This window comes from Ictalurus furcatus, chromosome 17 (genome assembly GCF_023375685.1).
Source record: "Ictalurus furcatus strain D&B chromosome 17, Billie_1.0, whole genome shotgun sequence".
Taxonomy (NCBI): Eukaryota; Metazoa; Chordata; class Actinopteri; order Siluriformes; family Ictaluridae; genus Ictalurus; species Ictalurus furcatus.
In genome coordinates this window covers 11,787,096-11,859,184 of record NC_071271.1, presented here as the reverse complement: position 1 = coordinate 11,859,184, position 72,089 = coordinate 11,787,096, and the positions used below count along the sequence as shown (strand labels likewise).

The following is a 72,089-nucleotide window of genomic DNA, read 5'->3' as shown; positions in this document are numbered from 1 at the left end:
TGCATCAAATACCATGCATAAATGCTTGCTCTGCAGTAATGCCAAAGAATTTCAAATCCACAAGGAAAATACTGCTGGAATAAAAATATCCATTTATCACACTGTGGGAGGTAATCCTGATCCTCTTGCTTGCAGAGAAAACACATTATTAATCTATATACTCATTAGATTCCTGCACAGCTTCTCACTGCTCACATAATTATGCAAAACTTGGTAAATGTCCAAAGCCTAATTTAAAAAAGTTTGTTACACTCTTAGAAGCAAAATATATGGTTAACAGTCCTAGCTTTCTAAATAGGTTTTATTAGGAACCTTTTGTGAAAGGGAACACCTTCTTTTGCAGGGCTGTACATAGACCTATTAAGGGTTCTCTTCTACAGGAACAAACAAAGAACCCTTTAAGATGTCTGGTTTAACAGCGTGTAGATAGTAGTGGTGTAACACTATGACACTAACTGTATCTGTATCTGTTTGGTGCTCCAAATATTTGTATCTACTAATCGTAGGGTTCAATACCCGGCCCACATGACTCCAAATGCCAAAGTGTCCTTGGGCAAGACACGGAAACTTGCATGGCAGCTCTGCTACAATTGGTGTGTGAGTGTGTGTGTGAATGGGTGAATGAGAACCAGTGTAAAGCGCTTTGTAGAACCACTAAGGTTAAAAAAGTGCTATATAAAGTGCAGACCATCTGTATATTCAGATTTAAACCTGAAGTGGGCGTGGCCTAAACCAGAAGTTTATGGGAGAAAATTCCAGAGGCAGAAATTCCAGCATGGTCTGTGAATTTTGGCTCTGACATTTCCTCAACCTCAGCTAGAGTACATAATTTGTCTCATATAGAGCTGTGGAGTTTTTTTTTTTAGATTTAATTTGTTTTCTAATGCATTTAGTTCATCCTGTTTCCCAAATTATAAACACACTAGTAATCTAATTTAATTTCACCATGACCCTGACCAGGCAGAATGCTGTAAATGCATCATACAGCACCAGGTCTTTGTTTGTCCTGCAAACTTACTATCTGTATTTGTATCTTTTTAGATCTTTTTAGATCATCATCCGTTCATTCAGAATAATGTATATGTGATCGACTACATCCTAGGTAGATATTAACAAGTTTTGGCTTGGCACCATCACATTACAGCAATCCCATCTGTCCTGATACTGTGTAATTATAAATCAGAGGGGATGAAGGGAGGAAGGAGAGATAAATGACATTTTACTATGCACAGTTTTTCAAGAACTTGAATTCCATTGATTCAAAGCACCAAGGTGGCTTGTTTGGGGGGGGGGGGGGGTTTGATTGGGCTCTCACTCTGCTCAGGAGCAGTTTGACAGAGTAGTAATTCAATCCCCTACAGTAGTGACCCCTGCTCTAAGCAAACACACCTGCAATGCTGAGATGGAGTATAATAGGTGGCCATGTTGTGCATACAGTCCAGTACAAATAGAAGATTATAAGGCTTGTCTAGTAATTGCCTAGCTGATTGTTAAATCCAAAGCCGGTCTTGGATCAAACAAATACACAATATTTCATTACAACTCAAAGGATAATGCTTTCTGCCTTTAGATGTTAATATATTCTCTGCGCCCAATCCTCCATAACATTGTTCAGTTACATTAAATTGAAGTAGAATCTGTAAAACAAATGAAAAAGAAAAAAAAGGGTAAAGTATTAAATACTGTCCCACCACCAGGATCTAGTCTCTCATACTGTGCTGGTGACATCATTACAGTATTATGGAAAGTATGAAAAAGTCATGTAAACAGCCAGAAATTATGAACTATTATACTGAAAAAGATTGCTGTCTTAATGAAATATATTTCTAAGAGTAATTTTCACTGGGATTACATTTTAATCTTATTCAATTAAATATTTCAAATAGAGATCTACATTTACCACACTATATTCAGTTCTGTGTTTCTGCGACAAGTTCTCTGTGGCTGGATATCAAATTCCTTGAGAAATTGGCCTGATGTCAAATCTAATTGATGACTCCTGATGTAAGCACCAGAGAATGTGAAGATTTATTTTTTCTTCTGAGATCAGCAGTGAACCGCAGTAAAAAGGCATTCATTTCACGTCGCTTTGCCAAATCGTGTTCAGCACCACGGACAGCAGCAGTGTAAAAGCCAGTCTTTCCGGTTGCTGCTCTTCTGCATCTGCTGATTTTTAAGGTTATATCACATCACTGAGCATGTAAACAGAAGTATAGGAGTAATGGTATGTATGGAGAGTGTGCTGTAGGGTGAGGTGCCTCTGTCAGGGGCTTTTTCTTTCAGCTGCACTGCTCTGTATCGATTGCTTTAATGCAGTCTAGAGGGGCTTTTCCCAGAGTGCACTGAAGCGCTAATAGGAAGTGGTGGCATAGGGTCCCTGTTAACGAGAATACATAGTCCTCAGGAAGCTCAGCATGTCTCCATGCCACTGATGACAGCTGTGGTAGGACTTACAATAACACATTGTGGTTATTTCATTCTCTAGAATAAAAAGCTGGCTCCTAAACATAACAGGATTCCATACACCAAGTGGGGAAGTAATCCGAGTCAAAATAACTTAATCCATCTTTATGCAGTGTGATACAGAGTTCAGGTTCTGATCTTTGTTAGGCTGCTACTGTAATGGCAACTCATACATATTTGAACAGGAAGCACTTTGTGCTCTTTGTGAGATCTGAGATTTTTCAGGGAGATTTTGAAGCCTTCAACATCTTTCTGTCTTTTTCATTCAGTCCAGAAACAGCCTACAGCAGGGGGATATCGATGGTGCAAGACGTCTGGGTAGCTTGGCTCGCCTACTCAGCATCGTGGCTATCGTCCTGGGCCTGGTCGCAATTATTGTCTACGTTGTGGTATCAGGTACTACACACTCATGCACTTTATCTTGCGAATTTGTCATTGTTTTGGGTCCAATGAAAGTAAATTGTCAGCCTATCGGAAGATGTGATCTGGGGTAGGAAGTCTAAACCAGACTTAAATAATTCTACTGTTGATTTCAGTCAGTAATTGAAAACAGTAACTCAAATAGAAAATATATAGTGAAACATGAACTGCTTAAACAATCAGTCAAGATTGATTAGGATTTGAGAACAGTAGTGTGATACCATATATCGCAAAGGTTGTGTGTATACACATCACTGTGTGTATATGCATAAAATTTACAGCTGAGTGCAAAAGTTTCTAAGAAAAATATCTACAAAACACAACAATACAAATCATTATTGTTAATATTTTGGAAAGATGTTGTATGATGACCCTCTCAGATCAGACCTGATCTGAAGAAGGAAAATCATGCAGTTACAGGTCAAGAGCTTCAGTTAATGTTCACATCAAACATCTAAATGGAGAAGAAATGTGATCTCAGTGACTTTGAACGTGGCATGGTTTTTGGTGCCAGACCAAAATTGTATTTTATAAACTGTTGATCTCATGGAATTTATACACCCAACATTCTATAGAGTTTACACAGAATGGCCACAAAAAAACATCCAGGGAGCAGCAATTCTGTGGGTGGAAATGGCTTGGTGATGAGAGAGGTTACAGGAGAACTGCGAGGCAGGGTAAAGAACAGATCTGTCATGAAGGCTATGGTAACTCAAATAATCACTCTTTACAACCATGGTGAGCAGAAAAGCATCTCAGAATGCACACCACATCATACCTTAATATGGATAGGCTACAACAGCAGAAGACCACATCAGGTTCCACTCCTGTCAGCCAAGGACAAGAATCTGAGACTACAATGGGCACAATCTCACAGAAACTGGACAGTTGAAGACTGGAAAAACATCATCTTCTACTGTCCAGTTTCAGTGAGCATGTGCACACATATGTAGGTTCAACATATTGAGCTTTCTGAGATGCTTTTCTGCTCACCACGGTTGTAAAGAGTGGTTCTTTGAGTTGTCGTAGCCTTCCTGTCAGCTTCTGGACATTCGCCTCTGACCATCTGGCATTAACAACCATGTTATAGTCAAAGTCATGGAGATCTCATACAGTATTTTCCCTATGCTGATGTTTGATGTTTACAATAACTGCAGATCTTGCCGAGTATCTACCAAGCTTATGCATTGTGCTTGCTGTCGACACATGATTTGGTAATTGCATAAATCAGCAGGGGTACAGGTGTTTATTTTGTCCTAAGGCTATGCGTACATTTGAGCACTGTGTTCAAGTAGAAGTAGAAATGACAGCACAATTGTCAGTGCACATGATTATAAGCATATAAAATAAAAATTAAACCTAAAAAAAAAAAAGGTGAGTATTTGAATAACATCTAAGCAAAACTTAATATTGCTTCCTTCCTAAATACACTCAAATTGCAGAAAATGTATAGTATCATCTAATACTGATTTCACTCATGGTTTTATATTTAAGCATAACTCAGAAATCTGACGTGTAACTACTCACTGCTTGATAATATTTTATAGACGCATTTAGAGATTATAGCAGGTGGAAGTTTAATGAATGTTTCCTTGGAATGGATACTTGAGTGATAGATGACTCAGAGTGTCTCTGCTTTCTCCCACAGTGAGCTAAAGAACAGGAACACCCAGCTGACGAGAAATAACCATCTACAGCAAAAAAAAAAAAAAAAAAAAAAAAACCCACAAAAAACCCTCTACTGTGTCATTTAAAAAATGAGATCTTTCTTATAAAATAATCTATAAAACAAAAAAAGAAATTAAAAGGAGTGTAGCAAAAAATAAGATCTATTTACAGAGAAATGACGTGCATGCTTTAAGTTAATGTGTGCTTGATAAAAAAAAAAAAAAAAATGAACAGTGAGTGCTTAGCATACACAAAATACTGTTCTTCTGGAGAACTGACTGAAGATGATGCCAAGGATGAGAGCAGAACTCTTCATCAAGATGGGGACTTTGAGCTGCGAGCTGCATCATAACCTTATATTACTCCTGAAATATCCAGATGCACAGATATATTTGCAATATAACTCTTCACATATATTTTATGTAAAGATTTGTATGACAAGATGAAATTAACTTTTGGGGAAACTGGAGACGCTTAGCTTTGCTGGATGACATGTGACCTCATGGACTCTGTTGAAGGAAAATGGAAGCGATTCTGAATGGGAGGAGTTTGTTTTTTCATTTATGTTATTTATTTTATATACGTTATTTAGCTTTTGATTTACTAAGATGACCACGTGCATGTGAAAAGCCAAATTTCATCACATCCCATTAGAAAGACTGCGGGTATTTAAAGTGGATTGCACATGCTACATGTCCAGGGCTGATCTTGGCCCAGATGTGCTGATTCTCTTTGCCTTGGTGTTGGAAGTGGTCTGAGAACTGAGCACTGAAACGCATGTTGAATCCCCTCTCCAATCTGAGCTACCTACTGAAGCATGGACAAATGTCTGGAGGCATGAAGAGGGCAGGACCACTTCACCGTGCTCTGTGCCAAAGCCCTCAGAGCTGTACTCTACCCACAATCACTGAAATCACTAGTGCAGAATGCCAGTCTAGCTCTTCTGGACTCCTAACTTGTATACATATGCTATATATCCATATACTTATCAAAATATATAGGCATGCTGTAGACAGACAGTACTATTCTCTCTCACACACACTCAAAAAAATCACCATCTTACAAATTAAGTTGTTTCTTTGATGTGACACAAATGACAGTATTTACTGCATCTCTGCATAATTAACCTAGTGACGTAAAAAAAAAGGAAATTCATCGTCTAAATCTTTGTCTAAAGACCTAGATTTGGCTATTAGGCTTTTTCCTCATAGATGAAATAAACAACAATGTTCTCATTCTGTTCGTTCTGAATTAAATATTTTACTGCCCCATTCCAAGCACTTTATTACCGGAGCCTTTTCAGGATTTTTACTCCAGATTCATGATTTTCTTCACATTGATTGACAAATTTATGTATTTTTCTCTTTGATATATTGCCTTATTTTTTAATAGTAGAGACTGTTAGCATCTACAAACCACCCAGAAACACTAATCACTGGATTCTGTGTACTGTTTTACCTCATCCACTGCTTTTCTGTCCATACTGTGTGTGTGTGTGTGTGTGTGTGTGTGTGTGTGTGTGTGTGTGTTTATGTAAGAGGTAGAAATGCTGAGCTTTGCTTTAAGCTGTGGAACATTTAGACGAACACAGCTCACGTATAGAAATATCGGTTTGATACATCAGGTACTTACTGTACATTAAAGTGCAGTGCCAATATTGATGAGATGCACAAGTGCTGCTATGTGTCTAAAACTGTGATTTTTTTCTCTTTAATTCTTTATGGTACCTTGGTTCACTTTGGATATGACTTTTCATTTCATAGGTTCATTGTGTACTTCTGCATGGGTGGAATAAATGTTAACACGCATGGTCTACAATGTGTCTGCTTACTTATTTTGTAGATAAATACTGCCAGTACAGTAGACACAGAGGTTATTATGCTTTTCTCTGACAAAAGCTTACGCCATCACAACCGCACATGCACAACTATTTTTCAGTCTGTTTGTAGGAGTGAATAATGCATAGATCAGTAAAACAGCACATCTACAGGCTGATTTTGCACTTTATGTGCAAGCTCCTGGTGCTGATCTGTACAGCTCTCACTATAGCACATACAGGGATGGAAAACGTACAGAAAACAATTATCTAAGTAAAATTATGGTCATTGTGTCAAATCTTAATTGAAAGGTAAAGCAGCAAGTTAAAATGATCCTTGAGTGAAAATTAATGTACTCGTATTTATACTGATCAGCCATAACATTAAAGCGGTGAAGTGAATAACATTGATTATATCGTTACTATGGCACCTGTCAAGGGGTGGGATACATCAGGCAGCAAGTGAACAGTCAGTTGTTGAAGTTGACGTGTTGGAAGCAGGAAAAATGGGCAGGTGTAAGAGTAAGGATCTGAGCAACTTTGACAAGAGCTAAATTGTGATGGCTAGATGACTGGGTCAGAGCATCTCCAAAATGGCAGGTATTATGGGGTGTTCCAGATGTGCAGTGGATAGTACTTACCAAAAGTGGTCCAAGGTCCAACCGACAACAAGGTCATTAATGTGCGTGGGGGGGGTTTGTATGAAAGCTAGCCCATCTGGTCCCACAGAAGAGCTACTGCAGCACAGATTGCTGAAAAAGTTAATGCTGGCTATGATAGAAAGGTGTCAGAACACACAGTGCATCACAGCTTGCTGCGTGTGGGGCTGTGTAGCTGCAGATCGGTCAGAGTGCCCGTGCTGACCCCTGTCCACTGCTGAAAGCGCCTACAATGAGCATGTGAGCATGAGAACTGGATCATGGAGCAATGGAAGAAGTGGCCTGGTCTGATGAAACACGGTTTCTTTTACATCATGTGGACTGCTGTGTGTGTGTGTGTGTGTGTCACTTACATGGGGAAGAGAAGACACCAGGATGCACTATGGGAAACACTGTGATAGGGGTTTACATAGAACAATATGAGAAAGCTTTGCCATATCAACTAATATACATTTTTCTCTAAATAACAATAAATGTTTACTTGATTATTAGGTGTAGATTATCTGTGTAACATCGCCCATGCACGTTCCTATGTATGAGCTATTATTATACAAGTAATAACATATTGAACCAAGCGTATAAATATAAACCCATCGTTCCAGTCAGTTCCAGCCAGCACTAATTTCAGAGCTGCTGTTACAGACAATTAATCAACACCTTCTGACCAATCAGATAAAGTTCACAGCAGTTTAATGGTTAAGGGTTAACACTTAGTGGGAATCCATTAAGGTTCTTCCCATCTTGGAGCATTGCATCAACCGTTTTGAAGGTCTTAATGAAATTGTAAGTAGTAAGAAGTGTGAGTTCAACCCATTAAAATAATACTTAAGAATACACACGAATAAATTTCAATGCAATCTCACCATTTGATATTTATAAAGCAGGCTCAAAATGAAATGGTGCATAATATTATAATATAGCACAAACATATGTATAAAGAAACAAACATATGATCCTACATCAGTATAATGAATGGCACAGTCAGTGGCTTCATGAAAGATGAAAACAGACTACAAACTACACATAACTGACAGAGTAGCAGCATTTACTGCAGCTCAATATTAAACCAGAATGATCAAGTTCTTGTCAGTACTTTTTTTGGTCCAGATGTACAGTTAACCCTGTTTAAAATGTAGTTATGTTCTACTGATAGTCAGAGGACTACAGTGACGAGAATTCTCTTGCTCCAATAAACACCCGAATGGCTCTGATATACACACACCACTATACTAATACTGGGCAGGGTCTCCTCCCTTTGCTCTCAAAACAGCCTCAATTCTTTGTGGCATGGATTCCATGTTGGAAACAGTACTTTGAGATTCTGGTCCATGTTGATATTCCTGCAGAATTTTCAGGTGCACCTTCATGCTACAATTCTCCCACATGGCATTAATTTCTGAGGACATGGACAAGTAATGCTCCGAACGACTGCAGGATAAATGCGGCTGCCATGTTGCGTACATGCAAGCATACACGAGGAGGAGCTTTCTGAATTGACAAGGCAACATGATCGACTGGAAAGTTGAAACGCCTCTTTGATCTGATTGGTTGTTGGTGGTCATCTGTTTTTCGACCATTTATAGAGCCTGGGATGTCTCAGAGACCGGAGTTTATCCTCAGTGCAGGTATTTTACTGAAGCTACTGGAGCATGTGAAGAGCTTTGCAAAGTATTACAAAACATATTGTGACTGCAGCTTTAAACCCATTACCTAAAACTACAGACTCCTCTGTGAGGTTCGAAGTGAATAAAATCAACAGTGTTTGGTGCATTTAAATTTAATGCCAATAGCAAGTCGAACTGAGGAATCTTCCAGGAACATCTCAGTGCTGAGAAATCTGTAAGAACAGTACAGTGTGTAAGAGGATTGATAATCTGGTTAAGTCCACCTGCTTGTAATCTACTCATCTCTTCAGTCTGTGCAGCTGGATAGCCCCACACAAGATAACACAAGTACAACTCCAGCAATGTTTAAACTATACATCATAATAGAAGAGTGAAGAGGATTTCCCAGCAGCTGCCGTAAGCCCATGTTTCCTCTTCCATGTGAGAGGGAACAAACCAATCACTTTAATATGATGTCCTTTTAGAGCTCCCTCCTGCAATGAAACCCATGGCTCCAAATATTTTTATTTATTTTAGCTTTTAATTTCTGGAAACTGTATCAAGCAAAAACAGAAACCATGTACTGCTGCTGTGACCTTTAGATAAAGCCCCAAATGGAAAGAGCATTGTTGGAGAACTGATGACTCTGACTGTGGTAAACATTTAGAGCATAGCAGTGACTCAGTATGGTGATGTAAAACCTCTTTACTTAAGACCCAGCTGGAGAACATCAGTTTGAGATAGACATCAAAACATGCAGATGTGGGGGGGGGGGGGGGGGGAGAAAAAAAAAAAAGAGAGAGAGAGAAAAAAAAAAGAACTTCCTGAAGAGAGAAAACTGAAGTTATACCTTGTCTAATAGCTGTCAATATAGAAACTTATATATGAAAGATGAGGCATTTTCACCAATCAGCCTGCCTTTACAAATAAATATTAATGCAAAGAAAGCACATAATTTATCATCATAATGCCAAGCAAAGCACAATAAGCAAGGAAAATGATTCATCACACCACCGGCAGGCATGTATATCACGTGCCAGAGCTATCACACACTCTAGACCAACAGTTCTTAAACTTTTTATAGTCTGGGCCCTTCTTAGTAGTTATTTAATAAACTATTCTAATATTACTCATTATTCAAAAGTGTACAATAATATTCTTGTTCTTTTTTGGAGCACTTTCTAGTGACGTAACTCATTAGGCCCAAGTGACATCATTTACAGGCTATTTGATTTTCAATAATAAATATAACAACTTTAGTAATGGTGGGTTGTGATTTCCATTACTGTGTGGGGGAAAAATAAACAAAACACTATATGGCCAAAGGTTTGTGGACACCTGATCATCACACACACCATATCTGCATTTTGAACATCCTATTCCTGATTTAGTCCCTGTTTACTGTTATAATAACCTTCACTCGTCTGGGAAGGCTTTCCATTAGATTTTGGAGTATGGCTATGGGGATTTACCCATTCAGCTACAAGAGCATTAGTGAGGTCAGGTACTTATGTTGGGCGAAGAGGCCTGGGACGCAGTTGGCATTTCAGTTTATCCCAAAGGTGTTCGGTGAGGTCAGGGCTCTGTGTTGGACACTCCAAGGTCATGGTCATGCTGGAACAGGTTTGGGCCCCTTAGTTCCAGTGAAGGGGAATTGTAATGCTACAGCATACAAAGCCATCCCACACAATTGTGTGATTCCAACTTTGTGGCAACAGTTAGGAGAAGAACCACATACGGGTGTGATGGTCAGGTGTCCACATACTTTTAGCCATATGGTGTATGACAGAATGCCTGGCTATGCTTCATGAACCCCACTTTCAGAACCACTGCTCTCAAAACTAGCTCTCTATCTCCTGCTGTGTAATATCATAGAACACATATAGGATGTCCCATATTAAATCATCAGGATGTGTAGTGTCATCAGGCTCTTCTGCAGGAATGGGTGACCATCAGAACACTGCACATTCATTCATTCACTCAATGGTTCTCTGAACTACAGTGGTCTAACAATAACAGTCAATGTTTAGTTGTTATTGGGGGGGTTTTCTGTCAATTGTGATGTATGAAAAAAGGTTGCCATTTTAATCTAACAAGTTGTTGTTTTTACATTTATTCCATCAGTATAGATGATGGAAATGCATACAGCCATCCTGGACAATGTGCATTCCTAGAGTTTTTCTCTCTATAGAAACAAACAATATGATCATATCATATTAAGCAGTGCAGAATATATGCCAATAAAACATGCTCACTCTTCAAATTTCGTTAATTTTGTAAAAACCAAAAGGGAAGCTGTAACTCAAGACATCGAGAAATTACAGGCCTAAAGCGTTTGGAGAAATGGCAAAAGCAATTATGACAGAAAAGTCACTTGAGGTTCAAAAATGAACTTTGATGGCATTGTCCCACTGCCTGACTCAAACAAAAACGTGTCCAGACAGGAAGCAGTACAACTTCTCATTACACCAACCTGGAAACTGGAATGATTATAGCAACACTAAGAGCAACTGTGTCATCATTACCAAATAGAGACGTGCATGGGACAGTTCATATCCCATTGACGTCCATTCCTGAAGGAATTCTGACAAATCTGGCAAAATTAGTCATTTAAACCAGTGCCCATGGCCAGGATAAAGTCGTTACTGATGAATGATTGAATACATCATGCAGCACTGTGCAAGCACCATATATGCTCGTGTCAATAAATGTGACTTTCCTTTATCCCTCACACTTCACACCTGAGAAGCTGTTCCCAGCTGCAGAAAAATAAAAAAACACTCCTGCTCGTGCAACAGTGCCGATACACGCCTCTACAGTCATTAAATGCACTGCTCCTTTGGCTGTTAACCAGTTTTAATTGGCTACAGCAAAATTACTGATAAAAATATCCTACTAGCATGGAACCAAAATCATAAAAAACATCAATCTGAGCCTTTGGTACTGGTCTGGTGGTTTTCTGGTGCCAAATGTTCCAGTACACTGAGTAGTAGAAAAGACACAGACACAGGATTAGTTGCCTTTCAGTCTTCTGGCTGAGTCGATGTTCAGCTACATGAACTGCAGGCTCACAGGAACGAACAGATGCTGCTGCATCTTTATCTTTAACATTTCTCCGCTGGCAGTAAAAACATGGAGGTTTAGGTTAATCACATCTCTATGCACTACGATGCAATTTTCTTTGTCAGAAAACTGGCCATAAGCCCAAGGAATCTCTGTAACTGTCTGCAGAATAAAAAACTTTACAAGTACCCACTGTTTCACTTTTTAATATCATGTATATGAATAATTTATTAAATCACATCGTACATAACATGATGAATATCCCCTTCACTAAAAGGATCATCACATTAAAATCCTCTTTACCCCAGTAATCAACAGTGACGGCACAATTTCATGGTGCTATGTCACAGAGAGACTTTTTTTTGTTGTGTTTTTTTGTTTTTTTTAAATCCAGTATTAGTATTACAGGATGCTCTTTAAAACCAAAATGTTCTGGTCTCATTTATTATTTGGTCTCCATTTCATTGTCATCATTATGTTTGCATTAAAGAAAACAAAAATGCTGTATGACCCACATCCAACCCAGTGCTAGATACAAGTAAGGTAGTCCATTCTGGCCACAATCAATCCTGTTATTTGATTAGGCCAAGTGGGAGTCTGCTTAGCAGCCTCCAGGGTCCCATTTACTGAGCTTATTCTCCAAGCCCTGCCACTGCTCACAGAATAGCCCAAAATGCCATCAGATCTTCTGTCAATCAGTGAAAAGCATAAAGCAACAGAAGGATGGTGCAGACGCCGATAACTCCACCCAGAATTAATGAGTCCCGTCTCTTCCTTAAGTTGATTCGCTGGATGAGGCTATTGATGGCAGGAAATCGATCTGGCAGGGAAAGTTAAGGACCCAAAGAAAGTGCCAAGAATTTCTAAACACAATTAGAGTGAAATAACTAATCTCTTAACTAATGTCTTATTCTAAGGACACAAAATATACTTTTGAAGCATGTAGTTAATCAGTATTTCTTTTAAGAATTAGTGAAATGCTCAAAGGCTTGCTATCATTAATGCCCATTTTAAAGGTGATATGGTTCTACATGTTGATATGAGAAGAACTACAATCAAGGACTCCTCGGGTTCGTTCTAAACAGCTCTCTAGCTCTTTTCTGTTTGTTGTATGGAATCAAGACACCTACTACTGAACATGAAGCCTCATTTATGTGTGAAGGATCCACTCTACCTATGGTATGTGCAGACAAAATGGCATAATTTTTGAGACTGCATACCCTTTACATCATTGTTTGAGAAATGCAGAAAACATGAACCAGGCTTTTATGGTTTAAGTAGAGTACAAACCTTTAAGTAGTCCCAACTTTCCACATCATCATGGCTCAGCTGTTTGCAAGAAGTTCTGCTACAGGGAACGTTTTAGGGAAATAGTTGCCTTTGCTGTTTTGCTCAACTGCAGCAGAATGAATTTATTTTTATTTTCACTGGTTTGGCTTTTTCTCTCAGTGTCTATAGCACCCAGCACTAATTATTTGTGCTAACAGGCCGGTGCACACCAATAGACTCTGATCAAGTGCTGTATCTGTGTTGTGGCAGTCATGCATTTATCTTACAGCTAATCCAATTCCCTCCATTTTGAATGGTGACTTTGTGCAACTCTCATCACAGACTTGTCGTTGCTGCCTCCACAGTAAGGCAGGCAAAAACCTACTGTATTTTAAGAAAGTATCTGGCATAGTGTAGTTTAAAAGTTGACCACGCTGTAAAATACTAGTGGTCAAAATCTACCACCATACCAAAATGTACGAATAACAAAAAAAAATTCTAAGGTAAGTGTTATCAATGTAGACAAATGTAGTATTAAAAAACAAATGATCACCTGTTATCTGTAGGAGCGGCTGACCTTCGGGTGCTCTACACTACCTTACTAAATGTTCATGAGACTGTCTACTTGATTACAGGGAACAGACACTGTAATACATAGTGCAAAAGTGTTTTGAAACAAAACAAAAGAAAACAAAAAATTATTACTTTCCCATTTCAGTGTGCTCAGCGTTAATTGCTTCGAGGACAACGTTGTAAATAAGATCTGAATACAGCCCCATAATACCCATTTCTATAGTAGCCATTGCTTGATGCTTTCACCTCAATATCTTCCACAGAAATGAAAGGATACTGGCCAGAGTGTTGACCCTGCTCTGTATAGATTTTAACATGCCTCGCTGGGAAGTCATGTTTTCCTTGGTTGCCATGGCAATACTGGAAAAGAAGGAGAGAATGGTTTCACATGAGTTAAACATTAGATTACAGACGGCAGCTGTCATTTACTCTGCTGTAAACCCATTTCTAATACAGAAGATTGGAATGACTTTACTGTCACTTTTTAAATGCATGACCCGGTTATGCACGCTTAGACTTTTCTAAACCTGTCAGGCAAATACAGAGCCAGCACTTATTTGTCTTCTTCAGCTGAGTGTTGCTTTCCTGTAATTGGTAGAGAGGATTAAATTGCAGTGCGACACTATAGCTCACTCAGGATTGGGCTCAGCAGCTTTTTGGAGTGTAAATGATAGCCTGGCACCTTAAGCGCATGCTGCAGGCTTCAGCTATTCATTGGGGGTGTGGGACAAAAAGATGTTATACAAAAGTCATCTCAGGAAAAGTGCGATTTATGGAAAAAACAAATGAACAAAGCAGACTCAATACAGGGTAATATGTTTACATTATATGCCTTGGTTCAAAATTAATCCCACTGTTGTACGCAATGAAAATTCACAATGTTCTCAGATTAAAACAACATACATGCAGAGTCACATTCTCATGCTTCTAATGAACAGTGTCAGATAAACAGGTATAAATCTAAGCCATCTAGATAAATCCTGTAAATGTAAGAACATTCAAATATCCTGTGTACGACAGGGTTTCATACTCCTGTCCTAGAGAATCACAACCCCACAGAGACGTTCCCTGTTCAAACACACCAATGAGGGCCTTGGGAATTAATTGATGAGTTGCGTTAGATGTGTTAAATGATGCAAACTCTGAGGTTCTATGATCTTCCAGTAATTTATCTGTTTACATCCATTTAGATGTCACATTACAAAGCACATTTTTTGTTGTAGTTTTATACTTGTGCTAAGAGCTCAACACCACCCATAATACAGCACAGAACTGATATAAACACAGGAGTGGAACAAGGGAAAATAACACAATCCACTGATATAAACAAACTGTATCACATAAGACAACTCCCTCTTGGTACTTTCTCCCTTGGTGGCTTTAGACATAAACAACCGGCGCTTTGTTTCAGTACGGTTTAGCTTCTCCACACTCCAGAGACATTTATCATCATCATCGAGAGATCTGCTGACGGACCACTACCTGAGGACTGAGAGAGTGGAATTACACAGGGAGTACTTCATGTGGACACATTTGTGTCCAAAGCTAAACTTACTTTCTCACTCTTACAACATATGCTGATGTATACAGAAGCTCCACAGCTCTAGTGTAAAAAGAGCACAAACTGCCTTTATAGAGTAAAATACCATGAGCAGACCTGCCAACAGGAAAGAGGAAAAATGTGTTGTCCTGCCAAAATGGCAGTGGAGTAAAAACGTAGTAGAAGCATAAACACAGGATCTTTTCGCTAAATATTCCACTCAACAGTGTCACTGAGGATTTGCTGATGCTCAAACTGTTTGAACATATCTGTTCTTACTGATGCAGAAGAGTAAAGGAAATAAATAGTGATAATCAGTTTCTAATTATCATTACATTTTAAATTGTGTGTAGTGTTTGAAGTATGGTCGAGAGATTGCGAGGCCAAATCCGGATAACACCACAGCCATCTTTGGCCTGGAGTTAAGGGAGCAAAATTGGTCATGCTCTCAGGGTGGGAGGAATGGCACTCTCATTCTCCCCTGTGAGCTTGTGTATAGGGAAGAGGGCAAAAATCGTGTTCGTCCAAGTGAGTTATGCTGCCCTGTGATGCCGCTTGAGCAGCAGTTTGAAAAGATGTCTTTGGCTGGCTTCACATGTCTCGGAGGAAGCACTTGCTAGCCGTCACAATCTGCAGTTGGTAGCTGTTGTATGATAGTGGAGAGCTGGCTGGCGGGTTGGAAATATCAGTTGGACAAATCCATCCATCCATTTTCCATACCGCTTATCAGGGTCGCGGGGGAGCCTGAAACCTATCCCAGGGAACTCGGGGTACAAGGCAGGGGACACCCTGGACGGGTTGTCAAGCCATTGCAGGGTACAATCACACACACACTCAAACACCCATTCATACACGCTGAACAATTTGGGAATGGCAATCAGCCTATAACCAGGTTTCATACAGATGTTTCATAATGAAATTCCAGCACTTTCAAGGACTTTTCAAGCAGTATTTATTTTGTTTTCAAGAACTGTACAAGAAATGTCATTCAAACATATTTGTTATATATTACAATAAAAAAAAACAACCAATTTTAATATGGCGCCTTTTCCCAGACATGCTGGACTAAATGTGCATTTCCCAGACATTGCTTCATCTTCACCATAACGTCAACGTACTTAAGGTGAGGGACAAGAGCACTGTTGCCAACAACTTTCAATGGAAAGTTGCTAAATGTCGCTGGATGTCGTCATGCGCTAATTAGCATATTCATTACATATTCGCATTCTGCCTAGTGTCGGCCCTTTACATCGATTTACTTCTCTCCGACTCTCTGTGCTCACATACTGTATTTTAATATAGCCGAATTTCCAATAAAGCTGTTCACATTTACAGATTTTTCTGTTTCTGATGTCAGACAACGGAACAAGTATGAAATAGTGACTGAAACGCAGCCATTAAGAGACTACGTGTTAACCAGCAGTCACTTCCCTGCCATTTCCAAGCTGCTGTTCTGTACTGCTAAAAATCATGATTTTGGCGATATTTACATGTAAAATGATCACTTAGAGAGAAAGTTAGAAGTGACCGAATGTATCTTATTTTTTTTTCTCACACTGAATGTGTTGCTCCTCTCTGCCACTCACTGAACAGAGTAGCTAGAGAGAGAGAGAGAGAGAGAGAGAGAGAGAGAGAGAGAGAGAGAGAGAGAGAGGTGTACCTGTGGCAGGAAAGCAGGACCGTGTGCACACGGGGCAGTACTGGCCACTCTCTTCTACAGAAAGTAGATTAAGGTTTGTCCAAAAAGTCACTAGATTTGTCACTAGGTGCTTTTTTCGGTGGAAAAAAGGTGCTAAAGGGGCCTGAAAAGTGGACCGGAGCTGTTTCTGTTAAAATGAGTAAGCGAATAGCGGGAGGAGGAGGGGCCGCAGTGGGGTGTCATATATTGAGTGAAAGGATTATTTTTGAGAGAACACAAATACAAACATTTTAAAGTTATTTAGCAATTTCGTATTTATTGACTTTTTATAATTCAAGCACTTTTTAAGCAACACTGGATAGAAATGGCTATTTTCAAGGTTTTCCAGTACTTACTTTCAAAAAGCCAAATTCAAACATTTCAGACACTTCAGGTACCATGCACGAACCCTGTATAACACATGTCCTTGGACCACTAAGCCCAGGTGAACAAACATGTCTAAAGTGTTAGATATGAAAATTCATTGTAGGCATAGTTAATCCTCTTTTGATCTTATTTCTTTCTTTTTTGAAAAAAATTCAGTTAACTATAAATGTGTCTAATGTTTCTAAGTTGAACATACATTGATAGATTTAATTTCACATTAATGAAATCAAAACATGGCCTCAAAATTTTCTTTATAATCATTCCAGATAAATGTTCAGTACAAGTCACCAATTCCAAATGATCTACAGTGGTAAGGACAATTAAGTGTTAATTATATATAATGTTAGTTGTTAATTATAAAATGTTGTCCAGGGACATTATATGAACTGGAATCTTGTTTAGGAGAGCTTCCTGAGAATCATTAAAAAGAAATCAGAAGCATCCAGACACCCCAGAGACCACAGTAACGATGAATCCCAAACTCCTTTTATTGTATTGTTGTGAGCCCTGTGCAGAAAGCACAACGATTACAAGCAGATGATATTGAGCAATTTTATGCATGAATAACGCTGAGGGAGATTAGAAGAGGAGCTGCATGGACCAGGAACCAGCTTAATTAAGCTTCTGGGCCACCTGGCTCCTGTGGGCTTCCCCAAGATGAAGATAGCTGCTACTCTGGGACCGGGACAAAGAGAATGTGCTCACACGTGCGTCTAGTCACGCCATGGGTGAGCACATGACCCACTCTCAGTCAGCCTGTACATCGCCTACCAGGTGTAAGTATGAGCGCAGTTCAAGGGCAGGACCTATACCCAGGGCTTCAGTTGCACATTCGGATGTGTTAATTGTTATTTACTGAGCCAAGATTCAACTCATAAGGAGGCATTTGATTAAAAACACCACACACACACACACACACACACACACACACACACACACACGTTCCTTTGTGATATGTTAAGATTTGCATCCATTAGATGTGCCTGCCATTGTGTACACATGATGTACGCTTGAACAAAGTGGAATATGCGGTTTCAAACAAAGCGACCATTAAATGTTTGCCAAGAAAGCTTTTCTGACAGCTTCACTTAAGAGGCAGGATCTGCTTTCAGCCTAATCTCAAGCAATAATCTAATGGTATCAGAGAATGGACAAGTAATGGGGTAGTGGCTTGATGTTTAACATTGATTGAGGTCTTTTCTAATGGAAATGGGTGAAAAATACACTACTGGTTTAGCAGAGATTTAAGTATTAAGAGATTGTCATGTCATACTCCAGTTAAGAAACATACACATTTAAAGACAGTTCAAATGTGTATAGCATAAACAGTTTTTACAGTAACAACTGTACAGCCCTAAAAGTAGTATCTTTAAGTACTGGGCAATTTCTGTAGGATCAGGCTTACCTTATTGTGTCTTCAATAAGTCGATCCGAGCTGCAAGGGGGGAAAAAGGTAGAAGATTTGTAAGAAGCTTATACAAAAATGAGGGTGAATGAATGACTGGAGGTAAGATTCTCCTGTTGAGAAGTGAGATCAGTTCTACAAAGACAGTGACAAAATCCTCTTCCTCTTCTGGAAAGGAAAATATTTGAACACTTTAAAGTTACAGTTATAGCACAGAATAATGAAATATCTTTGTATGAGGATCCGTACTGATTACCTTCTAGGCCTTTAACACGTTTAACTAAAGTTAATTCTCATCATTCCTAATACAGTGTGCTGACAGCTGACATATACATCATGTCTTATCATTTTAAATGACAATACCCAGGAAATGCAAGAGCTGAGGGCATCGAAAAATCTTTCTGAGACAAATGGAAATCTTCTGTGCCAGACAGCTCCAATTCTGACGTACACTAAAACAAGATTACAAATTCTCCCATAGTACAGCAGTGCTGCAGAGTGTTGGCAGTGAAAAGGGCTGCAGTGGGTTTAACAGGTTAGTGGTTCCCCCATTACTCATTCCAGCTACTGTAACACTACACTGAGCACACAAATTCACATATATAAACATGACACAGGACTTTGTCGGAGTGAAGGAGTAGAGCGAGTCTGTCAATCAGTTAAAAGGTTGTCATCGACGTCCCTATAAAACATGATTAATCCTAAAGGCAAAAGCATAATCAAGCACGCCTTCGCAACTAGACTAATTATTATAAATTGCCTCTTATGGTTGCGCTGATGCAGCCTTTTTCGAAGAGTTTTGCAACCTGGGCTCCCAAGTGGCACAATAATAATCCATCACCTTGTCATCAGGAAATATCAGGTTTAAAGCCCCACAATGGTCCAAGAAAGCATAATATATCCTGCTGTTTGAAGGACATTTTTTCTCCTCTCTTCCAAGCATGTTTATTTTCCCTAGGGGCAATGTTCTGATCATACACACTGTTTGTAACATTAATAAAACTATCAAATAGAGTGATGTTATTTTGTAACCCTAGGTCAGAATTTCAGCTTTTATTTCCTGATATTTACAACTAGATGTGTTAAACAATTTAGAACGTGGCTACTTTTGTTTGAACAAACCCCACTTTTCAAGGTAATCAAAAATATTCAAATGTGTGCTTGACAGGTGTTTCTTGCCCAGGTGTGTCCTGTTATATTGACTGTTTAAATAATTAATATATAACTCTGAATGTCTACTCTTGGTTTGTGCCCTTGGTTTTGTCTGTGCACACTGCATTTGTTGTTGCAAAAGATAAACCAACATGAAGACCAGAGAGCTGTCTATGGAAGAAAAGCAAGCCATTCTGAAACTTAGAAAAGAGGGAAACATTGATCGGAGCCATTGCATAAGCATTGAGCAGAGCCAATACAATTATTTGGAATGTCCTGTGTAAATAAAAAAAAAAGAAAGAAACCACTGGTGTACTAACAACCAGACATCAAACAGGTCGGCCAAGGAAAACAACAACAGTTGATGACAGAATCATTGTGAGAGCTGTGAAGAAAACCCCCAAAACAACAGTCAGTGACATCACCAACAACCTCCACGGGGCAGGGTTTTAGGTGTCACAATCCACCATTCGAAGAAGACTTGGAGAGAGGCCATACCACACAATGCATAATAACTCATGATGCTAGCAGCATAATGAATTCAGAAGTCTACAGAAACATTCTGTCTGCCTATTTACTGAGAAAGGAATCTAACTGGGAGCAAGATGACGACACAAAAAGAACTACCAATACAACAAAAGACTTCATCAGGAGAAAGAGAACTGAGAGAAGCTGTGGTATAAGCCTAGAAAAGCATCACAAAAGAAGAATGCAACAGTTTGTTGATGTCAGTGGGCCGCCAGGTCGATGCAGTCATTGCAAGCAAGAGATAAGCAACCAAATATTAAGCATTATTTACTTTAATACCATCTATTCCAATACTTTTGCTCACCAAAAAGTGGGTGGTCTGCCACCGAATGTGCCATGGTCTAAATTGCTTAGCACATCTAGATGTAAATATCAAGAAATTAAAGCTGAAATTCTGATCTATTATCTCATATTCATTTTTTGATCTTAAATACAAATATCTTGAGTATAGCAAAAACAAAAGAATTGGCCGTGCTGTTCCAAAATTTTTGGAGGGGCCTGTGTAGTGTAATAAATGTGCTCACTAGAGTGACGTTATTACTAGAGTGCTCACTAGAGTGACGTGCACTTTCCCGCCGAAAGAATTGCTGCATATTAGAGACACACTTATTAGCTCTATGATATGTTCAGCCACTCCAGAACTTTCATTTAGCTAATGCACTTCGGAAAAGGAGAAAGAGCATATCGGAGTCATTCGTTTTTTGCCCCCCCCCCCAAATTGGTCATCTGCCAAATCCCACCCACCAGCCAGCACTTCCCATCACGGCTTCTACCAACAAGGGAGGGTGAAGGCTAACACAGGCTTCCCCCTAAGACAGACGAACCCACCCAACTACATTTTTTTTCAAACTGTTGCTCATGCTGCATCACAGGGCAGCATAATACACTTGGAGGAAAGTGATATCTACTCTCTCCACATACATGAGCTCATAGATGCCCATGATTTTTAATGTCGCTGTGATTGTCAGGGGGAGTATGCCATGCTGCCAGAACTGAAACAATGGTCACCAAGTCAGTGATGAATGCTCATTGAGGAGACCATCCTATTTATGAGTCTAGTTCAGGAGTGTATCATTGTGGAAGCCATTGGTTGAGTTAAATTATCTCTAGTATTTGTTTGTATTTAGCTGCATATAAACAAAGCACTGTAGATGTTAATTCAACAACAGGGAGTTTACTGTGTATAACCACAAAATTACACTTCTGTCAGGCAGTGACATGATGATAGGGTGCATAGGCGTGTAATGCTGTACTGTTGATTAAGACAATTGTCTACACTGGTAATAAGCTGCTTTCCTGCAGCAACGTGTTGTTAATAACTTGAAAAGGTCTCTGTGGAAATAAACGACTGAGCCACTACATAACCCAGGCTAGCCCCTATCCAGCCCTTTCTCACTGCTGCTGCGAAATATTCACGGATGAAAGGATGAAATGATCAGCATGTGAAGTGCATATGAAGGTAAACAGGTGTGCTTTCTATGCTTCCCCACAGAACCCAGTAACTTAACCACACCCTCTCAAAACAGCCATGGTCCAAGGGACATGGCATCAGCCTCTTGAGATTAGGGCTCTGCACAAACAATGCACTCAGCATTTCACTACCCAATTAGAATTGATTATCGTCAGTCCAGTATCTTTTTAACAGGACAGTGAAAAACATATTTGCTTACAACAACAGAAATATATTTATATATATATATATATATATATATATATATATATATATATATATATATATATTAAAGCACTACTGATACCACTTCAGATAGTTTGGACAGAGAAGATTAATAGTTTCCAGTAAACATTAGGCTGTTCCACTCTACACTGCCTCCTCACAGCTGTACAAACCGATGCACAGCTGTTAAAGCAGGGAGAATGCTCCACTCTGATTCATTCTGGATTTTTACAGGCAGAGATGAGACCAGGCTGAAAGATTTACTGGCCACTTCTATCAGTGCAGAACGGACAGAATGTCATAAACCGATGCTACATGAGTGGATGTGTGTGTGCAAAGATATTCTCAGGTAATAAAAAGCAGCCCTCAAACTGCCAGTCTGAGCTGCCACAGTCATTAAGCCAGTCATTATCACAAAGCACAAATTAAACTCTCAGGGCCACTCGTCCTTCTAATGTCTTCCTCTCTCATCTTTAGCCATTCGAGCAGGACGATACAGTTTGTCTTATAAATCCCACACCACCATCCAAGAAGTGTACTTAATACATTTATACAGTGCTTACTTCAGTGATGCATGAAGAGAGCTCATTATTCCCTTCCTCAAATTGAATAGTCTTTCACAGAGCCTGAGCATTATGAAACAGAATTCTATTGCTTTGAAAGATTATAATGAGTTGGAGTATGAGTCTTACTTACTCAATCTGTCTCGCCCTGTATATAGAGGTACAGAAGAATTGTTGTGTGTCTGTTTGTAAACAAGGATGTCCTCACAGCTCTCACATCAGGCTTTCCTTTCACTTTACCCTTCTAAACTTACAAAACCCTATTCAACTGTACTCACAGACAGGCTTGGACGACTATTGATCTTCTGCATACGCCTAATAAATGAATGCCTGAAAACTCCAGTCCTGTCTCCACACCCTTGTTTTTCATAGAGGACATAAACATGATGCCAACACAGGTCTGGCAGCGACACAGAACTACCCCTGTCCTCGTCTCACCTTGTGAAACCCCACAGCTGCTGTGCTCACACGCTGTAAAGATCTACAAAAGCTAGTAATAAATAAGGCGCTGCAGCTAGTAAGTGGACATTCTGCTTTGAAATGTGACCTAAGCATAGTCCATCTGTCTTATTATACCCACTCAGCCAGATACACACACAACAGGAACCGCAGAATGACGGAAACCACTAACAAACTCTGATATGCTCCGTGAGCCCAGCAGTCTCGAACCTGAGGCAAACATTAAAAGGGTCAGTGGTCTATACCGTGATCTCATAAATCAAATAGCAATATCAAACCAACCGAGAGAAAATTAGGAAGCTTTAACCATCACAAAGGTCATCATATCAGGTCTTTCCTAACTTCTTGCTCTCTCTGTCTGAGAATCAATCCTTTGAGCTTGGCAGAAAGAAGAATCTTGGAAGCTAATCAGAAATGCCACTGTCTGTGACAGGTAGGGAGAGATTTATGTCACAGCTCAACAACAGCTGACAGAAAAAGGGGAGTGTGCATCTGGATCCAGGCTGCTGAGCTCCATCTGCTGCTTTATTACAGCACGACTCCAACGCAAGTCCTCATCCAGAGTCTCTCTGTGTATTCTAATCCGTCACTCACACACTCAGACATAATATGACTTAGCGTTACACATCTGTGAGATGTTAAAGTGACTATTCCTAAAATTAATCGTGTTGTACCACTGAACTGACATGGTCTCCTGTACATGTTGCTAGCAGGACATTCTTCCATTTCCTCTGCTGGTCACTGCGGTTTTACACCACCACAGGGAGTTGGTGAAAGGAAACTGAGCTAGATAATGGAATAAGAGGCGTGCTTGGCTGAGATTGCCAATGCTGGCTCAATGATGCCTTTTCCGCATACATGAGGCATTACGATCACTCTGATCTGGGTAGGAAATAACAAATAAATTGTTTTTAATGGCATTCATCTCTATGAGCTAAGATGAGAAAACAAATCTTTTCCTCTTGAGCTCAGAGTCACAGGCCTACACTGGTTCTGAACACACACAATAACAAAAGGCTTTAAGGTCATGCCAGTTAGTGAGAATATCAGGTTCTTTGACTTGGAAGAATGAGGGCATTAGCATGCGTATGGTAGTATGGGAAAACACTTTGGTTGTTGCTATGACAAAATTCAAGCAAACCAGAAAGACAAAAACTCAAAATAGGGTTTTTCTGCCTATAGCACACTTTGACACCCCAGCTCTAAGACCCCATAAATATATTTGACCAAAACAACATGGGAATGTTTTAATTATTTACCTTTGCCTTGGCTATCTTCATGCAAAGATCATGCTGGTTAAGAAGGCAGATTAATAAACACAGTGGTAAAAAACAGTGTGCCTAAAGATGTCTAAAAAAATTGTAGTTTTCACTTTTGGGGGTAAAATGCTAGAACTTTACTTGAGGTTGAGATGCATGCAAAACAGAAACCAAATGCAAGCTCAGAAAAGTCTATATACTGTATACTTAAAATATGACAATTTCACCACATGAAAGATTTTCCCATGCTGCCACACATATATTATATATATTAATATAGGATGAAAGATAAGTTAAAATTCCAGAACTGTCTGAAAAAAAAGTGATATTTGATGTCATAAAATTCCACGGGAAGTTGTGTGAAAGAGCATAACTGGACCTGAACTTCAGGTAGGAAAATATCATGCCGCTTTAAAATCTGCCATAATGCCTTCCAATACTGGGAGTCTGTTCACAATCAGAGAACTGGGTGGTTCTGTTTGCTCTCCTATGACTTGAGGGGAAAAAAAATTTTGGGCTTGATGTGGAGGAAGTATATACTTTCCTTCATCCTCTCATATTGAACGCTAGCACATGACAGAATAAAAGTAGAAGCAGGAATTGGTTAACATTTAAATAACTGGGACAAGTATAAAATATACTTAAAGATATGGTCATGATGGGTGGTAAGTATTATAACAAAGGATAGGAAGGGAAATAAAGCATTCTGCCCAAAAGTCTATGCCCTAAAGTAAAAGTGATCAATGTATTATAATATCTATATTATATTTTCACATTACCCAGTCCTCAGAGGTGAAAAATATTCCTAAAATGATCCTTAAAAGGAAATAAGAGCATATCCATACAAATCATACGGAACCAAGATGACAGTGAGTAAGTAAGGGCTAATACAAAAAAAGAAGCGGAATACAAAATACAAAAAATACAATACTAATACAAAAAAAAAGAAAAAAGTAAGCTACCGTACAAGACTTATAGACTCTTACCTCTTTATTGCTACCAATTTCACTAATTCTGAATATGACTTTCAATAACTCCTCCTGAACTCAGAGAGGACAGGAGACAGGCCAAAACATGGACAAGCACAAACTGGACTCCCTGCACCTCCCTAGTGGTGAATAAAAACCAACCCTTACTGTTTCGTTTCTGTCTGAGCCATGAACGTGAGCCAAAGCAATACAGTCAGCACTCTGGAATTAGTGCTAAGCAAAGAGAAACTGAACCCTTGGGGAGGTGCCTGTCAGCAGATTAAAATGCTAAACAAAAATATATTCATAAAAATCACAGAATCCTTACAATGGCAAAACAGCACATCAGTCCTTCAGTTCAAGCAGTCTAAAGATAACTTGTAAATAATAGTACCATGCTGATATTTCAGTGAGAGTGAACTTGTGTTCTGCCAGTGGAGGAATCGGAAGCCCAATCATAGTGATCACATATTCAACATACACAATACTGCAGTAAGCAGCCAGCTCCAGCAAACATGCATATGGTGCTCACACACCATTATTTATGAGAACCTTTACAGGAAGAATCAAGAGTAAGTCTGAGGTATGATCAACTTCTGTATTTAAGTATAATGTATTTATTACAAGGAATGCATTATGATGTATTTGCCACAAAATAATCTGCCTCAGCAGAGCATCAAGCTCGTTTCCATTTTGCAGCAAGTACAGCAAGCCATTAATGCAGCTCGAGAAAATGTCTAATGGACTCTGTGGCGGTTATATATTAAAATCCCACAAGAGAACACTCCTTTGTGTTCCTCTGAAATGGACACATTACAGGACAGATACATAGAACTCTGGCCCAGGAGGTTCTAAGCCCAGTACAGCATTGTGATTTGTAGATTTGCATAAGACTTTTCCATCAGGCAGTATTACCCATCATCCTTTGCGTTGTCGCTATTTTCTGCAAGTGCCTGTGTGGAATTTTGTTACCTATCTTGCCCAGGTACCATGCAAGCTGAGCTGCGACATATAATGCCAAGGATAAAGACTGAACAAACACAGTCAAGTATACATCCGGACTAATGTTTCAAGCTGAACTCTCACCATCACCTGGGAAAAAAAAAAACCTTCAGTAGAAGGTTAATGGTGATCGTCTATCAAAGTTATTTTACTAGTACAAATATGAGCATTATTTTAAGTAGGATTTTATGACTTATCCCTACTAAGTCACCCTATTTTCTGGGATAGATACACAAAACAAGGGTTATAATGATCACATGATTTGTATCAAATTATAAAGCAACAACTAAAATGAATCAAGGCAGAAATCATAAAATCAATTCTTATCCACTATATAAAATAATTCATATTTTTAAACTGATGACAAAGTAGGCTTCTTCTTCCTAGTGTTATTCCCACGCTATGGCAGGGTCATGCCTGCTGACAAGTGGACCCTGCCATAGCACAGGAATAATGTTAGGAAGAAGAAGACTAAATAGGCTAGCAAGGTGATTTCCCCTACTCTACATTATTTGTAAATTAATTTTAGGCCTACCGCAGATTCTGAACAGTAGCTACTAAACTGAATCATAGTGCATCAAATCAAAGCAGATTCTGCGGTATAATCAAACATCAATTTGTGGCCTTATGAATTGAAATCTTATGTGGAAGCTGGGGATTTACGGCCTTACTCAGAAAGGATAAACACAGCTCTGGGTATGGAGAGCTCATATGCCAAACAGGTGCTGGGCATTACTAAAGAGAGCAGTAGATCTTTAAAATGAAATGTTTCACCAGCTAAAGTTTTAGGACGATTTCTAAATTCAAACATGAAGTCAATCACAAGTCAACGCTCTATACATTTGGAGGCCATGTCTAATCAAAGTTCTTGTAAAAGCAAATGTTGAATCCATAGGCCTGTGTAATGCAAAGTTGACATATATATTCTTTTTTAAATGGATGAATCTATATGAATAGTAGCTGTCAGTAATTTCAGTTTCAAACTGTTTAAACAAAGTCCTTAAACTGCTAAAAAGGCCAATGGTGAATATGTGAAAAGATCTAAACATTTAAACACAAAAGATGGAACTATGGTGTAGACACTGCTCCAAACTGCAGGGAAAACAGTACAGTCAAGTGATTACAGTAATGGCTTTACAGTATTCTGTTCACTGCTGCTCAAAACCACAAGTCAGCAAAAGACCAGGAACATTAGGTCTGCTGGAAGAAGATGTAGTATTACTCTAAGGCACTCCCAAACTTTTACCATGCATCGGTTTACAACAGCTGGTTCACAGAATTAATATTTCTGGGTGTTCCACTAAAGATGGAATGATTTGAGGACAGGAGGAAGATAGGAATTACACTTTCCCTATAGATGAATCTGAAGGCCTTGACCGAGGTAGCAAAACACTTTCAGACAGTCTAAGCTCCTCTAATGAGTTTATCAGTTTTTCCGCCTCCCTTGGAGTCTTCCCCTATTTAACTGAGTAATCGTCAGTAATGTGTTCTTATAGAGCCCTGCTCACACTCTCTTTCTTTCTTTCCTCTCTAAACATGTCCAAAGCTGTCAGTGAGTGGATAGAGTTTAGCAGTTAAGTTTAAAAGGTGTTGCTGATGACATCATTTTCAAATACAATTATAAGCTCTCTTTCTAATGACTGGTTTCCTTTCCAACAGACAGACTAGGATCAGGAAGTGGGGAAAGCAGATGAAGAACTGACTTCATCACACAACGTATAACACTGACACAATGTATAAACTTGACTTATATTTGAAGTAGGGATGGCCCAATCCTTGATATCCTTAACGACATCGATAACAGAACCATGAGTATCAGCCGAAACCCATTAATGATAAATGTCACAGGCGTTAGGGTAAGAAACAAAGACGTTGTATAAAGTCAATGGTTGTAAAATCACATGTATACATACCACTGGATATGTAATATTTTACACTATATGCTAATTAATTTATCTTCAGTTCATCTTCACTTCCATTATATCTCCGTTATCATTATCATCCGTTATCGTTCCATTTCCATTATTGCTGTGGATCCGGAGTATATTCAAGGAACATTGGATGCAGGGCAAGGGAATACACCATAGATGGAACACCAGCGTAAAATTTACTCATCCAGTAGTTCAGGTGCAATAAGTAGCGTGTACGCCAGTGTTTAAATGAAACCTACACCACTGTTTAAAATAGTGCAGCAATATGCTGTCTGGGCTGTGAATGTAAATGCAAAAAAATAAAAAAATAAAATAAAATCACACACACACACACACACACACACACACAGGGATGTCACGATACCAAAAATCTAGCAGTCGGCACCGATACCCCCAAAAGTACACGATACTCGATGCCAAAGTCGATACCACGGTGTGGTACAAAAATAAAATTAAAAAAATTAAATAAAAAACTCTCCTGGAGGACATCCTCCTCTGGCTGATACTGGCAAAGAGAGAGAGAGAGAGCAAGAGAGAGGGGGGGTATTTTAGTTATCAAACACTGTCTGACAATGAGTGGAGGTGCACTCCTAAATGCGCCTACTTACACACACGCATGCACACAGACGCGCGCACACACACACCTTATACTCTGAATGCAAGCATTAATTTAAATTCACTGATATGGTGGCAGGCCAAAAAGATTTATTAAAAGCATGAACATCTGAATAATTATTAGTGACATTAGGCTACATTTAGCTGACAGGACACGGGCTGAATGGCGATGCATGCTGGCCCATTAGGCGGTAGTTTATAACATTGCAATGCGTTAGCGTCATTACCAAATAACTGGCTATCGCTAACATTACAGGGAGCATAACATTAACTGGTTTCACGGCAACAACGCCAGCTGCCTCAAACAAACATAATATAGGACCGTCTTTCAGGTGCTTTGCCAAATTCCAGGTGTTTCCTCGCTTCGTTTGAAATGAACGATAGCATCGGTTCCACACCGGAAACCGATACTAGCTTTCCTCTTAACGAGTCGGGTGGAGCTAATCTTCTGTAGTTTTTCCCGTGTGCTTGTAGGCGTTCTTCTTCTTCTTCACCACTTGTGGACCGACTAAAACACTTGTTGTAAAACAAGTGTTTTACAAGTGTATTTGCTGCCCCAACAGGTCCGGAAGAATTGCAATCCCGGTACCTCCATTAGAATCGGTTCCAACGATAGTGCAGAAAAACAAGTACCATCACGTTTTAAGAATGTTGGTACCGAAGTATTGGTTCTCGTGACATCCCTATACACACATACACACACACTTCTTTTAGTAGCTGTTTATTATTAAATAATCTCAGTAAACATAGCTATATGTCTATAGCTTACATAACAGCTCAAGCAAAAGTTGTGTTGCTGAAGAACGTAAGTGTCTGTAGTATGGGGCTATATCTAAAATAATTATATAAAACTTTTGTTGTGGGGTGAAAAAAGGACACGGCTAAAGACTTTTCACGTCATCATTTTTTGTCATCAATAAGCTGACATTAATAACATGTTAGATGGACTTTATAACAATGTAGCTTTAGGTTTGCTAAATGTAAAATTCATAGTATAGCGTAGCTCTTGCCTAAAGCCTGATAATTTATTTGTGTCCTATGCCATTCACTCAATAATTCAGAGAATATTTTGATATTCTGCTGTTATTTTTCTCATTTTGGGTAATATCAGCCTATCTCACAATTTATTTAATTATACCTCAGTAGGTCTTGCCAAAGATGGCAAACAGTGTCTGTCAAGAATTAGCACAGATATCAGCGCTATATAATAATTTGATCTCGGCAGATATGACTGATTAGATGATCAGATTACATCATCTAATCGGTCAGCCTTATAAGTCAGGTGAATAGAGAAAAAGTGATGGTACAGTGCAGTGCTCTAAAGGCTGTACGTTCCACCACAAATTGCGGTAAAGGGCAAATAACTAATGCCTTAAGAGTCAAGGCCAGCGAATCAGATTACACACAATTACAGAGTGAGATATAAAGTCCCAACCTACACCTTGGCCAAGAACAGTGGAATAGGGTTTCATTTAAGTTCGTGTCATTTAATCCATTTACAGAGTGCTGGGAATGCTGCGAATGCAGCTACTTTTCTCCAAACTTTGTTATGTCACACAGATTGATGGATTTTATAAGGAAATCCTGTTAGGGACCTGAACCCAGTTTCCCAATGTCCTAACTGCTTTTACCTAGGAGAGCAAATACTTGATCTTATGTACATCAGTAAAAATTTGCACCATTCTTGGTAGACTCAATTCAAAATGAGCTTGATTAAGAAGATCTAAAGGTAATGCAGTGTGTTTTACTGCCAACTACAACCACGTGAAATATCTCACGTGAGATATAAGACAACCTGTAAAACCTTTCAATTACAGATGCACTGATGTATCGGCCGATAAAGGCAACTGTTCCCACTATCGGCTGATAGTTTAAGAACAGCTGATGATCAGTGCCGATTATATCCTGTCAATCAAAGGAGGGCGGGAAAACACATCAATTTCATGTTGTGTGTAAAGATGATGTATCTTGTGTGGAATGATGTGAAAACTGCATTTTGTAATCTCTAATCTCTGCATTGCTAAAATTTTACACCAGAAGTGAGCAGCAGTGAGTTTCGGCGTCAAGTCAATTTATTTTTTTTTAAATCTATGGCCATTAGCTGAAACTGCTCACGCTGAATTACAGCGCCAGTACACTGTTGAAAGATTTAAATGAAGATGAGTTGACAAAAAGGTATACATTGCACAGAAAAATATATTTGTAGAGTAGTATATTTCATATCCAGTTAATGTTAATATTATATATATTACAGTTTGATGCCAGTGATCAAGTAGAAATGCTTTTGTTTGTGGTGAGTGAATGTGAGAATATCAGGAGGTTTTTTAGAATTCAGTCAATGTTAATATGAATTAATAACATTCAATAAGTTAAGAAATCTTACTTTAATCTTCAGAATTTAGTTAATGTTAATTAGAGTAATGTGTTTTCTGTTTATAAGACCAGTTACTGTGAAACAACTTGCTGAAATGGAGAGAATAAAGTTTTTATTTGCATTTCTTTCAGAATTGTGAAATTAATTATTATTAATTTATAAGAAAGCATAAAAGGAAGAACTATCGGTATATCACTCTGAATAATCGGTTATCGGTATCGGCTGAGAAATTTAGTATCGGTGCATCTCTACTTTCAACGCACAATGGTAAAGTTCTAAAAAGATAGGAATAAGAATAAGAACTTACTTTCTTAGGTGCTCGTGTTCCTTAAGGAAAAGTTCTGTCCGTCTGTTGTTCACCCCTGAGCCACTCTTGTACGTCCTGGTAAAGAAAGTAACACATTAGAACGTTATTAAAACAAGCCACTGGAAATCCTGCAAATGCTCACAAACCCATTGTACATGAAAATGCCGTGTATTATACATTATCACTTTTTCTTAAAGGATTAAAGAAAACCATTCATCCACTGAATCAGTGCATTAATCGTGCAAGAGGTATCGTTATATTAATACTCACTTGACGGTGATCTCCGTTAACAAAAGTAGTATGGTATAAACACAAAGGGGCATGCTGCTATAGGAAAATAATCCACAACGTGGTGGTGTGATACCTGTGATGCTCTTACCACCACACAGTGGATTATAGCGACTGTGTCCCGATGTATTTATTCCTCTTGCATTCCTCAATGTTTAATTTATTAACAAACAACACACGGAGCTCTTTAACAGCTTATAGTTACAACTAATGTTGTGGAGCGTCCATGAGACGAGTTAGATTTTCTGTCATCACTTACGTTAGATCTACACCTATAGGATATTGCCTAACCAGCCTCTCTTGAAAGTAACGACACAAACACAGCTTGTCATATTATAGAGAAACTGTTAACCACTAACAGAGAAACCGTTAACCCCATTACAAAATGCTGATTAAATAACATGTTTTTAATCTGTTTCTTAGCAGGCGTAGATTATGTGGAGCGTATGCCATACAAATGAATGAACACAGAAATAATATTATTAGAAGCAGCCTTTTAACATAAACTTTTCATTTGAATTATAACCAGAACTACTGTTAGAGCTGCTGTTATAGACAATGAACACCTTCGGATCAATCGGATTAGATAATTCAATAGCCGTGTGGTATGAAATAAAAAAAATAAAATAAAATCTGGACTGTACATAGACAACAAGAAATTGCCTCCAGGTTTCAATGGCCTACAGCTACAATTCTGTAATGTTTTGGATAGTACACAGTTGACTTCCATCATCATTATAAAAATAGTAGGCCTGCTTCAAATAAAAAAATGAAATATATACAGGGCACAGCATTTCAAGCCTATTAATCAGAGTTGCCCCCTCGAGCTTGGAATAGCGAATCCAAGCTAATTTAACACTGAGGCTTTCTTCTTCCTGCTGTCTACATGGAGAATCTAGCCAGTGCTGCCACAAAAAGCATTTAGTGTAAATAATGAATGAGTGCAGTGCTGGGAAGACCAACCCTTTCCAAGGAGTTAATCAGGGACGTGGCAAGCAAAGATGCATCTTCCCATAGTCTGCAAACCCCGAGGCTACAATACTCGCATTACTGCCCACACAAATTAAAATCAACCTACATATTAGAGAGAAGAGGCAGGTAAAGGTAAATGATGTAAAGCTAAATGAATGACAAAACCAACAAACAAAGCATTCTCCACCCATTGGTATGCATTAGGGTGGGTTTACTGCAACTACACAGATATGGAAAAGTAGATATCATTCTGTCCAATGGGAAAATGCATTCACATACCAACACGATCAAAACACAGCACTGACAGTTGATTAAATCATTCCAACAATGCTATAAAAGGCCTGGGCTGTATAACACACACAAGCACGCACACACAGAGTAACTATAATTTCTGCATGCTGGCATTTCTATTGTACTCTGTGGTGCAATGCAGATCAGGCAAGATGGGGGGGGCACACAACGAACACAGCGACAGGCAAAACCTCCACAGTAATCACTGGTGTGATGCTGAAAGAGGGACTCCGCAGTCTCACACACAGGGAAAATGACTAGGGAACGAAAGTTATGACCATACAAATGTGTTTTCCTGAAGAGTGCATGCTGACACCTGGTGGTCAATTCAGATAATGCATACAGTTTGTAACACTGTCATGGACATCCTCTAACAAAACTCCATGGTTTACATAGCTGAGGGGCCCAAAAATCCAGACAGGCTTTGAATAAAAAAACAAAAACAAAAAAACATCCTCACTTATTACATAGTTTACTAAAAAAAAAAAACATGGGTAAAATCTGCCCCTGTTAAGAGTATCAGGGTTATTATCAGAAGGGATGTTTTTCCACCTAATAATAAATGTGTAAATGCACGCAAGACAGTGGTCTGATGAATATTGATTTCTGCTGGTGGGTCTGATGGTAGGGTCAGAATTTTAAGTCAACAGCATGAATCCATGGACCTAGCCTGACTTGCATCAACAGTTCAGGCTGGTGGTGGGGGTGTAACTGCATGAGGAATATTTTCTTAGCACACATTGTGCCTTTTTATACCAATCGAGCATTCTTAGAATGTCAGACGATTTCAGTATTGGTGCCGAGTTTGACCATGTGCATCCTTTATGGCCACAATTTACCTTTCCTCTAATGCAGGGGTGTCCAATCTTATCCGCAAAGGGCCTGTATGGGTGCATGTTTTCATTCCAACCAAGCAGGAGGCACACCTGAATCCACCTGTTTAATCAGTTGATCTTGGCTTTCAATAGACTCAGGTGTGGCTTCTGCTTGGTTGGAATGAAAACTTGCACCCACACCGGCATTTTCTGGATAAGACTGGACACCCCTGCTCTAATGGCTACTTCAAGCATGATAGTGCACCATGCCACACAGCAAAAGGCATCTCATCCCTGTTCACTGTACTTCAGTGGCCTTCCCAGTCACCATATCTGAACCCAATAGAGCACATCTGGAACCTGATATAACGGGGTATTCACAGCATGTATGAGCAGCTGACAAATCTGCACCAATTATGTCATGCAATCGTGACAACATGGACCAGAATCTCAATCGCAAATCTGAAAAGAATATCAGACATCTCAAATATACCTTGTGGAATCAGTGCCATGAAGAACTGGGACTGCTCTGAGAGCAAAGGGGGTGCTACACAGTATTAGTATGGTGTTCCTAATAAAGTGTCTAGGCATTGTGAATGGTAAGTTATGTTAAGTATTAAATTGCAATGCAAGTTTGTGTTTGAACATAGTAAGCTGATCTGAATTTTAACATGCAATACAGCCATCACATTTCCGTCTGAACAACCTTGGAGGAGAGTAATTGCATTTTCGGCCTGCTTCAATACTTGGAGTAAATTGAATGGAAAACGTCATTTGAAAAAAAACTATTTTGGAGTGGTAATCCGTACATGATGCGACACATTAACTGTGGATGCATACACATCAATGAGGGCATGAAAAAAGCAAGACCACTCACTCAGTGTCTTTCCTGACAGATCCAAGAAGATCCTCTCGTTCTCGGACAGCTAAGAAGTTGGATTTGGTTTTGTGAAACTCGTGTGTGTAATCCTGTGGACAAACAGAGGGAAACATTAAAGCAAGAGGTATAATCTGTTTGAAGTGAAGTAAGTACAAGCAGGAAAAAACTGTAATTCTATGTATACTTGAACAACGGAATTACTTATCATAACTACTTAGTTATGTAGTATCTGAATGAATACAAATGAGCCTAGAATTTTATATCACCATATGCAGAATTAATATTAGTAATAATGCTAAAGTAGGCATCTATGGAGAATGAAAACAGTATCAGTGACCACGTTTACATGGACAGCAGTAAACTAATTAATGACCTTATTCTGAATAAGACAATATTGTGATTAAGGTGTTTACATGAGTTGCTTTTAGAATACTCCTTTCATGTTACCGTTTTACATGTTAGAGAACATAGTTCAATTAACAGCACACGTCATTACATCACCGCCGTCCCTCCAGAATTTCACGTATCAACATACAGTTCTTCTTCGTTATGGCACCATATACAGTTTTGGGTATTTTTATTTAAAATTCTTACGAACGCTTCAAGTGCGGTTAATTATCTGTCACGCTGGACGTGCAAATAGACGACTGCTTGAAACTGTGGGCTGCATCCCAAACCACGTACTTGCCATCTATATAGTAGCCGAGATACATGTATTTCGTGTACTACAGGCTTATAGTAGGCATGTACGCGGTTTGGGCTGCAGCTGTGCTCTCTTGCTTGCCATAAAACGGTTGCGCACTGCCGTGTGTGATCGTGTCCTGTCGCAAAATGCAGTGAAAACTCTCACACGACGTTAATAATGTGATTAAGGTGTGTACATGTCTGTAATACACATCGATAATGCAACTAAAACAGGAATACTCCACGTCTTAATTTGATTTGTGTTTACTTCGAGTATGACTTTAGTCGGATTAAGGTAATTAAAAATTGCTGTTTACATGGCAGTTTCTTAATCAGAGTATCGTCTTAATATTGGATTATTGTTCTCCATGTAAACATACTGAGTGTCTCAAGCAAAAACATTTTTTAAAAGACTGCAGTAATGCAGCATTTAAAGTTTATAGTAAAATTATGATGTGTCAGATTGTACTTGTCTGACCCACAGGAAGATTTTCTTGTTGCTGATTCTTATTCTCTGTATCCACATTTTCTAAGTTAAAATCTGTCTTGTTTTTCTACATGCTGATTGGGTTTAGTTTTTTTGTTTTAAGCATCCAACACTACAGCTGGCCAAAATCCCAAATAGGTTTATTCACTCTACACAGGGTACAATATGATGCCCATCTAGGGTAGTACTCTATATAGCCGACAGAATGGCATTTGAGATTGACCCAAAGATAAAAAAAAAAAATATATTGACTCCTATAATGGTCTGATGGAAACTGTTAACTACTTTTCAGTGTACATACTTCCTAATTCATTATTTAAAAAGCAAAGGAAGCTGATAAATAATGTTCAAACTTGCAAAATAAGTCGCAACTGAACCATTTATTCAGACCCATTTTCTTCAGTTCAGGAAATACATAAATACATTTAGACTCTACAACCTTTGAACACTGGAACGTGTCTGAACAGTGAAAAATGACCTGCGCCAGGCAGAAAATGTCAGACGCGATCCCAGTGAGTGGTTAAGATGAGTAAAGAATAGGTGTAGGATGTGTCTCACCTGCAGGATGTCTCGGTGCCTCTGCAGCGTGTGCATTAGTGCAGCATTAAGAGACGTCACGCCCGGTGTGCTAGTGTACTCTGCCATCTTATCGTTTATTCCTGTAAGCTAGAACAAACATCAGACTTTGTTTATGCTGTTTTACACTACATGCCTAACATCAACACTCCTGTAAAGAAAGTTTCTTGAAAAACAACACACTCTGTACTGAAGTCCATTATAAGAGGTGCAAAAAGAAAAGTGCTTGTTTAGCTGTAGGATGTGAAACTCTTTAAAACTTCCCCATGTGTTAATGATGGTACATTGCAGTTATTTCGTTTTTTTGTAGTTACAGTGACAGCATGGCCAATTAGCCAAAGGCAGGTTTGGTATCCCAACTTTGCTATGAGACTAATTTTCTAGTAAGGGAAATGTCTAGCTACCATTATAGCACTATACATGGACACACACATATCGTATAATTAATGGGAGAACAATTTGTGCTTTCAAAGACAAATTCACAACAAACCTGCTACTCTATGACAACTTGCACACCAAGTCCAAAAATACTAAATACTAAAACCCAGCATAATTTAATCGATCAAATCAAGTGAGTCAACTCAGTTTTGTGAGGATTTTTTTGCACTTAAAATCTGACAGATTCTTAAAAAAAAATTAAAACAGGTCACAAACACAATCTTCACTTAATGATGGGTTCTAATGTTTCCTTGTACGTTATTTTCTAACGTGGGGCGCAAGGGCAAATTTGCCGTAGATATACAGAGTTTGTGGTCTTGAACAAGTTGATGGATTTCATCCAGGGTTTGACATGAACACCCGCCAAATGCAGATGAAAATCAACCAAGGTGTATAACGTTGTCAACTCATTAGCCAATGTGGTGGGTTATGATTCATAAGTTATGTTCTAACTTTGCAGGCCATCACTATGAGACAAAGCATGCATAGCTGCAGGCTGTTGGAAAAAAAAAATTCAGGGGAAGTTCACGTAAGCGAAATCCGCACAGGTTATACGCAAATGCTGTACTTGTGAGTCGCAGTATCCATTAAACTTGAACAGGACCTAGCTTCTACGGTAATTGAACAAACAGTCATGTGGTGATACTTGCCTGGGGTAACCAGCCCAAAAGAGGATGACTCTGAAGATGAGAGCTCTGAGGACATCTAAGCATTTGATTAACTAAAAACTTTACTTTATCTGCCAATTTTTAGCAGACCCTGGCTTATCCTGTTCATCAATACCTTTTATCAGACCCCAGGTTTGTTTTGTTCAAAGAGGTGTTTATTTCATATTATTAAAAAAATGACAAAGATATTATAATAAATATATTTAACATCTAAGCTGTGACTTTGAAAATATGGTTTATTTATGATATTTCTGTTTTGGCTAGGAGAAGTTCTGAATGGGTGGTAACTTAAAAAGTTTGTAGCCAAATTGGCTGGCGAGTGAAAAAGTTCAATTCAAACCCCGATTTCACCACTTTCTCGGTGCTCAAAAAGCATGTGGGTCAATTGCAGCATATTCTCTTTATAACAACTACAAACTTGTTTTCAGAAATTTTCAGTAATTGCTGGCAAAAAAACAAACTATGATACCTTTCCTTCAACAAAGGTGTTATTATGGATGGGGGCTTCCATTCATAAAATGAATAATGAATAAAACCTTGGGTGTGTTCAGAAGCAACTTCAGAAACAAAATTATTTGCTGATCGACTACATTTGGAGTAAGGGGGGGGGGACTATTCCTTATACTTTTTTCATTTTTAAAATCAATCTGATTTTATTTTTGGTTATAAAAACAATCCGGTACACAAGTAAGTTTTAACAACTCAACATACTAACCTTTGCAAGAAGCTGCTCAATCTCGACTGACATGGTCTCAAACATTCTGTCTTGGGTGGAGTTGTTAAGGAGTGGTGTTGTGTCAGAACTGCAAAAGACACGGCAGAAATATGTACAGATGGTATGATTGTATAATACAAAGATGCTTTATATTAATATAACATGATTCCCGTCCTTGTGTAATGTTACCTGTCTCCTCTCCGGCCATCGCGAGAGCTGCTGTAGCTGGTACACAGTTTACTGAAGGACACCAGCTTCAGGTCGAGTTCATTCTCCAACTGTCTGGCTTGTTTCCGCAAATCTGCACATACAACAATCAAAACAAACACAAATTAATACATCAGCACTGCCGCGTCTCAGCATTTCCTATAAAATCAAACAATCTGTGAACTGGTCTAAAATTCTCACAACTCATTTTTTTACATTCATGACAATATCTAGAATACTACAGTTGTATTGTACGATACTGATTTTAAATATTGTGATACAATAATAGCCATGATGATTTGATACAGCTATAACACTATACAGCTACCGTCCAATTTATTAGGAACACCTGTTCATTTATGCAGTTATCTAATCAGCCAATCACGTGGCAGCAGCTTTATTTAATGCTCACATTGGAATTTCTCACAGAGTGAGATGTCTCTATGTCTCTAGAGTTACAGAACGGTGCAGTTGTGGTGCAGTGCACCACGGTTACAATCATGGTGAGCAGAAAAGCATCTCAGAACATACAACACATCAAACCTCGAGGTGGATGAGCTAAAAACCTCAGAAGACCACATCAGGTTCCTGTCAGCCAAGAACAGGAAACTGAGGCTATCATGGCACAGACTCACCCAAACTGGACAATACAAGACTGGAAAAAGACCAGGTGATTTTTTTCTTATCTTCAACTGTCCAGTTTGGGTGAGCCCCTGCCCAGATTCTTCACCAGTTCTTGGCTGACTGGAGTGGAACTTGATGTGGTCTTCTGCAGTTGTAGCAACTCCACCTCAATTTTTTATGGATGCACAAAAAGCACTGAAATAAACTACAGTCCTAAATGAATAATCTGGTGAGTGTCTGTGTGTATTGGGTTCTTTTCAGTCTTATATAATTTGACAAACAGTTGTGTAAAGTTTTAGTCTGAAGTTTTTTATTTGGAACACTCAGTTTGTGGATTTTATTTTAAATAAACGAAAAAACGGTACTGAAAGTTTGCCCCCAATCCGATTAATCAAAAAAAATAATCGCCCAACTAATCAATTATGAAAATAATCGTTAGTTGCAGCCCTACGTATATGAGTTACTATACACTTCCCGGCAGCTTGAACCAATCTAGCCATTTTCCTCTGACCTCTCTTATTAACAAGACGTCTCCACCCACAGATTTGTCATTCACTCAATGTTTTTTGTTTTTCGAACCATTCTGTATAAACTCTAAAGACTGTTGTGTGTGAAAATCCCAGGAGATCAGCAGTTTCTGAAATACTGGTACCAACAGCCATGCCACGGTTAAAGTCACATGGATCACACTTTTTCTTCATTCTGATGTTTGATGTGATCATTAACTGAAGATCTTGACCTGTATCTATATGAGTTTTTGCATTGTGCTGCTGCCACGTGATTGGCTGATTAGATAACTGTATGAATGTGCAGGTGTACAGGTGTTCCTGGTGCATGGTAAGTGTATGTTTGCATGATGATTTATCTAAAACAAATACTAGTACATACAGGATAACTCATTATGAAATAAAAAAATGTTAATTCGTTTACTGTTCACACTGTGAGCAGACATGTTAATCTGACATCACTTGCTGAACTCGGGGTTGAGGAGACCTTCTCGACTTTCTGAATAGAAATTCAGAGTTGAGGGGGTTTTGGTTTTCTCTACTTTTAACCAGTTAAACGCAGGAAATTCTGAGTAATAAAACATTTCTTTAGGATAGCTTTTACTTGATGTCCGATTTTTGTAATTTAATTATTATTACTAGTATAGTTATTATTATTATTGAATTATACACACACACACACACACACACACACATATACATATATATATATATATATATATATATTACCCGTTTTTGATACCTATCTATATACTTTCTTTGATGCCATTTACTCCTGGTTCTATTTTCATTTCTTATGTAAAGGGCCATGAGACCTTTTTAAAATCACTATATAAAATTTATTATTATTATTAACAGCTTTGGTCAGAAGCAGCATTGAACTGTAACGATTGGCTTGAAAGTCTGGGAGACTTTCAAGCCAATTGTCTTGTACTCTCTCTCTCTCTCTCTCTCTCTCTCTCTCCCTCTCTCTCAAAACGTAGTCTGTCATTTTACAGAGAAACCGGAACGCGTAACTCCTCTGTCCTGGAGACTTTCCTGAGCTGTCAACTGAGTTCCTACCACACATGTAAAAAAAAAAAAAAAAAAAAAAAAGTCTCTTTTAAAAATATATATATATTTTTTAAAAGTCACCATGTCAATGATTAAATTATTTATTTTGTTAAACAACAATTTTTTCAAAGTCTGTTTATTATTAATCTTGGATTATGTGGACCATCCGCCATACAGGTCCCTGTGTATGAGCTGTTACTATAGAAACAATAATATATTAGATCATTCATGTTTCAGATGGAACTAATATCCAGGCCATGCTGTTATACAAAAATAATGCACACCTACTGACCAAACAGATTCAAGCATTCAACTGCACTGTAGTAGGTTGTAAGTTCACTGAAGCTGAGGGTTATTGGACCCTAAACTCTACTTTTGCAAATATTACAAGACGTTTCTTTAAAAGCGGGTGGAAACAGCACTGGTCTTTAACTGTGAGCTACGTTTGATACAGTCAGCAGCAGTGAAATGTCGACTGTACACAAATGTACTTCCTCTGTATTTAACAAAAATCATCCCTTCATCCCTGCTCTAACTCCTTGTTTCCTCTGCTCTTCACCTACAGGAAAGCTGTGAAAGCTGAAGTAAGGTAAGGCTGTTTGTTTAAATTGTTACCCAAAAGGATGCTGTAAAAGCTCTTACTCTTCGACTTGGCCATTGCTGCTGTAGTACTGGAAGTAAAGTTACCCTGTGAAGGCTACTTCCGGCAGAAAACAAAAATACCTGGAAGTGTGACAAGGGCCAATGTACATCAAACGGTTTACTGTTTGTGCCTTGTACCCAATAACAGGTCCCATTACACTGAACCTCCTTTTCAGAAACAGTGCTTCTGGCCAGTGTTCAGTGATACTTAGCGACAGTTCATGAAATATAATTTTATTAACTATTTCATTTCACTAGCTAGTGTTTTAAAATCAGCTGTAGTCAAGTTCTCGTTTACCATCACATCACATCACCAAAATCATATGAGATTTATTTTGTGGCATCTAATGGCAGCAGCTGCATTCCTACTGTAAACTCAAACACCTGTTTGTTGACTTGTTATATACTTGAAATATACATTTCGGTCACTTTGCTAACGAACTAGCTTGCTAGTCAACTCATTAGCTACCTTTCAAGAGATAATGAGTCAAGACCTGAGGCACAACAAAACGACATAAACGAATAATATGAAATCTCAGTGAAGTACACTAGTTAATCACACTAGAGGTGCTAATCAGACAATCTCATCTATAGGACTGACGTCACTCTGACTGTTAGGCTAGCTTCAAAGCTAGAGCTAGTCAGCCAGCTAATGCGAACGCTATGAGTTGGAGGGAGGTGTTAACCGAACTCATTTTCCCTAAGCCTCCATAAACCACAAATTAAAGAATAAGAAGTCTCAGAAATGTATTTTAAAATGTTATTAAGGAGGCTTTAATTACACCACTTCGCCACCTCACCTTCCCAGTAGTTGCTGTTTGCCGCCGCCATCTTTGTTATGCAACGTCATCCGCGTGGCGCTGGCAGAGGCGTGGAAAAGCCTTGTGACGCTATGTTCTAAACCACACTACTATACTACATAGTGCGCCAAAAGTGTTCTCAATGCAGACATAGAACGGTCTATTTTAGCATACTATTAAGTGATGTAGTATGGATAGCTTTAGTGTTAATTCAGTCCACATAAAGCGTTACAGCGCCCCTCCTTGCTCTGGTGCAGACAATGCAACACTCATCATTATGGGATCCTCATTTTCTATTCTGATTCTCATATATATATATATATATATATATATATATATATATATATATATATATATATATATAATTAAAAATATACAGTATTGTGCAAAGGTTTTAGGCACCCTATTTTTTGTGCAAACTTTGTTATAGATTTTTTATTTTATGTCAGTTCAAAAAACATTTTAGATTCCCAAACATTAGTTTTCTAGCGCAAAACTTGGTCTGGGTCATGGTATATCCAGAGCCTATCCCAGGAACACGGGCTGTGATGCAGGAATACACCCAGGATTTGATGCCAGTCTATTGCAATGCAACAAGCACACAAACATTCACACACATTCATACCTATGGGCAATTCAGCATAGCCAATCCACCTCCTGGCTTATTTTTGGAGATGGGAGGAAACCAGAGAACCCATAAGAAACCCACACAGGCACAAGGATAGCATACAATACAGGGAACCATGGAGCTGATGAGGTGGAAAAGCCAGCCATCATGCCACCAGAATTTATGTTTTGATTTACTGATATATTTAATTATATATGCCTTTACTTAAGGGTATATTGAAGTACTTAATAATTTAATATTTTATATTAGGCAATATCCATCCACCCATCCTTCCTAGTCCATGTTAATAATAAATAAATAAATACATACATAAAAATAAAGAATTTATATTATATAATACATATTTATTATCTGTGTGTGTATGCATATATGCATATATGTATGTATGTATGTATGTATGTACGTATGTATGTTCAATCACACATTTATTCCAGGCTTAGTCCATTTTTTTTATTTAATCTGCGGTCATTCAAACACCAAATATAAAGACAGGTTTAATCTCTTCACCATCATGTGTCATTGCTCATTTAAATTGCATTAAATTAAATTCATTTACACACAAGTGACATAAATGATCTATAATCACTTTTGTATCAAAAGGGAAAAAAAATACAGCTGCATGACCAATACATCCAAAAGCTATACATGTTTGTTCAAACACACCAAGTCATTTACACTCAAGCATCAGCATCAAGCAATCATATTAGAATTCACTTTATGAAAAGAGAATGAAAATGTGACACACAAGATGTGCTTTACTTTTAGGGTGCTAAAGCAATAGATTTAGGTTTGACGAGAAAATCTGCATGACGGAGCATGTGTCTGTATTTATCAGCACACAATCAGCTCAGCTGGTTTCATACTGAGCATGGCCAGAAGATTGATGAAAGCAATGGAAACACCAAATGATAAAACATTTTTTTTTTTAAAGTGTCAATTTTAACTAAAAGCAACCTACATGTTTTTCAGGTTCACCCATAGACATTTCCTAAAAACACTAAGATGTAAATCTCAAGAATGGAGGCAGTTCAAGAAAAAAGGTTACCCTGATTACTTAAACACTGACATACATGGCTAATATCCATTCCTTTGCCTGTGCTTTGTATTTATTCAAATCTGCATAAGTAAGTAGAAATGTGGAATTTTAATGCTATTTTATAATCACTGGATGTTAACTGGCAGTAAGAGATATAGCAAAGCCACTTCCAGGTGGATACAAATTTCTAAGTGATCATTTGGTTTGATGAAAACCAAAGATTATAGTTCCCAGTCATTGTGCAAATTGAAACAGTGTGTAATTTGAATGATTTCAGATATGCAATTTACCCACAAGCACCAGTAAAAAAGTGCAAACTGAAATTAGAAAAAAACTGAAAAAACAAATGAAGATGTTAGCTCTTGAGAGCATGCTTATTTAAGCCACTGTTGGAAATTTGAAAATGCTTACAACTTCATTTATTCTCAAAACATCTGGATTATCCGAGAACTAAAACGATGTCAACAGACTACTTGGCTGTGGCTTGATAAACTTTTCAGGTGAGGTTTAATGTATTTATGAGTATATCTTTGGATGCATATCCAACACATTCTACATTGGGAGAAAAAAAAAATTATTGGCAAGCCAAATACTCACACCACTGTGATTGAATATTATGCTACAATATGAAACTACGTTCAACAAACTAATAACAGACTCTGGAATTCTTGGCTAACTAAGAATGTTTTTCTACTGGACAGTGTGGTTAGTAATTCACATGTGAATTACACATGTGAATGGTTAGTAAGTACATGTGAATGTAAGAGGACTTCTCTGGAGGTTTGGGGATGGGGACTAGAGAGTTTTGCTCATCTCGGTCAAGAACGAAGATCAAGAGCATCTTGGTCAAGAGCCGCTTACGGTAACAACGAATCCTTGAACAACTCTTGTGCGAAAGTGCAGTGATGAGCAGTTAGTTGATGAGAAGTCAGCTTATAGAGTACTCATTCTGTAACCAACTACACTACACAAAACTTACAAACTGATTGTCTTTGTCGAGAAAATAACAGCCATATAGCTCATTTTACATTAAAGTGGGTTTGGTTGCCTCTTTGGGCTCATATTAGGCACAAGACAAAAATTTGTAAACTTGCGTAAATTAAGGGACCCAACTGTCTCAATACTTTAATCTTAGTATTCGGTGAAATGACACTTAATTACAACAAAATGAATCTCAAATGAATGTCAATTGAGCTTACCCCATAGTGCTGCTGAATTCTTAAATCTGACTGGTCAGAAAATAATTTTTTATACAGACAGCAGAAAGAAAAATGTATAATAATAGTTGATATGGTGAAGCTTTCTGTAAGATTGAACACTTATGGAACGAGTCTCCACTACCGGAAAAGTCTTCAGGATAGAAGAGTTTGCGCTTTCCAGTTTCGGTGTAACATGATAAGCTGCGTTTTCTTTTGTCCTAATTTCAAGAGAGATGAAAAAAAAGAGGCTGGTGAAGGAATGACTCTGTTTATAGCTGTTGTTTTTTTTAGTTTTTTTTTTTTAATAACTTGTGTAGTGGATGTTCCACAATGTTAAATGAAACAATAAACAGTTAAAATGCATATTAATAAAGTGAAAATTCATTAATAAAGTAAGAATTGTAAGAAATGTTTGGCAAACTGGTAGCTGGTATAAGAGGAATAAAACACTTCAGGAAGTCAGCCCTGTCATATTTTATTCCTCACACATATTTAGTGCACGAAATACAATGCTACAAGGCATCATTACCATGGGTGTATAAATAAAATAATTCCAACAGTAAACTATTATTAAAACCTGAATCTGAGCAGGTTGTCGGATTCGATTGACAATTCTGATTAACAATTCAGCTGATTGACAACTTCAGATTGACACTGGTCTGGACGAATTTAAACTTCTCCCATATGTCTGTCGGATTCACTTGTTACTCTGGAAAGGAGGGTAAGTGTTCAGTTACAGTACAGTGAATGTGGAAATGAAAACCATGACAAAATACAGCGTCACAGATTATTATTATACTGCACTGTCCAGTAGAAAAGCACTTTAAAAAAGTATAGCCACTGAAAAAGTATAGCCACTTAAAATAAAAATGGAAAGAATCTCAGCATTGAGGTTTGAGGCTCACACTTACCCATAATTGATCTCAGTATTAGAAATCATAAGCAGCACTTAAGCTCTAAAATGATTTATGTACATTCTTTGTCACATACTGTGTGGGACAATGCGAATCAAAAAAGGAATAATAGTCAGACTCCTGATTACGACCAGAACACAGAATGCTTCCAAATAGAGAACTTACACACATTACACTGAACTTCACACCTCAGCAACGGCCGACAGGCTGAAATGGCTCAGGCCAATCAAAACAAGGCACTGTGTTTAGTAATCCTGCTGAGTTTTTGTTCACGTGGGCAACGGAGTTAGTGATGTATTGACTGTAAGAAATGTGCAGAATAGTTCCACAATATAAACAAGTATAATTTAGCCTCAAATAAATAGTGTGTTGGTTGACAGCAGATTGGAAGGTTGCATATTAACATGTGAAACAGTCAACCCCATCTCACTAGTCCCAAGTGCATCCTGGGATGGATTTCAGGGCAGTCTGTGCAGACAGACCTGTGAGTTGAGCACCCCCTGCTGGTTTGGACAGAGACCAGTTCAACCATGGGTCTTCTGTGTCTCTCAGAGACTTCGGTAAGGTGGCAACATAGGATGTGAGCATTATAGGAGTTAAATATCAGAGTTTGTTTGCATACAGAGTGTCTTCATCGCTTTCACTGTCGTCCTGGAACTCGTTGCTCAGCAGGGACTTCTTGGACCCCATGGACGTGAGCCGGATCTCGTCTTCATAGTCGTCCCGGTGCTGGCGCAGACGGTGGAAGCCGTCCTTCTGTCTGTTGGACTTGGCTGAGCACACACACCAGATGATGCAGGCAGTGATGGCCAGAGCTGTCATAGCCGCAGCTGAAGGAAAAAAACAAAAAAACAAACAAACAAAAAAAACCCATCATTCCAGCATATGAGACAACAGCTGGAAAAAAAAAAAACCTCACAATCAAATTGTCTTCCTCGCTTCCAATATGTTATCAGTTTTCCCTCATCATTTAGAGCCATTCAAATTAGGGTCCCCTGCTATCCAGATTTCCTCTTACCTGCAGATGCCACCACTAACTCTCGTGGTAAACCGAAGATGCGGTTGTCCATATCAAACTCAATAACAATGGAGACCGCTGCCTCATACGATGAGACAATCACCTGGACGAGGCAAAAGGAAAACAATGATGGACTAATTACAGAAATCATATACATTTAGATTGAAAAAAAAATGTGTGTTCAAAAAATGGATGCTTTGATTCCGGTTTTTGTTTTCATAAATAATAATGCATTAGTGTTAACGATGCCAGAGCAGCCTACTCAATGCTCAATACAATGCACCTGGACCTGCAGCTGTTTGAATTCAGCTCAACCGCTTATTGGATTTTATTGGATTGCAGTTCCAGTGTACTGTCCCACAGTAATTCAATATCTCCATTAGATGCAGAAGTATGATTTAAGCTCAGGCATCCGACACGATACACGTGACATTTATTCTATTTCTATTTCTGCTGCGTGCTGCACATGGCCATAAACACTACAAAAATAATATCCATGCTTTGTTATGTAGTGTATAGCCCATAATTTAAACAACACAAGCTATATATCTGCCTGTAGAACTATTGCTAGACTTCATGAAGATTATGACTAAGAGCTTTAAAATACAGTTTTAAAACACACACATATACACACACATACACACACACACACCCAACAAAGGGATTCGTTTTAAAGTCCACGTGAAGTGTCTTCAGCTTTATTCGATATGTTGACAATTTCCAATGAAACAGGAAGTCAGTGGCATCTCACCCTTTTTTACACAGCCAATAGCGTTTAGCTTACCTCACAGCCTGGGCTAAGCCGTACTTGACGATTAGTACTATAGATTTTTATAATGCTGAGGGCAGGACACTTCAGATTCTAGAGAGCATTTGGATTGAACAGAAAATCTGATGAGAAGCTGAAGTACAGAATGAAGTCAACGGAACTGTTGATCCGTATTGGTGGAAGAGATAGACTGTAAATTTTGAATCCACATATCTTCTAAATGCGAATCTTGATGTTTTGGAGTACAACTTACCTTAAGGCTAACATATTCATACTAAAAGCCACAAAACTTAAAGTTGGATTTCATTTCCTGTTTCACATGCAAGATCTGTGATGTGTCAACCAACATTCTCTATCCTAATCCTATGCTCATTCAGAGCTTTAGGCCAATATAAGAGTGATACTGAGACTATCAGATTCCTAGTACTCATGAGAATTCTCAAACCTTCTGTCGTTGCTGTTGATATCCCTCTGCTACTGCTTCAATGCTGTGTGATCCTGGAGCCAGCAGGGCGTGGAAGTATCCTCCCTCATTGGTGAACACTCGCACACCACCATTCAGCACGATCATCGCTCCCACTATAGGCTTGCCACTCTTGTCCAATACAATTCCACGAACTCCTTTGTGCACCTACAAGAAAAGAGCGATATTGTAGAGACGGTTTAAGCGGAAAAGGCTCACAGTCTTTTCCGCTTAAGAAACAACAAGTTTTATCATCCATCCATTTGGCCATATAGAGGACAGGTAGCATGTAAGAATGTAGCAGGAGCCATGTACATGTATGATATTTAGAGACCGAGCAATGGATTATGGACAGAAGGAAAAAACTAACTGACCTCTACCAGCATGCTGAGCAGAGACTTCCTGTTCTCAGCCCAAAGGGTGGGCAGCTGATCAGCTGGGGGGAACAGGCAACAGCTGGTGTATACTGTAATCTCAGGACAGTGACCAAAGTCCACACTGAAGTCCTGTAATGCAACCAACTAACACTTAGGCATCACAAGGAAGTTAAACAGAAACAAACTGAACAGAAATATACTGTATATTTCAGGAATGGTCCGAAAAATGTCTGCCACTTCACTGGGGAGTCCTCCAAGTGACATTTTACGAGTCCTTTATGAGCAATGACTTTTTCCAGTAAGGACATGTTTTTTCCAACTCGTGGGCAAAGTTGCATTAGCTCGTGTTGTGCATCACACGGCCTTTGTTCTGGCCGTGGGTACACCAATCAAGAACATCACATCCAATCAGGAAACACTGATAAGTGGTTTCCTGGCTGTAGACAGAAAAATGTACCATAGACCATGTCCCACCCTCTTAGCCAGACTTGCAGAAAGTCTCTAGATTTTAGTATCCAACCTCCTTAGATTGTTAAAAAAAAGTTAATATAATAAAAATCCATGGACCTGCTTCAGATTTATTATACAAACATAGTTCAAATATTAAGCACATTACACAAATATATACCATATTTATATTCACATTTATACCTGAATGTTAGCTCAAACCAGCTAAACTATGTTAAGTGTAGATTCAAATGATTTTTACATCATATTAATCACACCTTTCCATTATTTATGTTTGATCAGTCAATTACTACGTTTACATGGACAGCAGTAATCTAATTATTGACCTTATTCTGAGTAAGACATTATTGTGATTAAGGTGTTTACATGAGTTGCCTTTAGAATGTTCCCGTTTTGCATGTTATAGAACATAGAGTGATTAACGGTACACGTCATTACATCCCCAAGCCACGTCTGACGACTGCACGAAGCCATGGGCTGCATCCGAAACCGCATACTTACCTACACGTATTTCTCCTACTATATAAGCAGGTAAGTACGCGGTTTCGTACACAGCCGTGCTCTCGTTATCAGTCAAACGGTTGCGCACTGCCATGTGTGTACGTGTGCTGTCGAAAAATGTGGTGTAAACTCCCACATGACGTTAATAGTGTGATTAAGGTGTGCACATGTCTGTAATACACGTCGATAATGCGACTAAATAGGGGTACTCCACATCTTTTAATTCGATTTGCGTTTACTTCGAGTATGACATTAGTCGGATTAAGGTAATCAATAATCACTGTTTACATGGTAGTTTCTTTATCAGAGTGTCGTCTTAATTGGGTTACTATCGGATTATTGTCGTCCATGTAAACTTACTCAATTAGGCTGAGCACTATCATCAAATTATAACAAAAAATTATTTACAAAAACAATAGATATGATAGGGATTACATGTTGCTTGGTTGAGCTCTTAAATTAAAATGAAATCGCAGACCTCTTAGCAATTTATCACACCCACCTAGAGGTCTGCAGATCGTAATTTGAGAACCACAGATCTACACAAGAAGAGGAGACTAAAATTGTCATTCGTATTTAACGTTATTCTGTGTCAAGGCCTTGTTATATGGCAGTGGGGAATTTAATATTTTATTTATATATGGGTTTTAATCCTCTTATGACATCCACTGTAATGTACATTCTTATTTTGTACCCTGTTTACCAATTCAAACAAGACTGATGAAGTGTGTTAGATTATTTCTGGAAGTAAATTACAGAAGGGCCACAATTTCTAAAATGACTACAGTATAATTTACCTTCATGCTGCCCATGTGACTGTGTATCTCTGCTGCCCGCAACACTCCATCAGGGATGTTTCCCACTGAAATAAAATGAGTCATTGAAAGAGAGCATTTGTTTATATATTTAAATATAGAAAACATTAAGGCTCTTTAAGCTCTCAATTACATAATAGCTGTTCATCACTTTGTGTTCCATAATTACAGTGATAAACCTGATGCAACAAAAAGAGCATTCACTGAAGTGAGACGTATTATAAATACAAAACCAATTCAAACTAAATTTATTTACAGTGTAAGAAGCAGTATAATCTAGTGTACATACTCTGGCCATTGTTTGGGCATCCAGCGTCTCCTAAATGCATTGTGGGATGGTTGTTGGCATACACGGTAGCCAAATACCTCAGGGTACTCTCATATTCAACTGGAAATAAACAGCAATAATTAAAACCTTGCCAAAAAATGTCCATAAGCTGCCACCACTAAAAGCAATTGTATTCCCAGATCCTAGGAGAAATAAAGGAGACCTGGTTGAACTGGTTTGTCATAGGGGTAGGTAACCAGTACAGAGCCTCCGTCCAATGCCACTGACAGAGTGAAGCCCTTCTCCTGTATCAGATCCATCACAGCACGAGTCTCAGGCTGAGCTTCTGCGGAGCGCTGGGATGCATTACCTATAAAACAGCAAATCCACAATACAATCTGGATACTATTTGTCATAAGTACTTAAAGGGATCTTAATCAATTCTAAAATAACGTAAATACAGAAGTTCTTTAAAAAGACCCATGACTGGAGGTCTGCAGCCTATCCCAGGTACACTGGACATGCGGCAAGAAAACAAGCCAGATGGGACACCAGTCCATCACAGGGCACCATACACACACATTCACATACTCATTCATACCTACGGGCAATTTAGCATAGCCTATCCACCAGCATGTACTTGGAAGGTGGGAGGAAACTGGAGAACCCAGAGGAAACCCACATGCATGTCCACAGACAGTAACCGAAACTTCGGTTTGTACCACAGTGCCACCCATTAAGCAGTAGTTTTGCTGGGTGAGCAGTAAAGGCTAGTCATGCTGATCGTTTGCTTGCAATTCAAATGTGTGAAATTTTCACAAATGCTTACCAAAGAAATCAGTGTCGAGATCTTTGCCATTTGCATTGGTCATACCCACAGTGGAGGAGCAGTCTCTTTCTTTAGCGAGCTCACGACCGTCTGGGTTAATGGAAGGAAGGATAATGATTCTTGTCTTGTTGATTAACTGAGGGGGAAAGAGAGAAAAAGTGGCAGATGAATTTGATGGTCATTTGTGATTAGACCACAATGTTGAACAATCACTGTGTACTTTATTAGGAACACCTGCACATTCATCCCGTTATCTAAACAGCTAATCAAGTGGCAGCAGCACAATGCAAAAATAAATAAATAAATGAATAAATCATGCAGTTCAGTTAGACAAACATCAGAATGAAGAAAAAGTGTGAACTCTGTGACTTTGATCGTGGCATGGCTGTTAGTACCAGATGGGCTGGTTTGAGCATTTCAGAAACTGCTGATCTGCTGGAATTTTCACACACACACACACACACACACACAACAGTCTCTAGCGTTTACAGAATTTAAATGTTGACCAATAGGATGGAGTCAAACAAGTTATCATTTGTCAGATGAGACCGTCTCACCGTGGTAACAGCAGCGTTCTTGCCATAGTTGATACACAGATAAGCAGCAAACTCCAGCAGCAGCTCCGTGCCCACCGGAGCGTTTCCATGGATGCCAGCCACAAACCGGATCTTGGGCTTGGACGGCTCTGGCACCTCAGGGGTGTTTGTGATCTCCAGGGCCCAGATGTTCCTGACCTCCACACTCTGACCAAGCCTAGACAGAATAAAACAAGGTCACTGCTCTGAACCTGTGCCTGTGAAAAAGAAACCAATATACTGCTGGCAAGAGTGGCCTGTAATCAGACTGGGAAATTACAGGAAAGTGCAACTAGGTCTTAGTTTCGAAGTCTTGTTTTGTTTTAGTTCCAACTATTGTCTCCTTCGGTCCAATTACTCACATCTCCCTGAATGCTAGACAAGAGCAAATCATGGTAGGTAGTTTTGGCCGCAGTATGAAATCAGACTGCACAGGCATTTGGCCTCATTCTTTCTCTGCTTTTTGTGTTCTGCGCTCTACACTTGGCAGACACTGATATGTTCCAGAGATGATCACAAACCCATAAAATGCAAGTGTATAAACAGGAACATACACTCACCACTGGCAACAGCTGCTCAGATTGCTCAATCACGTATTCAACAGCGAGTTATTTTGCAACTGACTTGCAAAATATGTCGTCTTAGCATAATCTACAACAGCTGTAAACATGCTGTATGCATTTCTTTCCACATATTCACAATCTTCCCTGAGGCCATGTCCTCATTATTTTCAAGTACACTGTGATCTTAACTGAGACAGAGAAGCTCAAACGTTATTCACTAGCTGCATTACAGACATAATATTCATTCGCCGAAAAGACTGAGTTGGCAGAGGATGTGGTTTTTGGTTTAGACAAACAGGAGAGGCTTCAGTACTGGCTTGTCTCTACAATTTGAATCCACTGATTGTGGACTCATCATGCATTCATATTACCATTTAAACGAAGACTGGCTGCACAGGAAAGTTGGGATTAATTAGGAATAAGCATTTTGATAGTTTTTTTTTTATGATAAAGTCAGCTGTTATGAGTGGATGTGAGAGACCAGCACCTGCGTAGAGAGGTGATATTGGGGAAGTTGAGATTGAGGCTTCGCAGGAACTCGGACAGCTCCCTGCAGCCACGATAGCGGAAGCTGGTCGTGGTGTCTATGCTCTGGATGAGCTGGTCCAGTCCAGGTCCCACCGAGAGCTGCTTGATGAAGCTCTGGAACTCCTCCTCACTGGAGTCTGGATGGACAACAGGGCTGCTCGTGTCACTCTGTATGCGGGTCAGCTTAAAGTCCACAACCTCCGCGTCACCGTCAGGCACAGTGGCGTACGTGACAATAGACTTGTAGCTGGAGAGATTCATTCACAATCAAATTATTTCATTCGCTCTATTTTCATCTCACGAAAATGGATTGAGATGATTAAAAAAAAGCCAATCTAACAGGAAAGCATTTACAAATAAACTTAAAAAAGGTACCATCTGAGTAATCTTCTTACACACAAAAGTCTACTTTTCTATATACATTATGATTGGCAGAGTTTTTATCTAAACCTCACAGCTAAATGATAAATCCAACAGGAGGTTTAAGTACAGAGAACGCAGGAAATTACATCTCCATAGTCAAGAGCAGAGAGAAACAGTGCTTAAACAGCTTCTATATAGGACATCTGAAAACCTGCCATATCTTAGCCTACGTTTACATCTTGAAATGTTTCTATAAAATGTTTATTCTCAATTTCAAAGATAATGAAGGCTAACTTATCACATGGAAATAATAAAACACAGGAGCATGCTGTTATAGGAAAATAATCAGCAATGGGGTGTCATCATGTGGCCCGAAACACAGCTGAGTCACTGTTACAACCCTGAGGTCGATTATTTGACAATAACAGTATGTCCCAGTGTGTTTTATTCCTCTTATACCACAGTAATTTGCTAACAATTACAATTTTTATTTTATTAATGATAATTAACAGCACATCATAGTTTTAACTGGTAGGTTCTGTTATTAGTGGTATAACTGCTATAAACAGTCTCTCTTTTTCCTTCTCTTATTAAATTAATAAGAAAAACCAGGAAGCTTGTAACACTACAGAAAAACCTGGAAAGCAGCACAAAGTCTTTACTGACTGTTACTAAGCACTGACAGAGACTCCTTCCATAAATGTTAAATAGCCTTCTTACACATCACCTAGAGGTCGCCTGATTTATCGGCACTGATAACTGATTGCTGGAACTATCGGTTATCAGCAAAAATCCACAACGGTAGTTTTTCCAGGTTGCGTCCGTCGCGTTAGCGGCTGAAAAGCGTCCGCTGCCATTATACGGTACAAGAGCGGCCTCTAGAGGCGAAATAAAATCTGACAAATTTTGTTGTGTTATTTGAAGTGTTTTTTCATTCATTTTGGATGTCTCCATTTATGTGTGTTATTTGGAACATTACTTTTTGGTTCAGTTTGGATGTATACCTTTTATTGACTAATATTTATTAATAGTTAATATATATTAATATTATATATTTATAAAAAAATTAAAGTACAGTACATTTTCATGGTACAGTCAGTACTGTTTATTTTTGTAATAAAGTTCAGAAATATTTTACTTGGAGTATTATGTTTTCATCCAGTATCGATTTTAAAAACCATCGGTTGATTAATCGGTTATCAGCAGGTACTGCCCAACTTAGTTATCGGTATTGCTAAAATCGGTCGACCTCTAACCTCACCATATTAAATAACAACAAAATTATTTTTTAAAAATCTGCTTATTACTAGGCTTAAATGTTTGTGGAGAATCTGCTGTACAAGTCCTATTAGAACCAGTTCATTAACATATACCTTTGATTTACCTTACAGTTGGCACTATTGTCACTATTGTGTTATAGAAAATTCATCAACACCTTCTGACCAATTATATTCAAGTACACCGTGGTATACATCTATTAAAATCTATTCCAACACGTGCAGTCAGGTAGCTTACCCTTGAGCAGAGGCAGTTAGGTGGTATGTTCCAGGTACAAGCAGACGCCAGTAATCTCCAGCTCTGTTGGTGGTGACAGGGTGGTTGATGCCTTCTACAGTGATGGTGGCATTGGGGATACCAGTCCCATCCTTACTGTCACTAACCATCCCCTTCACTCCTCTGTGTACCTACAGATCATGAGTATAAATTTAAAAAAAAAAAAAGTGATGTATGCACACTGAATACAAGTAGAAAGAGTAAGAAAGAATGAAAGAGGTGTGGAAAGAATGAAAGAGAAGCAGACAGATAAAGAGTGATGAACCTGGTGAATAAACTGCAGCAGAGATCTCCGGTTGTGCTCCCAATACTGTGGCAGCTCGTGTGCTGGAGGATACTTCACACAGCCCAGCTCTATAGTCACCTCAAAGCAGTTAGTGTTAAGATAGTTCCAGTCCTGCATACCACCTAGAAAAGACACACAAAACACAATGCTCACTCACACAGGCTATGAATAAACGAAGAAAGCATGAACTCATTACTGCTGAGTAAAAACTGCCTTCCATTTTAGGCTACATGCATCTATTCTTGTGTTTCATTCTAAATATGTGCTTTGGGATTTGATCATAATGACAACATGATAAAGGCAAACAGCCTGCACATTACTAAAATACTTAAAGTTGATATTGATGCAGATGTCCCCTAAGGCTATTGTCTTTGGAAACATTTAGTGGTGCGTTTTCATTGCAGGAGTCTTCTCAGGAATCCGGAAAATGATTTCATGATTCCAGGAACTTCCCAGATGTTCATGGAAGGATCCAGGGATAATTTTAGTTCCTGGGCCGTCCTCCCAGAAATAGTTTTAGTTCCGCCACAGTAGGTACTTTCCTGCACACCTGAAGTTATTTTGGTGCAGCCATTCAATGAAATACATACTGCACATACTGCACTTTTGTTTTTTGTTTTTTACAAGCGGCAAGCCAAATTCATTGTGGGAGGATTCGTACAGACTGCTGGAGGCATGATACTTTCGGCAACATGTGAAACTGTGCTTGCTGCATGCGTCTTGTTCAAAAAGATACATTAATGCACAACGTCCTGTCAACAAAACAAAGGCAATTAAGAATAAAACTTTGATTTTACCCTCCTTTGTGTTCGTTTAAATTTGCAGGATGGTGATGTTTGCATCACTTGTTATTGTGCATACACTGGCCACATTAATAGGAACATGTACCCCTGCTCATTCATGCAATTATCCAATCAGCCAATCACGTGGCAGCAGCAGCATGCATGTATCTGCTTGACTTATATTTTCATAAAATCGTGCAGATACAGGTCAAGATCTTCACATCATACATCAGAACGAGGAAATAACTTTCTCAGTGACTTTGACTGCGGCATGGCTGTTGTGCCAGATGGGATGGTTTGAGTTTTTGATATCAGAAACTGCTGATCTACTTGGATTTTCACACACAACGCTTTTTTTTTTTTAAAAATGGTGTGAAAAACAAAAGCACATCCAGTGATTGGTAATCAATGATTATTGATTAGAGATGGAGAATAGCCATACTGGTTCATGCTGATAGGAAGGCTACAGTAACTCTTTACAACCGTGGTGAGCAGAAAAACATCTCAGAAGTAATAACGTGTCAAAGACTCCGGCAGTTAAAATGAACTTATAAAATGACAGTGAAGCTATTTTCCAAACAGGTACAAGTGTTCCTTTTAAAGGAGCCCATGACTGTATATAATGGTTGCAATCCTTTAACCTGAACCTCGTCCAAGAACTGTGTGATTCTGGTTCAGGATACACCTGGAACTTAAGTCCTTACAATTTTCTGATGTGTATTATGTCTCTGTATTCTGCCACTTACCAGGCACATTGTACCAAGCAGCCCCATTAGTAATACCGTCCTTGAAGTACTCATCCGGGTATTCTTTTACATCTTTACAAGGGTGCCCTTTATGCATCAGTGGATTTTCCTAAAACACAAGAAAAGTCTTTTGTGCCAAGCTTATCCAGACAACGAGTTAACAGGTTAATGATTATGCTTGGAAACGGGGAATAAATCCAAGAATAGCTCGTACTCACCCGCGAGTAAGCAAGGGCGACCATTTTAAACGTAGCATCGTCTGGAGACCCGCTGTATCTACTGATGCCCTCTGGATCATCGTCATACGGGTAATTCACCACCAGAGATCCTAAAAAGACACAAAGACAGGAATGTACATGAGTACTTATTGCCATATCTTAACTCACCTGTCCATGAACTTGATAAACCTTAGAAATTGATATCTACCTCCGTGCAGGTTAGCCGACAGCACAAATGGGTAGCTTTTAGCCCAGTTCATCACTGCTATGGTCTCCGGCTGTCTGGGTTCGGTAATGGTTTGGAACTGGTCAGGAAAATTGCGGTTTAGGTCGTAGTTGTTGCTGTTATTACGCCCTTGTAAGCCACTAACATCCCCTGTGGATGATCACATGTTTAATATGTTGCATTACTGGTGAATTTATGTAGGGAGCAAATAATAAAAGTAAGGTTTATAATGCATAAGAAGAAAACAAAGAACATTAAGCATCAAATTGCAATCCCATTAAAATCATATAAGGTTGAAGGGCGAGTTTTAAACTATTCCTTACCCTCTTGTGCAATTTCATAGCCATCTGGGTTCATGGAGGGCATGATGTGGATGCGGGTGTTGTTGACGAGCTGCGTGACCTCAGGGTCGCTGCCATAGTTACGGCACAGGTACTCGATCAGGTTTAGAAGCAGCTCTCGTCCCACCACTTCATTGCCGTGCATGTTAGCAATGTACTTAAACTCTGGTTCACCTAAAGGAAGCATTGAATCAATATACATTTCAATTTACATTTATACACTACATTTCAATATACAATGCAGACCTTACACTTGTTTCACACGCGTTATGAGAACATATTCAATATTTAACATTATTTAGTAAGAGGTAAAGAACCGCAGCACCTTGCTCGTGTTGGCCCGGGTTGTCGGAGATCTCCATGACCCAAAGCAAACGGTCCTGAACAGACTTGCCGATGGAGTAGAGACGTGTGATGGAGGGATACTTAGCGCTGAATCTCTGCAGGAAGAGCTCCATGTCGCTGTTGTGGTGATGGCGGAACTCCTGAGGCTGCTGCGGCTGTGGCTCTGGCACAGAGCTGGTTGAAGACACATCAGTAGCCCCTGTACTGTCACTGGGTATGCTGGAGCTGGAATGACTGTTGCTGCTATTGGTTATAGGGGTGGTAGAGGGTGTAGTAGACAAAGTGGTTGTGTGGCTCACATCATCATTACTCAGAGGTGCTAGTGTGAAGTTGAGTTCTGTAGCTTTGCCTTTAATTACTTGCACTCCAGGCACAGTCATTGGAACACACCTAAAACACACAAGGAAAGCAAACACTGAAACATCTTCCCCAAAAGGTGTGTACAGTGTTTAACAAATATGGAAACAATGTTTTTGGGGAAGTTTTTATACAGCAGATAATGCTGCTTTATTAATTAGATGCGCGTTAGGGCGGTCATATCCCTCTAAATATTACAGTGAAATTTTAATTAGATGTATTGACATAGACAGAATAAACATTAGCACTAGATCTACACTATGCATTTGCATTCCAAAAATTCATAAGAAACTTTTCATATGATCTGGTTTTATCTATTTACCCAAACTAATCTAGTTTTTGGTGCTGATCTTAGGAAATAAATCTCAGCTAAATATGTTGAACATCTGCTTTCATCATCAAGTTTTTTAAATATTTTTATTTGATGTCTTGGAATACACAAAAAGGGCAAATCTAAATTATCTACCTTTTCACTGTTCTATATTCATTCTATATGGTACCATACCATTATGGCATTTATAAGATACCCAATACATTTTTGTATTGGGTTTGAAAATAGATTCATTCATTCACACACTACGGACAAGTTGGAAATGCCAATCAGCCTACAGAACACGTTTTTGGACTGGTAGAAGAAACCCCTGAAGCATGTGGAGAACATGCAGGCTGACCTTGAACAATAAATAACAAATTAAGAAATAACTTCTGAAAGGCTGCATTTAAATCCCCCAACATTGTTGCTTTACTTAGTACACACACACACACACATCATATCATTAGCATAGAGCAAGCTCTAAAAAGAGAAGTTGCATGTCTAGTCTTGTGACAGTCAGATGCTGCATCATGATTGGTCAAAGGCTTACCCAGAGGCTACAGCTGTGATATTGTAGGTTCCCGGCAGCAGCAGTCTGTAATAGTCACCAAAGTGACCAGTGGTTATGTTGTGGTTAATGCCTGCAACCAAGATGACTGCATCAGAAAGAGGAGCGCCGGTTCTGGCTTCATGGACAAAACCTTTCACACCAATGTGAACCTGAAAAAAGATCAGGATTAGTCAACATTACACACGTATGCAGATGCATGCTTGTTACTCAAATGCAGGCTACAACTTGGTGCTTAAATGATTGCACCTGCTCCATGTAAGCCAGCAGAGACTCTCGGTTGTTCTCCCACTCTGTTCTTAACTCTGAAGCGGGGGGATACTTGCAGCAACTCAGCTCCATGGTGATTTCCAAGCAGTTCCCTTTTAAATAATTGTAGTCCTGCATTCCTCCTGTGAAGAAATACAATAGATAAATAGATATGATTGACGTCACCACACGCACAAATGTGAGTCTGTGAAAAAAACATGCTTAAATGCAAAACCAACTAACAGACTTTCATATGATTTAATGACTGACGTCATGGCACAAAGCATTGCAGGAGCAGGCAGTGATCACGTCTCACAATCAGTAAACGGTGAGATTGGTGTAATGGCACTCCGCCACAAAGTGCTCAGTGAGTAATCCTCTCTCAAATGAGATGCCTTGGGTGAAGGGCTACCTTGGCAATGGGAGTTGAAACCTCATTAAACACACAAGAAACCCAACTCCTTACAAACAAAGAGATATTTCACTCTTCCCTCTCACCGGCCCCGAAAGCGTAAGTTACAAGCATCTAAAAGTTTGGTCCAACAGCTGAAATACAACTAACTAAAAATACAGATCCATGTTTAGAGGCCAGAACGTGTAGAATAGGTTTGGCATTGTCACAATAACAGTCATAATCTCAAAAATCTCAGATTTTTTAAAATGAAAATGTCTATTTGGAAAAGTCCCCTTAAGTAACATTATTAGTTTTCATTAACATCTTAAGTCGCTCTGGATAAAGGCGTCTGCCAAATGCTGCAATGTAATGTAACATTGGCCATTACGGATTTAATGTAAATTCCTTAATGGTATTTGGTTTATTATTTTTAGAAAATCAATTAACAAAAGTGTTACTTTGTTAATACTTAAGTTAACTTGTTTATTAATGCTGAAGTTCATGGTTTGACAAACAAGTTAAATAAATCCGTTAGAGTAACCCTAATGTAAACTGTTATTTACATATGAGCTACAAGAACAGAAAATATGCATGGGGGGATTTTTTTTTTTTTAATTACAAAAATAAATAAATAACCCCCCCCATGAATAGATATGAATTAATACGATTCATATCTAAAACTGATATACATAAGACAATCACTCATAGTCCTATAAGCATAAGCATACTTGACTTTAGGTTATATCTACAAGAGCTACAAATTTATAGACATGTGTGGATGAATTAGCCCTCAGCTATATCCTCAATACAGTGCTCTGACGGCATTATATTCCATTCAGTGTCTTCAACACTCTAAATCTGTGTGCAGGTAAAAGCCCTCATCTTTCAGTCCAGTGCACTATATTATATCAACCCTGCAAGCAAACTACGAGCCCATAAAATACATGCCTGCACACATCACTCTACCACGTCTTGGTCTTTCCACCTTCCTCTCAGCAGATCCTGCAAACTGAACTCACTCTCAGAACTATTTTGCTTCCCTGAAGCAGACGTTTAACAAATGGGTTAAGACGGTTGAACGCACTGTTCTTCCATTACCTAATAAAACACACACCCAGCAATATCTCTGGATTAATCAGTCACAAAGGGACATAAAAAACCAAGGTCGACACCCTTGTCTGCTACTTTAAATGTCCGGCTTAAGACATCTTTTGAGAGCGCTTGATATTGTTAAAGGCACAATGTGAATGTGTTAATGTTATTGTGAATAAGCCACAAAGGGTTAGGGTTAGTTCTGCTTTATGATTTCCTGCACTTACGGTTTAAGGACAATGGTAGTTCATAGTCCAGTGTTACAAGCAGCTGACATTTTATTATTAACTTCATTCTGTAGTCAGAGAGCTTAGACCAGTTAATTATAAGCTAAACGGCATTACGTTTTCCAGATGAAAAATTCATGCACTTAATAGTCCCCATGTTCATGAACAAGGTTCATGAAAGGTCAGTGTGAGCTGGATGGGACTGCACATATGAAAATAAACTGTAAAGGAGTTTATTTTGCGTTTTATACACCACTCTGTTCTCAGTGATCTCTCAGGCAGATCAAACATTAAAGGAGACCTATTTGGACCCTTTTTACAAGATGTAATATAACTCTCAGGTGTCCCCAGAATGTGTCTGAAGTTTCAGTTCAAAATACCCCACAGATTATTTATTATACCATGCTGAAAATGCCCCTTGTTGGGTGGCTGTAAAAACACGTTGTTTTCATGTGTGATTCTTTAAATGCAAATAATAACAATAATAATAACAACTTTTATTAATAATGCACTTTTCTTACACTGAAAATGCTACAAGATTGAATAAACACATAACATACAACAGCAACAACAAATGAGCTGCTGCTCCCCGCCCCCTTTCCGGAAGAGAACAGCTCATGCTTTGGATACTACAGCAACAACATTAGACATGGAATCTGATAATCTCATTCACAAAGCAGTCTGTTAAAAAATTATCCATTTTTTGGGGCACATTTCCTTCAAAAATAAAACTTCTCCACTGCGTCTTCAGTGGCTCTGATGCCGGGAGTACATGAAGACTCTTATGTTCATTCTTACAGCCTACAACACAACACTTACAAAGCTTATGAAGCTGAGACATTATTCTCATCACTGTAGCTGCTCCAGCACAGAGAACATAGCAGACTGTGTGCAGCTCACTCAGGGGAGGAGCTATGCTTATGGGGCAGAGTCTGTCACCAGTCATGGGCAGGGCCTGTTCCAATGTGACATCACATTGGAAAGAAAAACACAAACGAGTCATTTTGAGACACTGTATAAACGGGGATTTATGGGGAATATATAAAAAAAAAAAAAAAGGAGTGGGTGGATTTTTAACATTGTAAGGTGGTTGTGTACACACACTGCCAACACATTTATGTACACATTTATGTTCAAACACCATGTAAAAGTCAATTTTGCACAATCGGTCCACTTTAAATGTCAATATGCATGGCGCAAAACACACAACTCAAATCACCTGATGTTTGCTTTACTTCATGTAATCCTTGTGTGACAAGGATGCAAATAGTGCTTTTTGTTCAGCCTAAAAATGTGGATTTCAAGAATAAAGTCTTATACTCCTTCAATCCAATCAGTTCAGCTTAGACTGCAGTAGCCCTTGATGTCATTTCCATGTTTGTTATGCTATACCTTTAGGCTTAGACTCATAAGAAATGTGTGCTGCACAATTAGCAGGAAATAAAATCATTCCTACCAGCAGGAAACTGAGGTATATAACTACATGGTCTTTGAGTACAACATTCTTTACAACCGTTCCTTAAAGCAGATGCCTCCCAAAATAAACCTGTTCAGCTGGCAAATGTGAAGATAAGTGCTCTCAGGACTGAAAAGCAAAGCTATTTCAATGAAAGGCAGAAAAAGTACAGAATCGTAAATAATACCGGGCTGTCTATTATAGCACATGTTTATTTTGTTTAGTAGATGTTATATATTAATATATGTACGTACAGTATTTGTTAGTTGAGCTACCACAAGAAGAATGTGCAGTTTTCTGTGTATCAAATGTGCAAATGGAAAATAAAAGGCTTTGACTATACAATATGTACTTTGAAAAGAATTTGAATATACACTTACTGGGCACTTTATTAGGAACACCTGTACACCTACTCATTCATGCAACTATCTAAATCAGTCAATCATGTGACAGCAGTGCAACACATAAAATCATGTCGATATGGGCCAACGGCTTTGGGTAATGTTCACATCAACCATCAGAATGTTCCAGAAGGGCTGGTTTGAGTATTTATATAAGTGCTGATTTCCTGGGATTTTCACACACAACAGACTCTAGAGTTTACTCAGAATTGTACAATAAAATAAATAAATAAATATTCAGTGAGCAACAATTCTGTATGGAAATACCTTGTTGATGAGAGAGGTCAACAGAGAATGGCCAAGAATGGTTCAAGCTCACAGAAAGGTTACAGTAACACAGATAAACACTCTGTACAATTGTAGCGAGCTGAAAAGCATCTCAGAACACACAACACGTCGAACCTTGAGGAAGATGGGCTACAACAGCAGACGAACACGTCAGGTTCCACTTCTGTCAGCCAAGAACAGAAAACTGAGGCTGCAATGGGTGCAGACTCACCAAAACTGGACAGTTGAAGACTGTTGCCAATTAACCTCCAGCTGTTTTTTTAGTAACACTTACTTTTCCAGCCTTTTGTTGCCCAGTCCCTACATTTTTTGAGGCGTGTTGCAGCCATCAAATTCAAAATGACCTTTTTTTTTTCTTCTTAAAATGGTACATTTCCTCAGTTTAAACATTGGATATGTTTTCTATGTTCTATTGTGAATAACATTTGGGTTTATGAGATTTGCAAACCATTGCATTCTATTTTTATTGACATTTTACACAGTGTCCCAACTTTTTTGGAATTGGGGTTGTAGAACGGGAGATTCTCAGCATGAAAGTTCACCTGAAAAATCTGCAGGAATTGCATGATGAAATCATGTCAACATGGATCAGAAACTCAAAAGAATGTTTCCAACATCTTGTGGAATCCATGCCATGAAGAATTGAGGCTGTTTTGAGTGCACAGGGAAGCCCTGCCCGGTATTAATACAGTATTCCTAATAAAGTGTTCGATGAGTGTACAATATGTACAAGTGCATATTACGATTCTGATTGAGCCATAAAGCTGATGTACCATTAAAATGGTGTAGTCTTGTGTAAAGTTCAGTACATGGTCTGCATCTCTATTTGATCAATATCCATGCCGAACAAATCCATACATGCTGTTCCAGGTTTTAGAACTGCACACCTGAAATCATTTCTACGCCCCATCAGCTCCAAATAAACAACATCCTGGTGCCAGAAGAATTCAAAGAAATCTCTATTCAGGCGCAAAAGGTGGCTCAGATTTCAGGACACAATGCAGCTCAGGTTGCTGCGCTGAGATCAATGTGATGGCTTGAGTATGCTAGCTTTAAACTGACGTTACAATGGCTTATAAAGAAAAGTATCAGAACACAGCAGGACGCTACAACTATGGCAGAAATACTGGGTTTTGGATTACCAGTTCTACATTTATTCCTCTCAGAGGTTCTGGTTCCTAGTACAGCTACTAATACATGATCCAAAAACAGACATTGTCTTATGAAGTGCTAGTAGCAAAGATGGTGGTAAAAAACAACAACAACAAGGTCAATAGTGTGCCTTTGCCAATGATTGAGAACAAAAGGACTGAAATAATGTCTCCACTAGCTAAACAGATATTCAGTGCATCAGTTCAATGTACTCAACTGTTTCAACATGTCTGTAAATGCAGTTAAGGATGAACGTAAAATATAACTACAAACAGTAGCGAGACTTGCCCAGTTTTTTTGGAAAAGCTGTTAATTTAAAGGAATTAAGGGCCAGACTGCTCAATGCTTTTATAATAACCAGCCTTGCCTTCAGTGCCATATAGGAGTTCCTGGCAATGTCATTATTGGCCCTAGTTCATTGAATGTTATTCTACTAGCACTGGAAGAAACAACAGAAGAAGTATGTGGAAAAGACTGTGCCAAAAGTTTACAAGATCACAAAGAAAACACATTTTAAGGTCAATAGAAAGGAATGTAGCAGGATTACAAGGATAATTCACCAGAAATTAATCACAAAATTTAAACCCAGACTATTAATAGCTTATGTGTGGTGGTCTTGGAAAACCCTTCACATGGTGAAATTTGGGTGTTTATATAGTTTTCCATGCATCTCACACAGAAATAAGAGTTCTAGCATTTTAAAATTCGGTTACCCCAAAAGTCAAAATGAAGAAAAACGCATTTAAAGATTTAATTCCAGTTCCACTGAAAACTGCTATACCTACCTCTACATTCCTCATCTAATATTTTCTTCTTATGCTGGTTACCGAAACCTTTTTTATCAGGTCATTTAAACATTTTAAAACTGCTGTAATATTTAGAGAATGTGTAAGTACTTTTCTTTTTTGTTTTGATGATGTACTGGCACAGGAACATCACATAACTGATTATAGACTCAACTGATTACATTTATGTCTGTTTCTCTGTGGAATGTTACTCTGCAAAAACATGATCGAACTGTGAGAAAAGCACATTCAACTAGCAAGGTTGTAGACATCTTTAGTCAAACGGACAGCATTTCTGGTGCATTTGTTAAACGGATTCCTTACACTATATAGACTACTCTTTGCGGGCAGATGCCAAGGCAAGGACAGAGAGTAGCCTAAATAAAAACATTTATTGGTGAAATATATTTAGATTCTTTTAAAACATAGATGACGATGTATATTACTTGTACAAAAACCCGTCACACATAAAAATCAGTCATTTATGAGTAAGAGTAAGAAGATCAGCTGACCACACCTGAGGGCTTTGTTTTTGAGGAAGAATAAAAACTTGTGCAAGATATATGTTTTTAGACCCAAGCTGAATGGTGAGGTTAACGGTGAGAAATGATAGCAGTTACCTGGAACATCGTACCACTGGGCACCATTAGTGATGCCATCCTTGAAGGTCTCGTCAGGTTCTCCAGCACACTTGGGCTCCCCTGTCTTCATGATTGGGTGATTCCTGGCATAAACCAGTGCTAGGTAGCGGAAGAGAGCGTCGTCAGGTGAGCTGCTGTAGATGCCAGTAGAGGTGTGCTTGGTTGAGTCATCAAACGGGTAACTGGCCACTACGGTACCACCATGCAAATTTCCAGACAAGACAAACCTGAAACACAAGGTAACAGACTTTTAAATCAGCCTGTCAACGGCAGAACGGTACACAGAAGAAACATCTGGCTTGCAGCTTGATGTTTTTATAACTTGATGGGGAGATCTGACTTGCAAATGGACACAGACTACAAAGCCTATGACTCACACTTAGACTCGGACTTAACTAACTAAAATTGTATACAGAGGAAAAAAAACCTGTTAATTTTTTTTTTTTTAATGAAAAAAGCACCCTAACACGGCTTATTTAGGTCTGTCACAATAATTACATATGGACATGACTACGATCATTTTTGATGACCTCGATATTGCCCATTGTGTTTGCTTACAGAAGAATGAATGTCACCAAAATTTGATCCATTCACGCTGCTTCTGTCCTCTCGTCTGCTCCTGGGCTATCAATTTAAAATTGCAACTTTGAATATTAGACAATTTTAAGATATAAATGCACATTCCAATGCAATTTTTTTTAAAGTTTAAGATGTGTAGCAAGCACTAGCACAGATTTTAATTAAAACAGATCGTTGAAAAAAATGACGCAAGATATTAACGATGCACTAACAATTTTTGAAGAAGAAAAATCTAGAAAGAATAGCTTGTTTCTTAAATAATCCAGTCATTGTCAATAATATCGGGTAGTGTACTCATTGTAATGTTATTATTTCAGGAGATCAGGTTTTCAAAATAAGGGCCGTTTTCACATATTTTTCTTCATACAAGTTTAATATACAAAATGTGTGAATATTTGGTTAGTTTTTTTGCATTTTCTTGTCAAACAAAAATGCTGTTGCCTAATATTCAGTGTTGTTTTAGTCAATCATATGACATGATGGAATATCGACTAAATTTAAAGGATATTTTCATCAGAAGACAAAAACTATTTTTTGATCCCAATTCCAATGTCTGAATATTTAACTGAAGAATTTAACTATAACTGAAGAATTTAAAGTGCATTGCTCTTTGAAAGGGTGCACCTGCATTATTATGCTATTATTATCATCATATCAAAACAAAATGGTCTTAAAATGAAAACATCTAGTTTATTGCAATTATTTCTGGGACAATATAACGTCCAACAAAAGTAGTTATCGTGACAGGTCTAAGGTTTGTTAATATTGCAAGATGGGATAGTAATGGATTTCTGGACTTGACTCAGACTCCACCGGTTGGGAATCTGGAGTCGACTCGGACTCCACCGGTTGGGAATCTGGAGTCGACTCGGACTCCACCGGTTGGGAATCTGGACTTGAAATTGTCTTGACTCTACACCAGTGGTCACAAATCCTCTTCCTTGAGATCTACATTCTTGTAGGTTTCATCTCCAATCAAAATCGAACAGACCTGTTTTAGTTGATCAAGAACTTCTTAAGGCAACGATTACATGGTCAGATGGGCATAAGTATGGATGGAGCTAAAGTCTTCAGGATGGTAAATCTCCAGGAACAGTGTTGGTAACCACTGACCTACAGGTTGGGAATCTGGACTTGATTCAGACTTGGGGAATCTGGAATTTACTCATAATCAATAGACTGGTCTCAGACTCGTGAAAACTAACTCCTAACCAAGTCTGGTATTATGCAGTACACATATTAGCTAAATCCAGTACGGCTCACTGTGGACACTGTGCAGTGTACATGTCATCATTTTATACTCTATCTAGTGAACCTATACACGATGATGGAAACTATTGGGAAGTGAACAGTTATGATTGATAATGTATGATGTGCTTGCATCAGGAAAAAGTGGCAAAACAAAACAATAGAAACTGAATTCGTCAAATGTGCAAAAACTTCTACATGAAATCAGTTTTATTTTAGTTCTATTTCTGTTTTCCTACACCCTATAGATGATAGAAACATAAACCCGACACTTTATTTAGTCAGCAGGAATGATTAAGCGCTTTGGTTACTGAAAGCAACAGCTGGGTGAATCTGCTTACTTGTTATTCAGAATCCACTTCATCATGGCTGTGTTTTCTGGGATATCATCTTCATTCACGGTTATCTGAATGAACTGGTCTGGAAAGCTCCTGTTAAGGTCGAGGTTTTTGCCGTTATTTCTGCCCCGGGTTTGTCCTTTACAGTCGCCCTCCACCGACTTTTCAAAGCCGTCTGGGTTCATGCTCGGCATGATGTAAATATCCGTGTTGTTGACGAGTTCCGTGACCCGCGGATCCACTCCGTACCCCCTCAGCAGATACTCCAGCAGATAGACCAGCACCTGGCGTGAGATCGTCTCGTCCCCGTGCATGTTCCCCACGTATTTGAATTTGGGTTTGCCCGGCACGTCGCTTAAAGGCTCCTTGGTGATCCGCATCACCCATAACTCCCTTTTCTCAACCGAGCGGCCGATGCTGCTTAAATTAGCTATGTGTGGATATCTCCAGGCCAGAGCTTTCAGACGGCGGGTGAGCTCAACATAATCATAGTAAGTGTTATAGGTCTCCGGTTCCTCCGGTTCTGCTGTGCTGCTCTGAGGAGCCTCGCTGCTGACAGAGGAGACAAAAACAACGACAAGAAAGAGAGCGAGGAAACAGCCGGCTTTCCTCACTGCTGAACACACTTTGTGGTCCGACATGTCGTCGTAATTTTGCTTCCTTTAGTCATGAAAGCTCAAACTAGCAGCTGTCCGATACCAGGACTGAGACTACACCTATCTCTGGAGTAGACGTTTGATGCTGGTAACTTCCTGTGTAGCTCAGAAGGGGCGGGGCTTATTAGGGTGTACAGGAAGCAACGGTGTACACCACCACTTCCGGTATATTTTAAGATTTAAGAAATAAAAGTCCGGCTTTCCACACCGCGGGAGCAGAAGGTGTTTCATTAACAAGGAATTCATTTAGTAAAATTATTTCCTTACCCAATTAAATCAAAAATAAATAAACAAATAAATCAAATAAAAAACTCGGAGAACAGTGTAGTGACTAAAGTGTTAATTATAATTGTAATTGTTATTGATCATTTGACTTTATGATTAATCATTTTGATGTACAAATGTTGCTAGCTTTTATAATTGATAATCTATCTATTTACACACGCACGCACGCACGCATTGGTGGGTAGAGTAGCCAAAAATTGTACTTACTACAAGTAAAACTACTTATAAAAAATAATTAGGCTACTCAATAACAGTAAAATGAATAATGTTAATAATTACTTGAGTAAGAGTAATAAAGTTTCCAATGAGGAGACTACTCAAGTAGCAGGTTACTAGTTACTTCGGATCTGATTAAAATGAAGGGAAAACCCTGAATCTCAGACTACATGGAGAACTGTAAGTCACACCTCTCCTTTCTCCCTGAAAGCCTGTCTGTTCTGTTTATATGATATAAAACATGGGTTCAATATAAAGCAGCAGATCCCAGTCCTGTGAGGGGTTCAATAACACAGAACCTGTCATTTTCAACACAAAATCTCACACACTCCAAAAAAGCCAAAAAAAACCAACAACAAACATTTTCCTATCAGGTCTTTATTTTCACAACATGTTAACAACACAAACTTGTCAGCATCTGCATTTAGACAAGACAACAGAAAACAAAGGAAGAGAAGACAAAGTGTGTGTGTGTAGAGAGAGAGAGAGTAGAGATAGAATAAGAGAGAGAACGTGTGTGTGTGTGTGTGTGTGGAGAGAGAGAGAGAGAGTGTGTGAAATCAGTGTCTACTTATTGCTTCTCTTGCACCTGCACTTTAAATCAACCATGCTGGTGTCTTCAGGAAATTAAATCCTTCCAAGTGAAAATGAAACCCTTCCTATGTGTTACTCTGTGTATTATTATCTGTAGGCTTGTCTTGTAAGTAATTTATTTATTTTTTTAGCAGAAAAAGAGGACATATTATCTTTCATGTTTCTTTTTGTATTTAATCTCCATTTTATTTGTTTATGCTGTCTTCACTTTTACTCTCCGTTGTTTCACCTTTTAATAAATTAGGAGAATTCTTCTATTCTTTTTTCCACCACTGGACCACAGGAGAATGATACAGTGTGTTGGTGATAAGGTGATTAAAGGATGAGAGACATGATTAAGAGAGGATTCATGCATCATCAGATACGCATAGTAATGCGTTTATTGTCAGATTGATGCCTGATCTGTGTGTGTGTGTGTGTGTGTGTGTGTGTGTGAGAGAGAGAGAGAGAGAGAGAGAGAGAGAGAGTAAAATACAGAAAGGTGTCATCTCATTCTTCTCAGTCTGATAAAGAGGACCAGCAGCTAAACACAATGTCTGTAGTCATACTTTACTTTTAAGGTTTGTTTTAAATATAATCTTTTCTTTTAACTGCGCTTCCATATGTACTTGGATTTGAAACCTAAGAATGGAAATGCATATAACAATAGCGTGCTTGGTGTATAATATTAATATAGCGCATGCACTGGTGAGTCCATCCATCTTCTACCGCTTACTTCTTCAGGGTCACGGGGGAACCTGGAGCCCATCCCAGGGAACATCGGGCACAGGGCAGGGTACACCCTGGACAGGGTGCCAGTCCATCACAGGGCACAATCACATACACACTCACACCCCCATTCATACACTACGGACACTTTAGACATGCCAATCAGCCTACCATGCATGTCTTTGGACTGGGGGAGGAAACTCCGCACACACATGGCCCCGGCGGGAATCAAACCCCGGACCCTGGAGGTGTGAGGCTAACCACTAAGCCAGCACTGGTGAGTTAGTTATATTAATGTCTGCACTCAGTGTGTCTGTACTGTGTATTCGTGGGTCGGTGTGTTTACTCTGAACTACTCTGAACTACTCTGGACCACAGCTTGTGCCCTTCGTCTCGCTCCTGAAGTGAGAAGCACGCACCAATCCACTACAAAGCGCACATCTGAAGCTCCCTCAGTAGAGGCTAAGATCATGACTAAGCAAGGGTTTCCTGACTGTGTTTACATTATGCACCTGTCCCACACACCGATGCCGGAGACACCTGGAATGACCGCAATACTAAGCAAAATGACCTCTTCGCCACTCTGAAATGTAAGTCACACCATTAATAGCTTGTACATCTGTTTGTTTGTTTATCAGCCTATAGATTGAGTTTTTGAACTTGCTTAAGCATATTTCCCAAAATATTAAGTGAAAATACTTCTCACGTGTTCTATGGATGGTCCCACATAGATACCCTAGGTATTACACTACCCAAAAATAGTTCATGACCAAGTTGCCCCCTTGCTGCTATAATCATAAAGACTCATTCAGAACTGTGCTCATTCAGAATGTGCTCTTATTAATCATCAACACAGAGTGTTGTTTGTCTTTACTCTTCTACACCCGTATATGTAACTGTAATGATTTATTATTTGCTGTCACCCAGAAGAGGATGGGGTCTCTTTTGAATCTGGGTCCTGTCAAGATTTCCTCATTGTGTCATCTCAGAGTTTTTCCATGCTGCTGTCGCCTATACAGTAGTTTGTTGATTAGGGATCTAAATATTAACCGATACCTGGATTTCTGCTTTGTGACAATGTCCGTTGTTAAAAGAGCTATACAAATCAAATACCTTTTTCAATTGAATGACCAGCACAACAGTTTTTCACCTTAAATCATGCAGTAATTGATCAACTAATGCACCACTGGCATGGAAATATCATTTCCTATTATTTAGTGCTTAAATCTAGAAAGGCAAAATGCTTAAGGTTTGGGTCTGTATGCCAGAATACACAGAAATTGTTTATTTCATTTCTGAGTAAAATTTTAAGAGTCAGATTTCCTGCAGTATCTGTTTAAATAATAATTCACAGCCTATTAGGTATTGTAGAAATAACATGGAAACTGCTTATTCAAAAACTCCCATCTCTCTGCATCTCTCTGATGTCCGCTGTTTCACCTGTAAACTAATCAATTGACCAACATGCTACAATCACTTGTGAGAATTAAATTGTTTCTATGGTAAAATTGCACCTTGGGATTTATCAGTTTATTTTGTGTTATAATACCAGCTTATTATTTATGTAGATTTGACAGGTTGGAATATTTTTGCTTATTAGAATTTAAACAATGTCCATGTTGTTAAATAGTTGTGGGAGGAAAACTTCTTAACATCAAGGTTTCAACTGAAGGTGTATTTCTGCATGTAATTATATGAGAAACCAA

The 72,089-nt window shown here is 38.8% G+C and overlaps 3 protein-coding genes across 3 annotated transcripts in view; 1 reads left to right on the top strand and 2 right to left on the bottom strand.

The window, feature by feature from the left end:
• The window catches only part of trarg1a (trafficking regulator of GLUT4 (SLC2A4) 1a), a 6,634-nt gene extending 3,496 nt beyond the window's left edge, over positions 1–3,138 (top strand). Inside the window, exon 2 of the mRNA XM_053647781.1 lies at positions 2,733–3,138. Within this exon, the coding sequence (XP_053503756.1) occupies positions 2,733–2,957 (225 nt within the window). The 3' untranslated portion in view covers positions 2,958–3,138. The remainder of the gene's footprint in view (positions 1–2,732) is intronic.
• Positions 3,139–11,883: 8,745 nt separating this feature from the next.
• On the bottom strand, positions 11,884–42,253 carry gosr1 (golgi SNAP receptor complex member 1). The gene is made up of 9 exons (XM_053646882.1): positions 42,025–42,253; positions 38,382–38,493; positions 38,193–38,280; positions 36,354–36,461; positions 34,622–34,713; positions 31,379–31,453; positions 18,546–18,575; positions 13,813–13,895; positions 11,884–12,513 (listed from the first exon to the last, which is right to left on the bottom strand). The coding sequence occupies exons 1-9, from the start codon at positions 42,053–42,055 to the stop codon at positions 12,389–12,391; spliced, it is 744 nt and encodes a 247-aa protein (XP_053502857.1). The 5' UTR covers positions 42,056–42,253; the 3' UTR covers positions 11,884–12,388.
• An 835-nt stretch (positions 42,254–43,088) lies between these two features.
• On the bottom strand, positions 43,089–68,661 carry cpda (carboxypeptidase D, a). Its single transcript, XM_053646917.1, has 21 exons — positions 67,928–68,661; positions 65,739–65,986; positions 59,324–59,466; positions 59,057–59,226; positions 57,817–58,226; positions 57,474–57,665; positions 57,133–57,300; positions 56,925–57,034; positions 56,707–56,815; positions 55,158–55,300; positions 54,854–55,023; positions 52,935–53,222; positions 51,867–52,062; positions 51,310–51,445; positions 50,704–50,850; positions 50,502–50,600; positions 50,195–50,259; positions 48,426–48,557; positions 48,034–48,219; positions 46,820–46,922; positions 43,089–46,631 (listed from the first exon to the last, which is right to left on the bottom strand). The coding sequence occupies exons 1-21, from the start codon at positions 68,563–68,565 to the stop codon at positions 46,405–46,407; spliced, it is 4,080 nt and encodes a 1,359-aa protein (XP_053502892.1). The 5' UTR covers positions 68,566–68,661; the 3' UTR covers positions 43,089–46,404.
• Positions 68,662–72,089: the final 3,428 nt, after the last annotated feature.

Excerpts from the sequence above, each read along its gene's own strand:
- gosr1 (XM_053646882.1), bottom strand. The coding sequence starts at position 42,055 with ATGGCGGCGGCAAACAGCAACTACTGGGAAG. Across the intron at positions 31,454-34,621 it reads TCTGTCAGGAAAGACACTGA|GACGTACAAGAGTGGCTCAG; the intron begins GTGAGTGGTCTT and ends TTTCTTTACCAG. Across the intron at positions 12,514-13,812 it reads CAGGGTCAACACTCTGGCCA|ATCGATTTCCTGCCATCAAT; the intron begins GTATCCTTTCAT and ends TTTCCCTGCCAG.
- cpda (XM_053646917.1), bottom strand. The coding sequence starts at position 68,565 with ATGTCGGACCACAAAGTGTGTTCAGCAGTGAGGAAAGCCGGCTGTTTC. Across the intron at positions 53,223-54,853 it reads CTAACTGCCTCTGCTCAAGG|CTACAAGTCTATTGTCACGT; the intron begins GTAAGCTACCTG and ends GAATCTCTCCAG. Across the intron at positions 46,632-46,819 it reads GTTAGTGGTGGCATCTGCAG|CTGCGGCTATGACAGCTCTG; the intron begins GTAAGAGGAAAT and ends TTTTTCCTTCAG.